At 35.3% G+C, this 72,089-nt stretch overlaps 2 pseudogenes; both read left to right on the top strand.

Annotated features, from left to right (window-relative positions):
* Positions 1 to 41,250: 41,250 nt before the first annotated feature.
* LOC122744399 lies at positions 41,251 to 42,160 on the top strand (annotated as a pseudogene).
* A 23,829-nt stretch (positions 42,161 to 65,989) lies between these two features.
* Positions 65,990 to 66,751, top strand: LOC122739347 (annotated as a pseudogene).
* Positions 66,752 to 72,089: the final 5,338 nt, after the last annotated feature.

Below are 72,089 nucleotides of genomic sequence, written 5' to 3'. Positions count from 1 at the left end.
TTAAGATAGAGCCCTCTTTTTGCCATATACATGTACATGTACATATATATATATATATATATATATACACATAAATATGTGTGTATATGGACACGGATATATATGTCTATACACATATTAAATGTGTGTATACATGTACACACATATATGTGTGTGTATGTATATATAAATGTACATATATATGTTCATGTGTGTATGGTATTGTCATGTGCCTTAGACTTTTGCTTTAATGATAAATCAGAGATTTAACTGTCTTGGTTTCTCAGAAAATTTGATATTCCAATTTGATTATTGTTCTAACACTCAATTTTGAGCACCCTCAGTGTGCTATAGATGAAATCCTATTTTTCCCCACCTTTATATTACTTATGCCAAACTTATAATGAGAACAGATTAAAGGCAGTCAATATCCTTGGGACATTACAAAATCAATAGGATTTGATTGAAGAGGTGATTATTAAATCTGTCAGGATCTATGACTCAGTTTCTGAGTTCCCCATATCTATTTAGAAAATCATTGCTTGACATAATTTAATTAGATAATTGGGGAAATCTAACTGTCATTAATTGGAGAAAGAAGGAGCAAACTCAAAATGACAGCATAAAGGCAAGGACTCACCTATGTTTTCCCACATTTCAATCAAAACAATTTTAATATCACACCTCAAAATGAATTATGGAACAACAAGACCTAAAAAAGGATATGGTGAAACATTTTTCTAGCCCAAAACTACTTAGAAAGTTGGCAGGAAAGGTCTGTCTCACTGGAGTGGAATACAGTCCAGTTCCAAGCCATGTAAGTAAGTAGTAGTCCATGAAAGTGTATATATCAATAGCTTGTTTCCTGAGCTCTCAGTCCACAGACAGTAAGGTTGTCAGGCAAGCAGTCAGAAGATTACTAGGGTCCCTTTACTGGCACTGGAAGCAGAACTGTGTTGCTTTGCATACAAGGCTCCAAGTCACAATTAATTCTAGGGCAAGGTTGACCCTCGTCACAGTTTCAGTGTAAAAAACAGTGTTTGTGATCCCTAGTATACAGAGAAGAGGCCAAAAGCAATAACTATACCTCTCTTTTTTTCATACCACTTTGGAATAACTGAAAACTTACAGACCTCAGAACTAATTCTGAAAATAGGAGCACAAAAAGTCTAAAGTTTGGAACATTCCCCCCCCCCCCACCCCGAGAATCAGTGTCCAACTTTAACAGAAAGTTAAAAGTATTTTTTTAAAGCTGAAAAACAGAGTAAATAAAGAAAAAAAAGCATCATAGTTGCTATGGTGACAGGGAAGCTCAAAATATAAATTCAGAAGACAATGAAATCATATCAGCTACATACACATGAGATCTCAAAAAAAATGTGAATTGGTATCAGGCCCTGGAATATCCAAAAAATGATTTTAAAAATGAAATGAGAGGTAGAGGAAAATGGGGAAAATAAATTCAAGAAAATCATGAAAAAATAGTTAATAGTTTGGTAAATGGGGGTACAGAAATACTGAAGAATATAACCCATTTAAAAACAGATTAGACCAAATGGTAAAAGAGATGCAAAAATCTACTTTAGAGAAAAATTCTTTAAAAAGTAGAATTTCCCAAATGAAAAAGAAGGTTCAACAGCTCACTGATTAAAAGTATTCCTTAAAAATCAAAATTCATCAAGTGGAAACTTATGACTACACAAGACATCAAGAAATAGTAATAATACAAAAGACAAAAATGAAAAAAAGAAAGAAAATTTGAAATATCTCATTGGAAAAAAAAAACACAATTGACTTGAAAAGTAGATCCAGAAGAAATAATTTCAGAATTATTAGCCTACCTTAAAGTTATGATCAAAAAAGTCTAGATATGATCCTTGAAGAAATAATTTCTTCAAAGATCATATCTAGACTTTTTTTTAAAAAGAAAGAAGAAAACAAAAATAAGCCTCAAAAATTAAAAAGGTGATTCTCCATCAATGAAGTTGAATTAAAGAATTTATTGGGAGTTATTTTGCCCAATTATATAACAAATAAATCTAATGAGCTAAGTAAAATGGACAAATATTCATAGAAATATATTTCCCAGATTAATGGAAGAAAAGTAAAATATTTAAATAACCCCAAATTAGAGAAAAAGAATTTGAACAAGCCATGAATGAGCTTCCTAAGAAAAAAATCCCCAGGACCTGATAGATGCACAAGTGAAGTTTACCCCTCAAAAATTCTTCTTCTTCTTCTTCTTCTTCTTCTTCTTCTTCTTCTTCTTCTTCTTCTTCTTCTTCTTCTTCTTCTTCTTCTTCTTCTTCTTCTCCTTCTTCTTCTTCTTCTTCTCCTCCTTCTTCTTCTCCTTCTTCTTCTTCTTCTCCTTCTTCTCCTTCTTCTTCTTCTTCTCCTTCTTCTTCTCCTTCTTCTTTTTTGGTGAGGCATTTGGGGTTAAGTGACTTGCCCAGGGACACACAGCTAGTAAGTGTTAAGTGTCTGAGGCTGGATTAGAACTCAAGTCCTTCTGAAACCAGGGCCAGTGCTCTATCCACTGTGCCACCTAGCTGCCCCACAGAATTCTAATACTATACAGTAAAATACAAACTATTAGGGAAAAGATTAGGCTAAGGAGTCTACCAAAATCCTTTTATGAAATAAACATTGTACTGATACATAAACCAGCAAGAGCAAAAACAGAGAAAGAAACTATTGACAAATTTTCTTAACAAATATTGATGCAATGATTTTAAATAAAACACCAGAAAGGAGCTTATACCAATATATCACAAAGATAATACACCAAGACCTGGTGTTATTTATATCAGAGTTAGTTAAGTATTAGGAAAATTATTAGCGTAAGATTATCTCATTAGATGCAGAAAAAGCTTTTGATAAAATGCAACCCTTCATACCTTTTTAAAAGACTAGAAAGCATATCAATGAATTGAACTTTCATTATAAAGATAAATAGTGTCTAAAACTATTAGCAAGTAACATCTATAATGAAAATAAGCTAGAAGAGTTTCCACTAAGATTAGGGATGAAGCAATGATGCCCATTACCATCATTGTTGTTCCCTATTATCTTCACTCGTATAGTATTATACTATAAACGCTAACTACAGCAATAAAAGAAGCAAGAACAATCGAAGGAAGTATAACAGGCATTAAGGAAACAAAACCACCATTCAATGCAGATGGTATAATGGTATCTAGAGGATCAATGAAAAAACTAGTTGAAATAATTAACAGTTTTGTCAAAGTTGCAGGATATAAAACAACCTAGAAACTAGAAACTAGAAAAAAACTAGAAAACAGTTTGACAAAAACTAGGTATAGACCAACATCTCAAACCATATACCAAGATAAGGTCAAAATGGTTACATAATTCAAGCATAAAAGGTGATTCCATAAACAAATTAGGAGGGGGACATGGGATAGTTTATCTGTCAGATATATGGATAAAAGAAGAATTTGTGAGCAAACAAGAGATAGAGAATAATACAGTATTTAAAATACATAATTTTGATAACATTAAATTAAAAAGGGGTTGTGCAAACAAAACCAATGCAGTAAAGATTAGAAGAAAAGCAGAAAGATGCTGGGGAGAGGGGAAAATTACAGTACTCATCTTTGAAATAGGCCTCATTTCTGAAATGTACAAAGAACTGAGTTAAACATAAGAATACAACAAGTCATTCCAGAATTGATACATGGTCAAAGATATGAACAGGCAATTTTCAGTCAAAAATCAAACTTATCTATAGTCAGATAAAATATTTTAAATCATAAAAATTCAAATTAAAACAAATCTGAGGTACAACCTCACACCGATCCAATTAGTTAATATGATAGACAATGAAAATCACAAATATTGGAGGGGATATAGGAGAATTGGGAAATTAATGCACTGTTGGTGGAGTTGTGAACTAGTCCAGCTTTTCTGAAGGGCAGTTTGGAAGTATGTCCTAAAGGCTATAAAACTATATTTACCATTTGGCCTAGCCATGCCACTAGGAAGTCTGTATCTCAAAAAGATTAAAAAAGAAAGAAAAGGACCCATATGTACAAAAACATTTATAGCAGTTCTTTTTGTAGTGGCAAAGAATTGGAAATTGAGGGGATGCCCATCAATTGGGGAATGGCTGAACAAGTTGTAATATATGATTGTGAAAGAATACTACTGTGCTATAAGAAATTATGAGCTTGATGATCTAAGAAAAACATGGATAGACTCAGATGAAATAACAAAGAGTGTAATGAGCAGAATGAAGAAAACATTGTATAGATTAATAGCAAAATTGCTTTAAGAACAACTTTGAGGAAATGTCATTTCGACTATTATAAATACACAAATTAATTACAAAAGACATATGAAGGGAGAAGGTATCTGCATCCAGAAAAAGAAATGATAAATAGAAGTATGTTTAGAATAAGTTTTACACACACACACACACACACACACACACACACACACACACACAATTGTATCTAATGGTGGCCATCTCTAAGGCGGGAGGAGGGAATAAAAAGGGAAAAAAGAAATTTACATGATAATGTCATCATAGATTTAAAAGGAATAGCAAGTTGTACAAAATAGTTTGCGGTGTCATGTGTATTTTTTATTATACTGTATTATGGAAATCTTTGTTTTATTACATAAATTAAAAATAAATAAAAGACCTGAGGTCAAATTCCACCTCAGACATTTACTTCCTTTGTGGCCCTGGATAAGACACTTAACCTTTGCTTCAATTTACCCTACTCTAAAATAAGAATTATGATCATACATATCTTATGGAGTTACTGTGAAGATCAAATAAGATCATATTTATTTTAAAAAGTACTAAACAGGAGGCAGCTAGGTGGTGCAGTGGATAAAGCATGAGCCCTGAATTCAGGAGGACCTGAATTTGAATCTGATCTCAGACACTTGACACTTATTAGCTGTGTGACTTTGAGCAAGTCACTTAACCCCCATTGCTCCACAAATAAACAAACAAAAAAATAAAAATAAAAGTACTAAGCAAAATGTCACACAATAAGTACTATATAAATGTTTAGCTATAATAATTGTTGTCATTGTTGTCGCTTTATTGACTTTCCCTAGCTATCAGCACAAGTTTTAGTATATAGTAGGAATTTAGTACATTCTTATAGCATAATTGATTGTAATATACTGTTGACTGCCCATTATTACTATATACATTTCCATTGTGTTCTGGGTACTCTTCATTTTTTAGAAACCATAGTGTTCCATGAGTAACAGCAATACAATAACAAAACAATACTGAAAAGATGGGTCTTCATAAGAATTCCTTTAACCATTCCATAATGAGGCCAATTGATAGGAATTGATTAGTCACTGATCTCAAATTCTTTATATTTTATAGAATGTCCTTTGTCTATTTTTCTTGCTATCTCATCTTTTTATTATCATTTTGGTGCAGAAGCTTATTACATTATCTGAAAGAAGTTGTGACAAGTGTGGGGATTTTTTCCCTCCACAATCAGTGTCAGATTTGGTATATATTAGGAGCTTTGAAGAAAAGGAAAAAATATCATGATTTCTGATACAATGACTTTGTGACCAAAGATAGCTATTTGTAAAAATGGAATTACTCAGTCATTGCTTTGAAAGAAGTCATAATAACAACCAAACAGAAAAGAAAGCTTTATGTTTGGTAGGGTATAACATGCTTCAATTTCTTCTGGAATTTGTTTCTAATATTGCCAACTTTCCTTTAAAGGATAAATGGTAGGGGCAAATTAAGGTTATTGTTAGGCTTTAGAAAGCAACCAATTGGTTTAGTTAGGTAGGTTACAGTTTAAAAGATGATGGATGGCTGTGTTGCCTTTCTTTTTTAGGTCTCTTCTTAAAATTCACCTTAAATATTTGTCATTATTGAAAATATGTTCCTTATTGGATGACTTTGCCTGGGTGTTTGTGTGTGTGTGTGTGTGTGTGTGTGTGTGTGTGAATATTTCTTAATCCTAGTTGAGTTTCAAATGTCCTATTTGCTCAGGTGGAATGGAAAGATCATTAGTATAAGAATAATACCTCATTTATATTTTGTTTACAAATACCAATCCAAAATCATTAAATTCTGCTCTGATGAGAGAACTCTTCTGAGCAACAGAAATTTTTAAAAAATGGAATACAATATAATCCCTGCCCTCTAGCAGTTTATAATCTAATAGTAGAAGTGGAGATAAGCCTTATAGTTTATAAAATGTTTTTCTCTGTATGTAGTGGAGTGTCACAAAACTGATGTATTCCTCTTCTTTTTACAAAATCTTTGAGCAGATGCGTGCTCATGGACAAAGGGCTAGTAAATAGCAGAAATGTCACTTTTGGAGGCACATCTATGTGGAAGCATTCAAACCAACATGTGAAATGTAAGTTGTGAGATGCAGATAACTTAGAGGCATAGACAGCACTATTTTTAAAAATGCCGTCAACTGCTTTAGGAGCAAGGGAGGGTCCCATAATTGGCAATTTTCTAGTACAGAACTAATTTGGGGGTATATTCTGAAAAGGATTCTTCCTCCATTGTCTGATTGTTTTTCCAACTCAGATTTTACAGGTTTGTGAATGTAAGCCAGGTCTTCTAAACCTGGAACTCTTTACAGTACATTATACTGCCTTTTATAAAAGAGAAATCGGGGCAGCTACGTGGTGCAGGGGATAAAGCATCGGCCCTGGATTCGGGAGTATATGAGTTTAAATCTGGCCTCAGACACTTGATATTTACTAGCTGTGTGACCTTGGGCAAGTCACTTAACCCCCATTGCCCCCCCCCCCAAAAAAGAGAGAGAAATCAACTACTGGGCTTTGAAAGTTGTCTCCTTCTCACTTACTGAGCTTTAAAAGTTATGGGTGGTCATGTAGTAAATTAACATGCTACTGTAGATGCCTGGTTCATCTTATTTTTTTTTTAATGATTGAGGATTTCCTTTTTTTAAAGAAATCCATGTAATATCTTTAACAGCTTTAGAAAAAGTTGAGAAAAAGAAAACTTGCTTTGGATTTTCATCTGAGTAAGATGGAAAGACTCACTTTACATTCTCTGCAACAAATGTCAGATTTATCAATTAAAGTAGACTGATGCTTCATTCCTTTTTCAGTATTTCCAATGACAAATTTGTTTTACTAGAAAAACTCGAACACAATTTCCCTTCATCTATAGAGATGTGATCTACATTTCCATTAGAAAAGTAATTCTTTTTGACAATATTCCCTGTATGTGTGTCATAGCAGAAGACTGAACACCTATTAACGTCGGCCTCTTGAGTAAGGCTTCTGATTTGTATGTGTTGTTAGAGTACCACTATTACCATTCTGAAAATTCATGATTCCATAAAAATAATATAACTGACAACATAGTGTTTTCAGGTTATGTGTGTGTATGTGTTCTGATCCTCAAAATAATCTTGTGAGGTGATACTGATTCTATTATCAGTATTTTGTAGTTGAAAAAATTGAATCTGAGAGAGGTCAAGTATATTACAGGTAAGATTTGAACTCAGGTCTTAATGATGTGTGAAGTCAGTCAGTCTATCTCCTACACATAAAAGTATCAAAATATTAAACTGTTTTCATGGGCTATTATGTTGACAAAATAGTTGAACAGACTATGGGTAGGAATGCCCAGGGTTGAACAAGAAGTAACTCATAATGCCAAGACAAATAATATACTTAATATTTAAAGAAAGCCACCTGACAATGGATAGAATGCAAAGTTGGCATGAGTATCTAACGCAACAATATATGTATACTACCTGGAAAATAGCAAAGGCTAAATAAAATGCTTGTTTACTTTCTATTATCTTAATTCCCTAAACATTCTTTGGTAGGATTTTGGTTACCTCCTTAAGGAATGATGGCTCCATTTTTGGAAAATCATTTAAACTTGGGAAGGGAGGAGAGAAAAGACAATGTTGAAGAAGAACTATACTTAGCATCAAGAGATTTAAAAAAATCTAAATGACAATCCAAGGATCAACAGTATCTATGCAAAGCAGCCTTGTGTCTGAAAACTATAGGATAGGCTATGAAATTATATGTTTATGACTACATAATGAGAGTAATATCCTTCTCCTTGAGGATAGGAGGGAAATGAATTAACATTTAGTGAATGAATTGGTGTAGGAGGCACAAAAGGGGTTAACAGGAAAACCTAAGACCCAAGCTCTAATTCAGATATGAGCTCTAAGAGGGATTGAGACCCCAGTTAAAGGATAACTTAAGACTTGAGTCTTCATTAATACAAGTCAGGGTCTAGGTTCTTGTGTGCCCACATTAATCAGTACCCATAACAAAAACATAAAGAGGCAGGTCATAGAGAACTTAACTATAACAATGATACGCAGACAGGGCATAGAAATTCTACTGATAAATGAAAATATTTTGAAACTAAAGCATGTCAATCAAAAAGTTACATGCATAGAATAGGCTAAATTTGTCCCCAGATTCACCTTATGATGTGTAAACCCCCATAACACACCTCCACAGAAAAAGGTACCAGCCTCAGAGGTAGGCTCAAGCTCCCAGGAACTCCAAATTACGGTAAACTGTCCCCTGTACCTCCCTAAAGTGGAGATTATTATAATGAGACTGATAATCAATTTATTCATACTATAAATATAGCTGTTTTTCTTTCCCTATTCGAGAGGTACCTTTACAGTTTTCTGGTTCTCTCCCTGTGGTCACTCATAGTATTGCAATAAAACTTGGGAAACTTTTGGGACAATTCACAATCAGTTTGAGCCTACTTCCACCCCACATCAAAATGAGTATTATATTTCATCAAATCATTGATAAAATCATGTAGTTATGATTATTTATATGATTAAATATACAAATTTTCCCCAATATTGAGCTTTTATGCCTGGTATAAATAGAACTTGATCAGAGTGAGGGTATGGTTTTTGTTTTGTTTTGTTTTCAAACATGTCTGGTATTTGATATCATAAATTTTTAGATTTTAACAATGACATAAATATGCATCACTGATATTGACATATCATTCTTTTTGTTGCTATCTGGCTTAAATATTTAGTTCTGATTTATACAATGAAATGAACATCATTTAATAATACCTCATCTCTATCACTGAAAAAATTATTGTAGTATAGCTATTAATTTCTTTTTCAATTAACTGTTTAATTGGATTCAGCTATAAATTGCACTTCCTCCTTTCCTAATTTGTTTCTGATGCTGCAATTATCTTTGTGACATTGAGGTACTTAAGTTCTTTATTTCTTGTCTTTTTTAATCATTTAAATATTTGCCAATTTTGCTGACACATAATAATGTAATTTCTGATAGTTCTCATTTCCTCCTTTCATTTTAAATTCACCTTTCCATATTTTATTTTTGAAAATTCAATTTCCCTCTTTCTCTCTGATAATATTAGCTAAAGATTTTGTTAGTTTTTTTTCCAAACCTGTTTGTTTTATTCATTGTAATATTTTTTAAAGTTTTCAATTTAATATCTAATTTTCAAAATTTCTACGCATATGAAATTTTATTTATAATATAAATCATGCTTAAATAAAATCATAATTATAGCATTGTGTTAATTATAATTTAATCATATGGCATGCTTATTATATTAATTATAATTATAAATATATAGCATATACATTTATTTATTTGGAGGGTATTAATTTGTTGAATTTCTATTTTTTTACCATATGTTTCATTAATTTATTCTTTCTATAATTTATTACTATATGTTTATAAAATGACATATTTTCTTCTAAGGATTACTTTGTTCTCCTTTTGATGGTAGTTGTTTATTGGTCTTTGATTATTTCTTTGACTAGCTTAAGAATGGTGTAGTCTTCTTTCATATATTCATGATTTACTGATTTTTTTTGTTTATTGATTACTATATATTTTAAAGTATTCTATGGTCTATGTAAGGATTTGTTTAATATGTCTGATAAATACACATATACATACTTATCCATATGCATATAAATATATGTATATGTTTGTGTTTGTGTCTATATATGTATATGCATATGTGTACATGCACCTGCACATATACTTATACACATGCCCATGCATATACACATACACATTGTGGGGGCCAAATTTAATGTATGAAGAGTTAATTGGGTGGCTCACCTAAATATTGGGATCCCGGAGATAATGAGGGACCTCTAGGTTTAAAGCTCCCTCCCCTCCAAAACTGCCTTTTTAGAAATTTCTCTCAGGCCAATAAGAAAGGAGCCTTATAGCATCAGTTCAACAGATGAATCAGATTTTATTAAGGAGAATAAAGTAAACAGAAAATGTAAAATTAATAAAACAAAGACAAGGAAATAGGGAAGAAGAAATACAGATAATCCTCCTAGCTCTAACCTAAATTTATACAATCCTCAACTTGCTTCCAGTTAAGCTAATTCAAAAGAAAGCAGAGCTTTTGTGTTAACTCACCACCTGGGGCATCTGCTCTAGCTGCTCACAACCACCAGAAGGGAAGAAGAGAAAGAGGAAAAGAGAGAGCTCTGGAAGAGATTCATATTCCCCTTGGCAAGTGTCCAATTTTCCTCCCCCAAAAGAGGAGGTCCTTCAAAAACTGCCTATGGAAAGAGGTTTCTCCTTTTGACCTCAGTAGCATATGTAACTTCAGGGTGGGCCAGGTGTGGCCCCTCCCAAATGAGTCAGCCAAATGCTAATAATTTTAACACAACATACAGAGAGAGAGGCTTCTTTAAGCCCTAGAAATAAACACAGTTAAATAGCCAAATAAATAGTATTAATAAAGTTATCATTTAAATTTATTTTATTCCTTTTTTCTTCCATTTCCCTCATCATTGAGATGGCTACCATTAGACATAAATATGTGTATATGTCTATATATGTACATACATACAAACATATGTACATAAGTACATACATAAATATGTACTATGTGTGTAAGTAGAAATAATTCTATAGATATTTCTATTTTCCAGTTCTTTCTCTGTATGCAGATTGTATCTTCCTTCATATGTCCTTTGTAATTAATTTGGATATTTATAATAGTCAAAATGACGTATTCCCTCAAAGTTGTTCTTAAAATGCTACTAATATTACTCTATACAAGATTTTATTGGTTCTACACATTTTGCTCTTCATTATTTCACTCATTTTGCTCTTCATTATTTCAACCAAGTCTGGGGCAACTAGGTGGCGCAGTGGATAGAGCACTAGCCCTGGATTCAGGAGGACCTGAGTTCAAGTCTTGCCTCAGACACTTGACATTTACTAGCTGTGTGACCCTGGGTAAGTCACTTAACCCTCATTGCCTCACCAAAAAAAAATATCATTGAACACATTATTTCAACTGTCTATCCATATTCTCTAAGATTATCAAGTTCATCCTTTCTTATAGCAGTAGTATTTTATCACAATCATATATTACAACATATTCAGCAATTCCCCAGTTAAAGGGCATTCCCAATTTTTTTAGTTATTTTTATCAGAAAGATGATTTATATATATATATATATATATATATATGTGTGTGTGTGTGTGTGTGTATATATGTATATGTATACACATGTGTATATATTGTATATTTGGCATGTATTGTATGTATATGTATGTATGTATTTGCATGTATGCATATCTGTATAAACATATAAATGTATGCAATATATGTATTATATGACATGGTGTTATATATACATGCCTACATACATGCCTACACACATGCCTACATGCCTACATGCCTACATACATACATACATACATACATACATACATACATACATACATACATACATACATACATACATGGACATATATTAGAAATTACAGGTTATTTGCCTTTTATCTCTTATCATTTCTGGAAATAGACCTATTAGTGATATTGCTGGATCAAAGCTTATGGGAAGTTTAGTAACTCTTTGGCCATAATTCCAAATTGCTCTATTAAATAGTTGGATCAGCTCACAATTCCATCAACAATTAATTAGTATCCCTTAAAGTTAATTTATTCCTAAATTATTATTTTGTATTTTCTTTTACATTTAAATGTTTCTCATATACCACAAATTTTTGAGGTTGGTGCTTTTATTTATTCTTCTATCACTTTTAATTTTGGAGCAATTTAATTATTTCTAATACCTTTTCATTAGGGAATAATTTGGGGTAAAGTACACTGATCTTGGATTCAATCAGAGGATTGTTTCTTGTGAAATATAAGGATTTCATTAATTATATCAGACACACTAAAGAGCTTTATAATGGTATTAGGAGTTCCAGGGTTGGTAAGGACTTTCCTTAGAAAAAGGATTTAATAGATGATACATAGATAGATGAAAGATAAAAAGAGAGATAAATAGGTAGATGATAGATAGATGATACATGGATACATACATGCATACATATTTTGGCACAAATATATGGTCATATACAGTTCTACCTTATATAAATTCACATTATGTAATTTGACTTCAGGTAAAGATTTTTGAAAGAAATATGCATTCCAATTATGATTTAAAATTGTGCAGGATTTCAAACATCAAAATGTAAAGAGATACTGCTAGTATAGATAATGAAGCAGTACAGAAGTTCCCAGAGTTCCTGAGGAAAAAAATAGATGAATGTCCCTACTTGATGAAGCAAATCTTTAATGTACACAAAACTGGCATATTTTATCAAAGAATGAAATCTGCAACATACATGTCAATGAAGGAGGGAAAAAAAAACTAATTTGGGGTATAAAGCTTTTTTAAAAATAGTGACTTTTCAGGGGCAGCTAGGTGGCGCAGTGGATAAAGCACCGGCCCTGGATTCAGGAGTACCTGAGTTCAAATCCGGCCTTAGGTACTTGATACTTACTAGCTGTGTGACCCTGGGCAAGTCACTTAACCCCCATTGCCCTGCAAAATAAATAAATAAATAAACAAATAAATAAACAAACAGACAGACAGATAGATAGATAGATAGATAGATAGATAGATAGATAGATAGATAGATAGATAGATAAACAGATAAATAAATAAATAAATAAATAAATAAATAAATAAATAAATAAATAAATAAATAAATAAATAAATAAATAAATAAATAAATAAATAAATAAATAAAAATAGTGACTTTTCTGCTTGGAGGGAATGCATCTGAAACTTGCAGTTGTTCTTATTCTTGTACACCACTCAGAAAATCCCAAAGCATTGAAAGCAATCAGTAAGACAACACTACCTGTGTTTTTCTCCCCTAACCCTAAGACATAGATAATCCTTATCATCTTTGAGCAATGTTTTATTCAGTGCTTCATTCCTGAAGGTGAAAAGTTATGTAATGATAATTGAATTCCTTTCAAGATTCTAATTATTTTGGATGATTACCATAGTAAACCTTCCCATCTAGCTGATTTTACTAAAAATTTAAAAGTGATATACCTTCCTCCTCATACTACCTAATTATTAAAACCTATGGATCAGGGAGTGATTGATAATTTCAAGGTATATTATTTAAGCTTTGCATTTGGCTAGGCAAATGCAGCCTTACATAAAGATAAAAATTTGACATTAAGAGATTTCTGCAAGGCAGATGATGATTATCATTCAATCCAGTATATTACTAAAGCATTAGAAGATGTAACAGAAACATGTATGAAAAGAGTTTGGAGGGAAAAAAAAGCGTACCCAGAATTTATTCCAAATTTTCATGTATTTGAGAAACAGAAGAAAGTAACAAGATTGTAAAATTAGAACAAAAATTAGAGCTAGAAGTAGATAAGAATGATGTAGAGTAGCCGACTGTGTCTCATGGAGAACTGTCAGAATAAAATCTTATTGAGTTGTAAATTGCAAAGATTGCAGAAGAAAGGGAAGCTTTGTAACACAAAGTCAAACCAAAAAGGATCACAATGAAATGGTTGGAAGAAGCATTTCTTCATTTGAGTGAATTCTTTCCTTCTATTGAAATGATGGATACAAATACTTCAAGATTTTTAAAAGTTCAAAGACCAGTGGATGATAATATTGTTTATCATCAGATATATGAGGGATAAAAAAAGAGAACTATTCACTAAATATCTCTTGATAGCTTCATTGAAAAAAGGTTGTACAGACAACTACCAGTGATAAAGGCTAGGTGCAATAAGTAGGGAAGGGCAACATACTGCACACTTATGTTAACTTTATGGTCCAATATTTTGCATACTTTATAATTAACTTTATCTTTCTTTTCATAATTATGTTTATTACCATGGTACAGTATTTAATATACCCGCATTTTAGTGCCTTCTGTGACTTGTGAAAATGCATTATTTTATGTATGACTTTGTTATATAGGCTAATAAAAGTTGATGGGTAGGGGCAAATTCATATTGCATAAAAATCACTTTACATAGAGATCTGTAGAAGAGTCCACTTATGTAAAGCAAGAAATTGTGGCACATAGATAAATATGTATACATATAGACATACACATGAGTTTTTATACACACACACACACACACACACACACACACACACATATATATATATATATATATATATATAGTCAAACACATATATTGGTTTGTACATATGAATATATTTGGGCTGAATAAGCTTATAAACAAAATATCAGATTCTACATTTTATATTTAAATTATATATAATTTATACACACATACACACATATATGTAATCAGAGGTTACCATTTCATATGTTCTGACTTTCCAATAACTTGTAAGATTTTATTTTATTACATTAAAATTAACAGTCAAATTAAATTTGATTGCTTTGAACAACTTGGAGGAGAAAATATATTGCATACCATTGCTTCCTCAAATTATGTATATTGTGTAATGAACTCTTTGAACATTAAATCAATCTGCTTGGATATTAAACAGATTATATGAATATATTTCTCAGGACTTACTTTCTTTACTCTAAAAAAAATAAAATATAGTTGATCAGGAATGAATGATTTTGTCTTTTGAATAAGTGTAAGAAATGAAATGGAAAGTTTTTCATACAACGAAACATTCTTTTAAACACTGTAGCATCATCAGTTTCATTGCACTAAAGAGACATAGTAGATCAGAGAAATTCATTGTGAAAATGTAATGCTGAAAAAATGTAATGCTGCAGAAATAGTAGGAGATTGCCTGTGTAAGTGTATTCTATGGATTTATAAAACACGCTTCTAACTTTTTCCTCTTCAAACAACTTATTCTCAGGATCCTTTGTGTTTGCTTACAAATTTTAAAAAATGAATAAAAACTATAAATGTCATAGTATCCTGAGACCATGAGAAGATTCACTTTTCATCTTCTAATGTGTGAGTCTATGCAAAAAAGCTTAGACTGAAATTCAGGGAAGAATCAAGGAGAAAGAGATGGAACAATAATGAAGCTAATAGAACAACAAACTTTCTGACCTAAAAGAAACCAGCAACCTTGTGGAAAATGTTTTCATGGAAAGATTTCAATCTGCATTGTATCCTGGGTTTTGTACAAACTCCTTACCAGGAAATTGTTGGTGTTAACATCTTTTGGAATATTGAAACAGTATTAGAAGTTTCTTCTCATTACTTTTGTATTACCCAAAAACCAGGTTTAGTGGCTCTAATCATGATGGGAAAGTCAATGATGATGCCAGAAGCTTGATATTAACAGCAGCATCTTTCTGCCTCATTCACATCCTTTCCCCTGAACCTCAATGTTTACTGATTCCTGAAATATCCTTAAAATAGTTATTAGTATTCATGAAATACCCTTTAACTTTTACACTTTTTGTTTGTTTTACTTTTTAACCTATTATTGGAGTGGTTCAGGGACCTTCCAGTTGAGGATACTCTTTCAACCAAAGAAAACCAGCAACTATTCTTCAAACATTCTCTTGAAGGGTTGTCTGTGAAACTAAGAATTTAAGGAATTTGTCTTGGATCACATAGCTATTATGCCTTAGAAACATGACTGATATTTTTCTAATTCTAATGGCAACACTCTTTCTTTTATGCCTCACAGACTCTCAGTGCTTATATATTCCTACAGAAAAATTAAACACACACACACACACACACACACACACACACAACTCACACACAAAAGGTCAATTTTCATCATCATGAATTTTGGAAGTTGATGAAAAATATTTTCATAGGTGATATAAATATTTTCCCCATATGCTAAGAAAATACTATCAATATATTTCCCCATATGCTAAGAAAATACTATCAATATAATTTCTCTTTCAGATCCATAACTGGAATGAGTTCTTTTTTTTTTTTTTGGTGGAGCTATGGTGGTTAAGTGACTTGTCCATGGTCACACAGCTAATAAGTGTCAAGTGTCTGAGGCCAGATTTGAACTCAGGTACTCCTGAATCCAGGGCTGGTACCTTATCCACTTTGTCACCTAGCTGCCCCCTGGAATGTGTTCCTGAGAAGACTGGGAGGAAAAGATTCCAATAATTATTTTGAAGGCTATAATTCCAGATGACCAAATCCTAAAAATGCCTCTAACCCATTCTAGAGTTTAAACCTCTTCTATCCTGGAATGCATCTCCCATTACCTCTCAACATAAATTTCAAGGTCATTTACTATACCTCTAAGCATTCCAACCCTACTCTGAGGTACTGAGGTAGTCAATGTAGTAGATGTTTCTTATTATTTTCAATAATTATCTTCTCCTAGAAAAAAGAAGGAAAGAGGGATGATAATGATGATGATGATGTGGGGCAATGAGGGTTAAGTGACTCTAGTAAGTATGAAGTCTCTGAGGCAAGATTTAAACTCAGGTCCTCTTGAATCTAGGGTTGGTACTTTATCCACTGCACCACCTAGCTGTCCTCACCATTATTTTTTTAAGTGGAAATCATGATATTGATGTATTTTACCTAGCACCAACCTTATAGGTGATAATTTCTTAATAGTACAAAATTTTAAAATAAATAAGAAGTTCTTCTGAATGAAGTATCTCTTCCTAATATTTGAAATAGTGGCATTGATAAATCAAGATCCTTACTTAAATATTGTCCTCTCCTCTTTTAGAATTTAAGTTATGATAACATGCTGATCACAGAATATTATCTTTCCTGAATATGAAAAGATTTAGGTATATGGCCAAATTCACATTCTCCTTATGTCACACAACAATAAATGTTACTGTATAAAGAAATGAATAATTCAGAAAACTGATGTACCATAACGTTTTTGACCATGATCCTTCATTATAAATCTACCTGCCTCATTTTACAAATAAGAAAATTTAGGTTAAAATATGTTACATAAGGCAGAGCCAATATGGTGATGGAAAGATATTGATTTCCCAGAGCTCTCCCTTAAAACCCCTCCAAATTCCTTCAAATAATGCCATAAGACAATTCCATGAGCAGCAGAACCCAGAAAAGGATGGGGTGAGATCATTTTACAGCCAAAGATGGCTTAGAAGGTTGGGTGAGAGTGTAGTGCAGCCCCATGCCCATGCCAAGCAGATCCAGCCCCAGATAGATTGCTCCAAAGGAGCCTTTTGGGTGTGGGTGCCTCTGGAACTCAGCACATTGATGGCGAGGGGGTTGAGTGGTTGACTAGGGGGAGATTACAGGGTCTCTGCTGTTGCTGAGGCAATACTCTGTTGTTTTGCCTAAGAAGAATACAGATCACAGTCTTGAGGGGTGTCCCAGGTGGGGGAGGAGCTCAGGTATGCTAGAGCTTGCAGACATAGCATAACAGAATGCTCTTCCAGGTCAGAAGGCAAGTAGGTATGTGGTTGCTTGCAGACCAGAACACAGGCCAAGTGAAAGGTAAATGTGCTTCTCCTTAAATCATTCTCCCTAGGATCCTCTGAAGCTTGGGACAGTGCACCCTGGATTCCCATTTTAAGAATATGTTAAAAGTCAAGAAATAGGCTGGCAAAATTAGAAAAAAGAAAAAATGCTAACCCTATAAAGTTTCTTTGGTGCAAAGGTCAAAATACACCCTCAGAAGAAGATGACAAAGTCAAAGCTCCTACATCCAAAGTTTCCAAAAAAAAGTATGTATTGGTCTCAGGCCACAGAAGTACTCAAAAAGGACTTTGAAGAAAAGGTAAGAGAGATAGAGGAAAGAATGGAAAGAGAAATGAGTGTGATGCAGGGAAGTCATGAAAAAAGTCAACAGCTTGAAAAGCCAAATGGAAAAGTAGATACAAAAGTTCTATGAAGAAAATAATTGCTTAAAAATTATGATTGAGCAAATTGTAACTAATGACTTTATGAGAACTCAAGATATTGTAAAGCAAAATCAAAAGAATGAAAAAAATAGAGGGAAATGGGAAATATCTCCTTGGAAAACAGCTGACCTGGAAAATAGATCCAGAAGAGATAATTTGAAAATCACTGGACTACCTGAAAACCATGATTAAAAAAAAAAGAGCTTAGATATCATCTTCCAAGAAATTGTCAGGGAAAATTGTCCTGATATTCTAGAAACAGAAGGTGAAATAAAAATTGAAAGAGTCCACTAATCACCTCCTGAAACAGATCCCAAAATGAAAACTCCCAGGAATATGATAGCCAAATTCCAGAGCTCCAATTTCAAGTAGAAAATATTGCAAGCAGCCAGAAAGAAACAATCAAGTACTGTGGAACCACAATCAGGATAAAACAAGATTTAGCAGTTTCTACATTATAGGACTGAAGGGCTTAGAATATGATCTTCTGAAGGGCAAAGGAACTGCAATCACAACCAAGAATCACATACCTAGCAAAACCTAGTATAATCTTTCAGGGGGAAAATGGGAATTAAACGAAAGAGAGGACTTTCAGAAATTTGCAATGAAAATACCTGCACTGAATTGAAAATTTGACTTTCAAATATAAGACCCTAGAGAATATAAAAAGGTAAATTTGAAAAAGAAAACATAAGGGATATTACAAGGTTAATCTGCTTACATTCCTACATGAGAAGATGATACTTGTAACTCATAAAAAAACTTTCTCATTATTAAGGCAGCTGAATGGAGTATATTTAGACAGAGTGCATAGGTGCAAGTTGAATATGAAGCGTTAATTTTGTTAAAAAGATAAAATTAAGGGGTGAGGAGAATGCACTGCGAGAAAGGGAAACAGAGTTGGAATAGGGTAAAGTGTCTCACTTAAAAGAAGCAAGAAAATAATTTATGGAGTGGATGGGAAGATGGGGGAGGTGCAAGTGAGTGAGTGAGCCTTACTCTCATTAGAATTGACTCAAAGATGGAATAACATGCCCACTCAATTGGGTATAGTGATCTATCTTATCCTGAAGGAAAATAGGAGGGGAAGGGGATAAGAGAGGGGTGGGGGTGGAAAGAATGGAGGACAGATTGGGGGAGGGGGAAGTCAGAAACAAAACTCTATTTTAGGAGGAATAGGGTGAAAGAAGATAGAAAATAGAGTAAATATCATGGGAAGGAAATAGGGTAGAGGGAAACACAGTTAGCAATAGTAACTGAAAAAAATTGAAACAGAGTCAAGAGAAATGTAAGATGATGAGGATGATGAGAATGATGATGACAAGAAGAAGAAGAAGAAGAAGAAGAAGAAGAAGCATATGGTATTTACTTTGCTAGGCTATTGTGAAAAAAATTCTTTGTCAGGTATAAGGTACTATAAAAATGTTATCTATTATTGTTGCTGCAATAATCAACATCAAGGGTTTATTATAAGGAAATCTCTCTTTAAAGTCCTATATAAATGTAGTTTACTAATGATGAGCAGGATGATATCAGAAAAAAACCTGGAAAGACTTACATGAGCTGATGCAAAGTGAAATATATTGTGAAAAAATAATGGGTTTTGGGATGCCCAGAGGCCCTGCTTGAGAGGATAATATTGGGATTGATTAGATTGACTTTGGTGAATAACTAACTTAAAGTTGACTTGATTGAAAGCACACCTACCTGAGAGCCTGGCCCTCAGGGGGTGTGTTCTCTGAACTCTGACCTCAGGCATAATCTGTTCATGGACCACCCTCAAGTCCAGTGAACCAATGGATTTGGGTGATGCTAGCCAATTAGCTTGAAGCAGTATGTAAGGACCACCTCTCTTTGGGACCTGCAGGAAGCGTCTGGTCACACAGGGAAAGGGTCTTCCTTTTTTGGCCTAAGACTCATAGGTGAAGGGGCCTTTTTCTCTCTTCCTCCCTAAATTCTAGTGAGGCTTTCCTAACTTTCAAGGCATTGTGTTCAATCTTTACTAATCTGTAATATGCTTGAATAAATGCTTAATGCCCCCAAACTGGTGCTAAAGCTTCTCATTTATAAGAAATATATTAGAAACCCCACCTAATTTTCCCTAAACTTGGGACAGAAATAAGGTGACCACATATAGTTTTACTCACCACAATACTGTATAAAAATAACAATAATATTGTAAAATGATCTGCTATAAATGACTTAGTTACTTTCAGCAATACAATGATCCAGGACAATTCTGAAAGACTTATGAAAACTGCAATCCATCTACAGAGAAATAACTAATGGAATCTCAATACAGATTGAAGAATGATTTTTTTGTTCGTTTCTTTTTCTAAATTTTTTTGTCTGTTTTCTTTCACAACATGACTAATGTAGAAATGTTTTGTGTGACTACACATGTATAAGATATTGAATTGCTTGAGTTCTTAAGGGTTGATGGGGAGGGAAGGAGGGAGGGAGGGAGGAAGAAAATTTGGAACACAAAGTTTTAAAAATCGATGTCAAAATTTGTTTTTACATGTAATTTGGGGAAAATAAAATTCTAAATAAGAAAAATGATATGTTACATAAAACTGAACACACCAAAAGAAAAAGAAATAAAGAACATATCATTGCTTATCTTCTTGGGTATTGCTATGTAGCTATATCCATGAAGAAGTTTTCAAAATATTTCAGTGTATCTTAATTCGCCAACTAAAATTTATTCCTGGGATTTTCCAAGAAAGTAAGCTTTTACATTGTAGGTTAGTTACATCTAGATAGAGCAGAATAAATATTACATTTAGCCATTTCATTATTTCCCCAGTTTGTTGACCTGAATGAATCACATACAACAATAGCATCAGAGGTTGAAATGCTATTAGTTTATTTATAATAGATTATGCCACAGAGAATATATTTATGGAAACTTGTTTGTGCACTATCATTTTAAAATATCAAGGCCAAAGCCACAAGCTTCAGATTGAAATTTTAGTCATATTTGTTGACTTTCACTTTAACAGAGTGTTGACATGTAAAATGAAGACCTTTTATCTTTTGAAGTTTCCTCAAGGTCAATTTTTCTTCTCTCATCCAAAAAATGATAGTCCTCATATTCATTTGTTTTCTTTTATAGCCATCGCCTGTGATGTTGACAATCTTACCTTATGAGTTTCTCTATTTTTCAGTACAGACACTTTCACCTAAAGATATTACATTCTTACAAAATGAAACTATTACTCTGGGTCCCCTCTCATTGGGAAAATGTTGATGTCAAACTCTGTCAAAGGAGAATGAATGCTATTTGGAGAGCATTACTAGAACTTGCAATGAAATGTTATGGCTCCAGAGAAATGGTAACGTGGTTCATGCCATAAGACTTGAGCTGAAAAAAATAAGTAAGTGTAATACTGCAGCCTGAGGTCAGTTGCATACTGAATCCAAATGTGAGTTCAGGACTGGGAGAGATTCAGTCTATCAGGAGAATTAAAATGAAACAAACAAAACAAAATGAAACCAATTTTAAGTGATGTTCTTCGTATATACAAATATTCAGCAAAGATGTAGTGACATATTCATTTACTCTTTAAAGACTCAGATCGCCATTTTCCTGTCTTTAGTGATGCAATAAAGTAAAACAAAGCAACAACAACAACAACAACAAATGAGTCCCTATGTGTAGGGGGGAGATTGGAATGGGTTAACAAAATATAGCATGATTATTGTACCTGAGCAATGACCTTAGGTTAGCCTGCTGGAAGACTAGTGACATGACTCCAAGGCTGTAGACAGGATACTTATTAACAAACATATAAATCTAATGTATTTCATTTAAAACTAGCCATTCCCTGTAAGGAATATTTTGTTTCTATATTCATCATTGTAAAAGTTCTATGTTACATTGTTTAAGTTTATTCCACTGGCATAGGCACACTGACCAGCTACATGAATCTGGGAGTGGATATAAACTTAGACTCCTGTGATTAAATTTTGCCTCTTTTGCATGACTTGAGACCCCTGCTCTTCTCATTTGTGACTCCAGAACCTAAGGGAATAGTCCATGACATGCAAAAAAACTACCCTTCCTATTAGAAAATTAGGTGGCAAAGTGTATAAAATGCTAGACTTAACATTAAAAAGATAAATTCACATTCTTGCATACTTGATACCAAACATCCTACCATACATTCAGTTATGTCTAACTCTTTGTGATCTTGTAGAACATACTTTCTATGGTTTTCTTAGTTTTTCTTCATGAAGATACATGAGTGGCTTGCTTTTTCCTTCTCCAGTAGATTAAGGCAAACCAAGATTAAGTGACTTGCCCAGGATCACACAGCTAGTAAATGTCTGAGGTCAGGTTTGAGGGCCTTCTTGACTCTAGGCCCAGTGCTCTATAGAGGGAGGCATCTAGCTATCCCATAGGATAAGATAAAATTTACTCATTATAGAATCTAAAGATCCCCCAAATCTGGACGTTCTTTCCAGCTTTATTTCACATAATTCCCCTTTGTTTGAATTTGCTAATTATTTCCATCTTCCCTCCCACTGACATGCTCCAACAGCTAAAGGTGAAATTAGTACTGGATATGAGAGAAAACATGAATCAAAAAGAACAGAGGGCACTAAAATATTGATGGTCCTAAAATTGTGAATTAAATCTTATAGTCTTATATAATCATTCATTCTGGTAATCCATTAAATATGAATTCTCCAGGTGCCTAGGTTTTATTTAAAGATTTGAATTATATTTTTAGTGATCTTACAAAATGTTCTTTGTCACATGTTCCTTAGAGAAAGTTATAATCCCTCTCCCTGGTCCTGGAAAGTGGCCATTGAAGTGCTTCATAAGCCTTAACTCTAAATGTCAAAGAAAAAATATACAAAAATACAAAAGAAATAAAGACAGATATTACAATGTATTAGAAATGTTTTGGAGTAGATTTAAGTAGGTGCTTTTAGCTTGTTAAATCTTAAATGTCCACTTCTATCAACAATCAATGACCCTTGTTGTCCTGATATAGATAGTATAAACTCTAACTTTCCCCAGGGTTCATGAAATGTTATGAATCTTTCCTTGTACACAAAGCAGTAAGATGAATTAGAGGGATTCTACCTTATCCTTCATTTGTCCTATCAGAGGTCAGATAAGATGAAGGTTTATTTATCAGCTTCTCTTTTTCTCCCCTCTAGGAAACATGTATGTGTGTGCACATGTAGATAGATAGATAGATAGATACAGATCTACATATAGATATATAGATATACACATACATGTATGCATGCATACATACACACATATACTACATCTCCATCTGCACACATATCTACATCTATATTTTGATATACATGCACATATATATTTATACATATGCTTTTCCTATATCTTATACCCTAGTGCATTGTGCTTCCTAAAAAACAAAGCAATTTCCTGAGATAATGAGTGAAGGAAAAATGAGGTATACCTCGAGATCCACAAAGGCATGGTAGCCATTGTAGCACTAATTGTAATCAAAGAAAGATCCTCTAAACAAGCACTAGATTTGAATTTAGAAAATTTGGGTTCAAATCCACATTCTATGACTTCTTACCTATTTGACATTTGAGAAGTCATTTCTCAACTCTATTGAGAATTTATTCTTTTTTGAAAATGAATAGGGTCGATTAGATGGTCTCTTAGTTCCCTTGTGGTAAATAAATTTCCAGTTATCCTGATATATTTTCTTGCCACTGGACTCAGATGGTTGTGGAGGAGAGAATAAGGTTAGTGACTTTTCATAGCCCACTCTCACTTAAATCCAATTTATTGCAAGTCATGACATCACCCTGATGCCATAGTCCCCCTTGAGAATGAAGGACAAACAACAACAACAACAACATGAAGGTGATAGCTAAAGCTGCTGTGGTGAGACTGCCAAAAAACGAGTACAGTGAAAAAATAGGAGAAAACTGAAAAAAAAAATTCTGTTTGAATCAAGTAGCTGGGTTGAAGTAGAAACAGTGGGACATGTTGGGGGCCTAGCTGGTCCACATGTCTATGGACTCCAGGAATAACTATCTTATATATAGAAGTTCAACAACTCCCTTGAGAGTTATTCTCTCCCCAAAGGGGAAAAACAACATACAAAGTTTTGTTATTCAGTCATTTCAGTTATGTATGATTCTTTGTGATCACATTTGTGGTTTTCTTGGCAAAGATATTGGAGTAGTTTGCCCTTTCCTTCTTAATTTTACAAATGAAGAAACTGAGGCAAATAGGGTTTAACTAAGATTTTAACTCAGACCTTCCTGATTTTAAGCCTACTAGCTGCCCCATTCAAAGGCAATAACAATTTTAGCACCCATTCTGGGCTAATTCCACAACCCAAGTAATTTTGGTAGTCTGGGTCTTCAGAGGGAAGCTGACTATTTCTCCCCTCCAGGTTCTAGAGGTAGACCTAAGAGACTTGGTAGGTATGGTACTCTCACATACCAGCCCCCACCTGATATTCCCTGCACATTGATTATTAGCCAGTCTTAAATAGTTTCTAGAAAGGGTATTTATGAAGCAGGTACTGTAAGCATAGTTGTCATAGAAATATCACCATGCCCCCCCACCCCCAAAAAGAAACTGAGGAAAGATACTTTTCTTGTATACAGACTATCCTTAGGGAGAATAAGCTCAATTTGGAGATCATATGGGGACAAAGGGAACACTCACAGCTCCTGATTATAAGAATTCCTTTTCTCCCTCTGGGATGTGAGTTCTCACAAAGTTCCCCTTGTATCTCTCTCTCTTATAGCTTCTGAGAATTGGTGCACTAACACAGTCCTGAAGCTTCTTTTCCCACTCTTATACAAGTATAGTAGATAGTTAAGAGAGGGAGGGATTCTTAGTTGCCAGTACATCTGTTCAATTCATTCCAAAAATGTTTTTCCTGGCTGTGAATATGCCAAGTGCATTATAAAATAAGGCAAACAAATAAGAATTTACTATATGTGTTGGCGTGAGCAAGGTAGAGATTAATGCAAAATATAATCATGAAGCAATCAGGATAATTATATAGTATCACATAATATGATAAGTATTGCTTATATGCAGGAAGACATTTTTAGTTGTATGTTCTTTCCTCTTTTGTAAAGGTTACTGAATTGATAATAACAGAGTACTTCACACTGTCTTAAGATGGGGGTGGGGGACACATAGCTGATATTCCACCTGATCATGTTCTCTTTTAAACAAAGAATGAGAAAGGATATGAGCCTATTGTCAGAGAATAAATATTTGGAACTGCTTTAAGATAAAGAAGAACACCAAGACTATTGAAAGGAAAGGCAATGGAAGTTTCCTTGTGTTTTGAAGGTATTGTAATGATTTAGAAGAGTCTATTAAAATATTTATTTACAAAAACTAATTATTTATATGACAGGGTACAGTGTTATAATGGATAGAGGGCCAACCTTAGAGTCAGGAAGTCCTGTGTTCCAGTCCTGCTACAAACATACTATCATACAGGGCAAATAACTTAGCCTCTCTTTCTCCAGGCAACTTCACAAAACTTTAAATTGCCCCCAAATTAAGGGTCTCCATCTTGAAAAAGAAGTTTCTATGCTAGGAATTACTTATAGATCTGGACCAAAAACATTGAAACTATAGTTACATTTATCAAAGATGCCATGACATATGAACTTAACTAGGCAAAGGTGATTGGCATAGGCATTCCCTCTAGTTCAGATCCATTCTCTTTTAGGTATTCTAATCCTAAGAAATTAATGAACATCCTCCAATAATCCACAAAACATTCAGATGTCATAATTCAGAATCTTCAATGCAAAGCATTTTATCAAATAAAGTAGGTATTTATTTCCTAACCTCTAGATTTTCTGAGTATTCAAAAGAGAGACCCTCTACTTATGAATGACATGAAAGTATTTACTCATCCAAGATCCTTGATCAATCTTTTATTTTTCACTTAACTTGATTGAACATCAACACCTATTGAACACTGACCATGTAGGGAAAGTGTAGCATTGTGGATTGGATGGCCTCTAAGGTCCCTGGTGGTAACTAAAGCATAACCAATGTTTCAATAAGCTCATAAGAGTAGTAAAGTCAGTCTGGGGATGGGCGGAGAGCAGTTACATAGAAATATTCATGGACATGGTGAAACTCCACTTGAGCTTTCAAAAAAAAAGTAAAATTTGACAGATGGGGATGGGGTAGCAGAGGAGTAATGAGTGTATTTCATGTATAGAGAAAGATTTGAGCAAAGGCATAAGTAGGGGCAGCTAAAGATATAGTCAAAGAATATATTCAGAGAAAATCCAGTTTGACTGGAATGGAAAGTATATAAGAAACAAAAATATCAGACTGGAGAGTTACACTGGGAGCATGCAATGAAAAGCAAAATATTAGAACCTAAGAAAAATAATTTTCCAGTTCAAAGTTTACAAGTTAAATTCAAAGTTAGCATGTTTCCAGTCTCTCCAATCATATAGTTAAGAGTCCAGCTTAGGCTTGATCACCCACCACCTGCACTGCTATAATATTTTCCTAAGTATCCTTCCTCTTTCTGCCCTTGTCACCTCCCATTCTATCCTCCACACACCCTCCAAAGTGATATTGCTGAAGCTGTGATCTATCTGAAATTATCCCTTCCTCAAGAAGCTTCAATGGCTCCTATTTATCTCTAGGATGAAATATCGATTTTGATTTTGAGCATTTAAGGCTTTTACAATCTGGCCTCATTCTACTATACTAAACTTAATAATAATTAATTATAAAATTAGCTAAAATCTACAAAGTTACATCTCTTACATGAGACAGTTGTAGATGCCACCAACAGTATATCTCAAAATTAATTTCTCTATATTTTCCTTTTTCTATATGTAACAACAATTGGTTGGGTTGTTCCTTTTAATGGTAAATGTGCTATACTTCATAAATATATAGACAGTGACTCCTGATTGAATGAGAGATTTCTGAGCCCATGAGTCTGGGTAGACTATATGAAGGGATAGGGGAAGAGAGTGAGGTAGGGAGGGACAGAGAGAGAGAGAGAGAGAGAGAGAGAGAGAGAGAGAGAGAGAGAGAGAGAGATTTTAAGAAAGACAAAAAATGGGGGGAAGAGCCTAGATGGTGGAAGAAAGTCAGTAACTTCTCAGAGCTCCCCACACAATCATGAAAAAAAAAAAACTTCAAAATAATGCCATAAGACAATTCCTGGAGCAGCAGAAACCACAAAAAGGACAGCATGAGATCATTTTCTAGGCAAAAAGGGCTTAGAAGGTTGGCAGGAAAGGTCTGTTGTACCAGGGTGGGAGTAGAGCCCAGTCCAATGGCTATGTCATGCAGATCCAGCCCCAGGAAAACCCTGCAAGAGGAACAGACCCCTGGAGTCTCTGAATCAGCTACAGTGGCGAGATCTTATGGAACTAAACTCACAGGCTGGTGATAGGGCTGTGCGACTGGCCAAGGGGAGATAACAAGGGTCTCTGTTGGCACTAAGGCAGAACTCAGTTGTTTTGCCTGTGCTGGGAATCAGGAAGCAATCTTGAATGATGGCCCAGGTGGGAGAGGGGTGAATTCTCACCTGAGAAATCAACCACAGCAAAACAGATTTTTTGTTTCCGAGTTAAAGAACAAGTAGGCCTGGGGTTACTTACAGAACAGAGCACAGGCCAGGCAAATGCAGAACATGCCTCTCCTTAAATTTTGCCACCTGGGATGTCCTGAAGTTTGAGAGAGTGTGTGCTGGAAGAAGTGTCCCACTTTATGAAGGAGTTGAAAGTCAAGATATAGGTTAGCAAAATGAACAGACAGAAAAGGATATATACCATAGAAAGTTTCTTTGCTGCCAAGGAAGATCAAAATATACCTTCAGAAGTAGATAACAAGGTTAAATCTCCATCATCCAAGGCTTCCAAGATAAATATGAATTGGTCTCATGCCATAGAAGTGCTCAAAAGAAACTTTGAAGATAAAGTAAGAGAAGTAGAGGAAAAAATGGAAAGAGAAATAAGAGCGATGCAGGAAAATCATTTTAAAAAAATCCAACAGTTTGAAAAGCCAAATGGAAAAGCTCTCTGAAGAAAATAATTGCTTAAGAATTAGGATTAAACAAATGGGATCCAGTGATTTATAAGAAATCAAGACACAATAAAACTAATCCAAATGAATGAGAAAAAAATAGAGGGCAATATGAAATATCAACTTGGAAAAACAGCTGACCTGGAAAATAGATCCAGGAGAGATAATTGTGAAAATTATTGGACTACCTGAAAGCCATGATCTAAAAAAAGAACTTGGACATCATCTTCCAAGAAATTGTCAGAAAAAAATTGTCCTGATATTCTAGAAGAAGAAGGTAAAATAGAAATTGAAAGAATCCACCAATCACCTCCTGAAAGAGATCCCAAAATGAAAACTCCCAGGAATATGATAGCCAAATTCCAGAGCTCCCAGGTCAAGTAGAAAATACTGCAAGCAGCCAGAAAGAAACAATTCAAGTACTGTGGAACCACAGTAAGGATAATACAAGATTTAGCAGTTTCTATATTATAGGAATGGAGGGCTTAGAATATGTTCTGAAGGGCAAAGGAACTGAGTTTACAATCAAGAATCACGTACCCAGCAAACTGAGTATAATCTATCAGGGCAAAAAATAGGACTTCAATAAAAAAAGAACTTTCAAGAATTCATGAAGAAAAGACCTGAACTGAATAGAAAATTTGATTTTCAAATACATGACCATAGAGATAAACAAGAAAAAGAAATCATGAGGGAGGTTAAAAGGTTAAACTGCTTACATTCCTACATCGGGAGATGTTTTTTCTAACTCATACAAACTTTCGCAGTATTAGGGCAGCTGAAAAGAATTAATTTATACAGATGGCACAGGTGGGAATTGATTATGAAGGGATGATATATGTAAAATATTTATTTATTGTTTTTGTTTTTGTTTTTTTGTTGGGGGGGGATAGTCAGGGTAGGGTGGCATGCCTAGGACCAAGCAACTGGTGAGTGACTTATGTCTTAGGCCAGATTTGGGCTCAGGTCCTCTTGGGTCCAGGGTGGGTTCTTTGTCCACTGTGTCACCTTGCTTCCCCTTGATGACACCTTTTTTTCTTAATAGTATTTTATTTACCAAAATATATGTAAAAACAAAATTTTAACATCAATTTTTAAAAACTTTTTGTTCCAACTTCTCTTCCTACCTCTATTCTCACTCCCCACCCACAATAACTCAAACAATTCAAAATAAGTTATACATGAATAGTCATGGAGAGAAAACAGTAAAAAACAAAAACAAACCAAAAAAAAAAACCCTTCATATTAAGGAATTGTCAAAGAGGAAAAAAAAATTTTAATGTTTCCATCTGTTTTCAGATACTATCAGTTCTTTCTCTGTAGATGAGTTGCAACTTTCATAAATCCTTCAAGGTTATATTGGATCATTGCCTTGTTGAAAATAACCACATGCTTCCCAGCAGATCATGTTACACTAATGCTGTTATTTTGCATACAGTACATTTCACTCTGCTTCAGTTCATGTAGGTCTTTCCAGGTTTTTATGATAATATCCTGTTCATCATAATCTGTACATAGTACCTTAAACTTGACAGAGAATTTTCTTCATAAAAGCCCAGCAAAGTAGGTACCATACATTTTGCCATTATAATCAATCATCATAACTATTTCCCTCCATCCTATTCTCTTCCCATGTTATTTACTCTATTTTCTATCTTCTTTTAACCTATTTCTCCTCAAAAGTGTTTTACTTCCCCTCCCATACTCTGTACTCCCTTTTTTTTTTCACCCTTCCTTCCTTATCCTCTTCCCTTCCTACTTTCCTGTAGGGTTAAATAGATTACTCTTCACAATTGCGTATGAATGTCATTCTCTCCATGAGCCCACTCTGATGAGATTAAGGTCTTTGAGCTAATTCTGTGTTCTAAATTTTTCTTCCTCCCTCCCTCCTCAACCCTCCCTATGAGATCAAGCAATTCAGTGTGTCATACTTGTACAGTAATGCAGAACATCTTCACCTTCCTTGAAAGTATTTTGCATTTTACTGCTCTCTCCCCCAATCTGCCCTTTCCTCCTTCCCTTCTTCCCCCCTCCACCGTGTCTCCCTCCCCTTCCTCAGGGCAAAAAGAAATTACTATACCTACTTGAGTATGTATGTTAGTCCTTCTTTGACCCAATTCTGATGATATTAAGGCTCACTCACTCCCCAACTCCTTCCCCCTCTTGCTCTCCCCTCCATAAGCTTTTTTCTTGTTTCCTTCATGTGAACTACTTCTCCCCAGACCATCTCTCCCCTTCCCCCTCCCCCAATCCATTCCTCCTACACCTCAATCCTATTTTAAAGATGCTACCATGGGTTAGTTAGGTGGCACAGTGGACAAAGCACCATCCCTGGACCCAGGAGTCCCCAAGCCCAAATCCAGCCCCAGACATAAGACACCACACTCTGTCTGCCCCACAAAGAACAAAATATAAATGCTTTACAGATATCATCCCTTCATATTCAGTTCAGACCTGTGTCTTCTGTGAATTCCTTACTGAGATAGTTCTTATGAGTTTGAAGTTTTATCTTCCCATGTAGGGATGTAAACAGTTTGATCTTTTAATATCCCTCATGAAGTCTTTTTCCTGTTTACCTTTTTATGATTCTCTAGGGTCTTGAATTTGAAAGTCAAATTTTCTATTCTGTTCAGGTCTTTTCATCACAAATGCCTGAAAGACCTCTTTTTCATTGAAATCACACTTTTTCCTCTGAAATATTATATGAATTTTGATGGGTCTGTGATTTTTAGTGTAGTCCCAGTTCCTTTGCCTTCTGGAATATCATATTCCGTGCCCTCTGGTCCTTTAATGTAGAAGCTGCTAGATCTTGCTTTATCCTTATTGGAGCTCCACAGTATTTGAATTCCTTTATTTTCTAGCTGCTTGCAATATTTTCTCCTTGACCTGGCAGTTCTGGAATTTGGCTATAATATTCCTGGAGGTTTTCCTTCTGGGATCTCTTTCAGGAGGTGATTGCTGGATTCTTTTGATTTCTATTTTAGCTTCTGCTTCTAGAATATCAGGGCAATTTTCCCTCACAATCTCTTGGAGGATGGTGTCTAAGCTCTTGTTTTGTTCATGGTTTTCAGGTAGTCCAATGATTTTCAGATTATCTCTCTTAGATTTATTTTCCAGGTCAGCTGTTTTTCCAAGGAGATATTTCACATTGCCCTCTATTTTTTCATTCAATTGTATTTGCTTTACTGTGTCTTGGTTTCTCATAAGGTCACTAGCTTCCATTTGTTCAATTCTAATTCTTAGGCAATTATTTTCATCAGATAGTTTTATAATCTCCTTTTCCATTTGCCTTTTCAAACTATTTACTTTTCTCTTTCTTTAGAATAAAATTAAGGTGGGGGAACAGCTAGGTGGTGCAGTGGATAGAGCACTGGCCCTGGATTCAAGAGGACTTGAGTTCAAATCTGGCCTCAAACACTTGACACTTACTAGCTGTGTGACCCAGGGCAAGTCACTTAACCCTAATTGCTCCCCACAAAATAAAGAAATTAATTAATTAATTAATTAAATTGTGGGGTGAGAGAATCACACTGGGAGAAAGGGAAAGGGAGAGATAGAATGAAGTAAAGTATCTCACATAAATGAAGCAATAAAAAGGTAATGGAGTGGATGGGAAGATGGGTGGAAGTGGGAGAGCAATTGAGTCTTACTCTCATCAGAATTGGTTCAAAGAGGGAATAACATGCACACTCGAGTGGGTATAGTAATATGGCCTGCAGTGGAGTGGGAGGGGAAGAGAATAATGGGGGAGGGGTGAAAGAAAGGAGGTCAGATTGAAGGACCATCAGTCAGAAGCCTAACAATTTTGAGGAGGGAAAGGATAAAGGAAGAAAGAAAATAGTGTAAATACCATGGGTAACTAATAGGATGCAGGGAATTACAGTTAGTAATAGTAAATGAGGAAAAATTTGAAGCAAAGGTAAGAACAATGTAAGATGATGATGATGTTGGTACTTTGCTGGGTTATTGTGAAGAAAATTCTTTGTCAGGTAGAAGGTAAATATAAGCTATTATTGTTGTTGCACTAAGCAACCTTGTGGGTGTTTTGCAGGTAAATCTCCCTTTAAAGAACTATATAAATGTAGTTTACTATAAAAATGTATATATGAGCAGGATGCTATGAGAAAAACCTAGAATGACTTACATGAGCTAATGCAAAGTGAAATGCACTGTATTCAAAATAACAACAATATTGTAAGTTGATCTGCTGTAAATGCCTTAGTTATTTTCAGCAATGCAATGATCCAAAACAACCCTCAAGGATTTATGAAAAATGCAATCCATCTACAGAGAAAGAAATGATAGTATCTGAATGCAAATGGAAGTACATTTTTTGTTGTTTTTGTTAGTTCCTTTTTCTAAAATATTTTTTGTCTACTATGTTTTGCATGTAGAACATATTGAATTGCTTGAGCTCTTAAGGGGGAATAAGAAGGAAGTTAAATAATTTGGAATACAAAGTTTTAAAAATCAATGATACAATTTGTTTTTACATGTAAGGTGGGGAAAATTCTAAATTAATTGATTGATGGATTAATTATACATATGTATATGTACATGTGTGTATATATGTATGTATGTGTGTATATATATATATATACACACATATACATATATATACACATACACGCACACACACACGCACACACACATATATAGAGACAAAAAATAACAGGCAAAGCACAAACTCCAACCGTGACTGTGTGGTGAAAGTCAGCTACTACTGTCTTTTTTGTCTACAACCTGCAACCCCAAAGGCAACAAATTTTATTTTGAAACTGAAAACAAAGCTTTGTGCCTCAGATTGAAAATACTTAACATTTATTAGAAATATATCATTCAAGATTGATACCCTTCTTGGAGATAGAACAGTTGAGGATAGAGCACCCAATCATGACCTTCCTCCTGCATGTTTTAAAATTAGAAATCATAGTTTTACTTAGAGATGTAGGAATAGGGCATTACAGATCCCAATTTTTTTTCATACATACTTATTGTCAGCCCCAGGGTCACTGCAAGCAGAATGTAAACTATGTATGCATAAATATAATATCACCACCCCCTTCAATGGAGTATAAGTTTCTTGAAGTCAATGATTGTTCTGTTTTTATCTTTGTATCCTCATTGCCTTGCACAGTGCATAGAAAGTTCTTAATAAATACTTGATTTATTGGTTACTATGAACCATAATATTGATTACAACCAATCATATCTTTTTTTGTGTGGAAATGAGAGTTAAGTGATATGTGCTGATTTTTAGTTAGCCCTTGATAAGAGGGCTGTAAACCACAATGATCCTTCCTGGATGCAGATGCATTTGCTGGGCACCAAGGATGATGCAGTTGCATAGGCACCAAGGAAACTTCAAAGGATAGAAACATACTCCTTATCATAGATAAGGCCTACATGGCCCAAGGTCTAGGAACCAATCCCCTCATCCTGCTCTTTTGGTGCAAACTTCCCACAACGACATTCCTTTTGCTCACCTCAAGTATAAATATGTCATACTGTCTGAATAAACCTTGCCTTTTGCCTCCACCCGAGTGCATGGGGCCCTTCCAATCCCATCCTATGTCTCTGTGTCTTTTTTTCTTAACATCTTACCTGTAGCAGCGCGGGAACCCTTTCCAGCAGCCTCATGGATCCAAAACTGTCAGTAAATTTAATGGATTTTTATATATTTAATCTCTAAGAGTATGGATTAATGTATTTCAAAACTAAATAAAATTTTAAAAGTTATCTGCTCAGATTCTTTAACTTAACAAATGAAGTAACTGAGGTTCCATAGGGCTAAGTAATTTGCCCAAGATCCCAAGGGTAATAGTAAATAAAGGGAAAAGCCAAGATTCCATCTCAAGTCCCCCAAATCCAGTGCTTTATGTAATACAGCAAGATGTCACTACTATTTGTTTGAATATTCCTTGTTGTTTGGTATCTTTCTTTAAAAACTCTTCAGCTTGACTATTTCAGCCATCATTATCTGGAGGTAATATTTAAAAAAAGATTCAGTCCCCACATTATGAAAATAATTCCCCTCTATGCTCAATGACTCAGGTTACTTCATTTGTTCCTCAAATGTTGTTTGCTCTGCTACATTGTGAATAAAATTAAACAGACCCCCAGACAATAGATTAAGTGCTGCAAACCATGAATATAGTAGTAGATGCTAAAGAAATAACAGGCAAGGTCCATGTTTTTTGTCCTTTGAATATTCCCATATTGTGCTACCTGCAGTCTATCTGTGACAACAGATTCTGAAGCAAATTAGAGACCCAGGCCTTTCCATAGACTTTTATGAATACTATCTCCTATATATTTTACCTATAAGAATACAAGCAGGTTACTCTCCCACTTCTCTAACATTGGATTGAAATAGTTACATGAAAAATTTCTCTAGCTGAAGCAAATTTACAACTTTTCATTTCCAAAGTTCCCTCTCCCGGGTATTCAAGATGTGAGTGTGACTGTGTCCTGAGTTGAAAAAGAAGCAAGCCCAGATTTTGAGTAATCCCTCCTGTACACTTGTAGGGTCTCTGCAAGATTTTTAATCATTTCTTCCAAATCACTTAAATAGGTTCATGAACATCTGCCCCTTACTGATTGCCTTACTGTCTGCTAATAAAGTTCTCACCCACAGAGTTATCACACTACCTTCTGTTATTCGTTGGTCCCTGTACATTCTATGCTGATAATTGTCTTCTCTAAATTAGCCTTCATGTCATTTCAGGCCATGCTTTCCAGGCAAGTGTTTCCTCAATGGCTAGTAACTTTACCTTTTTGCTACTCTCTTGAATTCTCTCTTCTCTTCACCCATGGTTACCCAAGTAGATTTAATTCCTTTACTCTCTTTTTCATTCTGGCTAATGGCTAAATACTTGTGTGCAAATCAGTTCCCTTGAATGCATACTTATTTTACACCAACTAGAATTAATCCTTGGACTTTTGCTGATTTTAATCTCTATAAATGACCTGGCAAAGGAAAACAACTGTGAAGTAGCTGGAATTACTGATGAGATGAAATTGTAGTAAAGGAGAGAACTCAGAGGAAGTAACAAGTGAAACATAAATGGGTTTGAATGTGCCCTGTAGCAAGGTGGATGGTAATAGAGCCATAAAGCCCTAGATTAGTCTGATCAATTAAGGAAGAAGTTAGGTTACTCAGCAGAACTGGAAGAAGGCTTTAAGGACTAGACTAAGGAATAATTGTGGACTAGTATGTCCCAAAGCTTGAGAACAGCATGACACAGCAATTAAAATCAAGAAGGGCAAGAATCACCAGCAAGTTAGATTTGGGAGCAGATGGATGGATATACAATAGAAGACAATTTAGTCTGACCTAGATGACTCAAAACCTGAATCACAATGTGCTTTCCAGTGAAAGGGAGGAAAAAAAATAATGATGCTTAGTAGAAAAGAATGCAAGGACCAGCAAATTATGTGAAGAATTAATAGTTGAGACAAGGAACTCTAAGTGAATTTTGTTAATAGTTATACTAATATTACAATATTTTAGCATTACTCTAATAAAAGAAAACAGCATTTTCAAATGTATTCTCTTATGAATTAGAATACATATATAGTCTAATTCATATAAGAATAAATTTGAAAAGATTCATATGCATGTACCTATATGTGTGTATGTGTACATACACATATACACATACACATGCACATGCACATACACATATAAAAGAACTACTAAAATCCAAGCAATTTAAATCCAATTTAGGCTTTAATATCTTAAAATCTCACTGACACTTTCAGGACAACTGCAGATACTAAGTGATTTGTCATTTAATGGCCTATGTTACTATCACACGAGGTTTAAATCTCATATTCCAGGGGCAGCTAGGTGGCACAGTGGATAGAGCACTGGCCCTGGAGTCAGGAGTACCTGAGTTCAAATCCGGCCTCAGACACTTAACATTTCCTAGCTGTGTGACCCTGGGCAAGTCACTTAACCCCAATTGCCTCACGTAAAAAATCACATATTCCAACAACCATCCTTTACTCTTCTCTACATTCAATTCAATTTGGGTTCAATTTGATATTTTCCACGAAGCAGATTAAGCATCTACTATATGTAAGATTTTATCTTACAGTTTTCTTTTCATTATACTCTGATCCAGTAATAATGACTTCTTGGCTGTTCCAACTAGACACTCCATCTCTGAGCTTGGGGTATTCTCTCTGACTGTCCTCTGTGACTGAAACACTATTTTCCTTCTAACTACCTCTCTGCCTTCCTTTAACTCCCAGCTAAATTTTTACATTCTATAAACTTCCCCCAATCCCTCTTTATTCCAGTGTTTTCCCTCTGTTAATTATTTCCTACTTATTCTTGTGTAGAACTTGTTTTGTTCATCCTTGTATGCATACTGTCTGCCCCCATTAAATTGTAAGCTCCTTGAGATCTTTTAGCTCTTTGTGTATTCCCAGTGCTTAGTAAAATGCCTAGTATGTAGTGAGTGTTTGATAAATGCTGGTTGATTGGTTATGTATGTGTATATACACAATACACATGTGTGTATGCAAGCATGCATGTATTTATAGACTAATAAAGAGGCGTACTTATGCATTTTTAACCCTGATTACTTAAAATGTGCAGATTTGAAAAAGAAAAAACAAAATTCAAATAAAGTCATGAGAAATTATTTAAAAGTATTAACGCACTTATCCCAAATTCTCTTAGTTGAGGCCATCATTACTGGATATCACTTTCTACTCTCTTTTCTTTGTCCCTTAACTAGTGACTTTTTTTAAAGAGAGAGTAAGAGGGAGAGAGTGAAGAGAGAGAGACATGTTTATGTGTGATCAATTTTTCAAATGAATGTATACTATTTTTCTCTCTATCTCACTTTTCTCTCTAACCTTAAACCTACCTATGAATACTCCTTTATCTTTATCCCTTCCCCTGCTTCAGGGCACAAAGTGCATAGGACCTGATTCCTATATTGGCATATGTGAAATCCAATAATTTTAACTGAATTTCATTCTGATTTTGTTAACTAATTATCAATTAGGTATTTCCAAACAAGATCTGGGACATTATAAGTAACAGGTATAGCTTATCCCTAATGCTATTAAGTACTAGTAATTGAAGATAAAATCATCAAATCTCAGAGATACAACTTAATTCAGCAGCCACCTAGTCCAACCTGTATTTTGGGGGGAAAAATAAAAGAAACAAGTACACACTATAACCTAGTGTTTGATAGATACAGAGATCCCAGGTAAGAACTCACTCTCTGATAAAAAAAAAAAAACTACTAGAAAAACTAGAAAGGGGAGGGGCAGAAACTAGACATAGACCAACATCTCATGTCATATACCAAGAGGTTCTACACAAAGAAAACCAGTGAAGCCAAAATTGGAAGAAAAACAGATAATTTGAGGGGGCAGTATTTCATCAATTTCCCTTTATTTTTCTTGGTTTCTTACTGCTAAATTACAGATAACACAGAAATAACTTTTACATGACTTCATATGTCTAATGGGTATTTTATGTCTTGCTTCCTCAATCAGTGTGGGAGGGAGTAGAGGAAAGGAGAAAACTTAGAACACAAAACTAGAATAATAAAAAATATAACAAATTAAAATGTGCATAACCCCCCAAATAAAAAAAATTATTTATATATGTGTATATATCTCTATCTCTATCTCTATCTCTATCTCTATCTCTATCTCTATCTCTATCTCTATCTCTATCTCTATCTCATCTCTATCTCTATCTATCTATATTATCTGAAAAGGACATCACAATATTTCTTTCTAAATTAGGTAGGGAGGAAGGTAACCTGAGATTAATACTTAAAGGTGGGATTTTCCCCATATAGTCAGTGGTTTAAGGATCTCTTGAGAAAGAGAGAAGAGGGAGATGGTGGCATATCTAAAGCATATAGAAGAGCAATACAACCTTGGGAGGAAATGGTTGAGACATTTGCAGATTCCTTCTTCAAATTCAAGCCTCTGGGGAAGATTTATTCTTCTCTAGCATGTTCTACTGACTCATCCTCACAGGGTATTTTCTGCCATGTCCCCAGGATGGGGGCCACCAGTAGCCAGAGGAATAATATATAAATGCATGTGCACTGCAGTAAAGGGACATAAAAATTTCTTACTCCTGCCCCTTGCCTTACTTCAGTAAGGAAGAAATGTTTGAGGGGACTTCCAACTTGATTCAGGGGGCTAGCTTATCCAAAGAATTGGAGGCTCATCACAGAACATGTAAAATAAAAAGAGATTTATTAGGAAAGGAATATATTGTCAGGGAACAGATCACCATGGTGACTGTCCCACTAGAGTAAGAGAAGACTTTGGTTTTTTTGTAGCTTTACAAAGAGAGAGAGAGAGAGAGAGAGAGAGAGAGAGAGAGAGAGAGAGAGAGAGAGAGAGAGAGAGAGAGAGAGAAGGAAGGTCATTATAACACACTGGGAGGGACATGCAAACAACAGGGAGGATATTTTGGAATAATAGGGCATTAATAAGATATGGAGCACCCTTCCATATCTTGAATATCATCTTGCAGACCTTGGTATAGCTTTATCACCTTACCAGGTTTGTGCTAGGCAACACCCATTCCTGAGGTTGGAGACAGAGCTGCTTCTCCCCAGAAAGTTCAAGGATTCTTTGAGGGGTTGGGAATTTTAAGTTTCTTGGGGTCCCACTGCGAATTGGCATTTGTTTCTAATTGTGTCTGCTTTTTCATTCTGTTAAAGATTACAATAAATAAATCTAATGCTATTGAAAACAGGAGTCACATTTAAGTAGAAACTAAAAAATTTAATAGAAGTTTGATTCCATTAAAATTTTAATAAAAAACATATTTAATCCTAAAGAATGTATGTCAAAGACCATGATATAGGAGGCCAAAAAGGGGTAAACAGAAAAACCTAAGACCCAAGATCTAATTCAGATATGAGCTCTAAGAGGGATTCAGACCCCATTTAATGGATAACTTAAGATTTGGGAAACAAGTCAGGGCCTAGGTTCTCTTACCCACATAAATCAGCACCCCATAACAAGAACATAAAGAGACAGGTCAAAAAGACCTTAAATATAACAATGATAAACTGACAGGGTATAGAAATTCAAACTAGAAATAAATGATAAGTGAAGATATTTTGAAACAAGGCATGGGAATCAAAAAGTGACATTCACAGAAAAGAACAAATTTGTCCCCAGTTTCACCTTATAATGTATAAGCCCCCAAAACACACCTCCACAGAAAAAGGTACCCACCTCAGGGGTTGGCTTAGGACCCCAGGAACTCCAAATTAAGTTAAACCCTCCCCTATACCTCCCTGTGTTCACTCACAGGATTGCAATAAAACTTGGGAAACTGAGTCACTGAGTCTTGTAATTCTTTTGGGATGACTCATGATCAATTTGACCCTAATTCTATCACACATCACTATTTTCCATAAAAACCTGTGACTGCCCTTGTCTTTATGTTTCCTGGTATCTCTTTGCATTATTAGGGTCTGGGGTAGCTCTAGGAAGCACACCAGATAAAGGGAATTTTCTTAGAGGAGAAAGTTTTTTACTTTCAAACTAAGGACAGAAATCTCTCTGTTTAGAAAGTAAGCCAGATGTTTGTTGCCTGAGGTACTTTCTGAGGGTGTGTGTGTGTGTGTGTGTGTGTTTTTTTAATGACCTGGTACAAAGTAGGTACTTAATTAATGCTTATAAACACACTCAGAATAGGGAATTTTCAAATTAACAGGGCTGTTGTTTTTTTTAATCTACTAGCCTCCAAAAAAAAAAAAAAAAGAATAGAAAAGAAAAAAAAAACCTACCCAGAATTTGCTATTCAAAATGATTTGGGTAAAAAATAACAAAAGGAAAACACTTAGGAATATTTTTTTCTCATCAGATATCTTTAAAATACAGTTACTGAAAATAAAATTGATGGTGGTTTTCTAACACTTAAACTGGCTTCTGTTCTCACAGTAGGAAGAAATAATCCAGGCCCAAATGATCATTTTTATTTTACTCCTTATTTCTCTTGTGCAACTGATAGTTTTACTTAGATCAATGGTGCTATTAGAAGAAGCAACACCCTGATGTAGTTATAGTTTGTATGTTTAGAGGAAAGAGTTTTCTTCTTTTTGAAAGGCTTTTTCAATGCAAATGAAATTAAACTCAGCAGGGGCAAAATGCAAGTATCAAAATATTATCACTAAGAGATTTGGCTTCTAGAAGAATAAAAAAAGGCAAGGGAAAATAGTTTTCACATCTGGCTCACAGTTTAAACCAAACAGGAACGTTTCCATTCTAACCAATCCCCAGCCCTGTATAAAAAGAACCCAGATGCTATTTATGGAATTATTATTCTAGCATTTCTACTGGATGAAGATACTGTGATCTACAGAACTTCTGACCTGGTTCTGGGGGCTAGCTCACTCAAAGAATTAGAAGCTCACCACAAATCTTGTAAAGTAAAAATATTAGGAGAGAGGATATATGGCTGGAAAACAGATTCACTATGGAAAATCTGTCTCACTGGAGTAAGAGAAGACCTGGTATTTTGTAACTTTATAAAACAAAGAAAAAAGAGGGAATTAAAAAGCAAGAAGAAATTCAGCCTCAAACACCATCTTTGAAACTAAGCATATATCAGAAGAACAATGTCCTATCTGCCTTCCCCCTTGAATTTTAGGCTATATTATTTTCTTAAATGGCATTCAGTCTGTCCTCAGGACTTGAGAGAACCCTGAATTACCATGCATGCTTCTTGTTGTACTTTTGGTGATGGTTTTAAAGATGTGGGCTGCCCATCATAAAATGTCCTCCTCTCCTGGGACATTAGAGAGAAATTTCCCCTGACCATTCAGCCAGAGAACAATGTCAAGATACTCATGTGTCTTTAAGAATTGTAGCTTGGGGCAGCACCAGTCACATGGTGAGGATGTGGGAGAGGGATCTTCCCTAGCCCCTGGGAGTCTATGGTGAGGCCTGCCCAGTCCAGCTCCTCAGACCAAGTTACCCTGCATGGTTCCGCCAGGGCCAGCTCTGGTGCCTAGATAACGCTCTGTCCCCACCCTACGCAGCGCAGCCCCCAGCGCCAAAGGAGGCCCAGGATGAACATTGCTCAGTATGAACCCATGGCCGAGATTGGTGTTGGTGCCTATGGGACGGTGTACAAGGCCCATGACCCCCACAGCGGCCACTTCGTGGCCCTCAAGAGTATGAAAGTCCCAACAGGAGAAGGAAGTGGGGGTGGCCTGCCTTGTCAGCACTGTCTGAGAGGTGGCCCTCCTGAGGAGGCTGGAGGCCTTTGAGCATCCCAATGTTGTCCGACTGATGGACGTCTGTGTCACAGCCCGAACTGACAGAGACCAAGGTGACCCAGTGTTTATACACGTGGACCAAGATCTGAGGATGTATCTGGACAAGGCCCCTCCACTAGGACTGCCATTGGAGACCATTAAGGACCTAATGAGACAGTTCTTAACACGCCTGGACTTTCCTCATGCCAACTGTATTGTCCACCATGACCTGAAGCCAGAAAATATACTTGTGACCAGTAGTGGAACAGTCAAGCTGGCTGACTTTGGCTTGGCCTGGATCTACAACTGCCAGATGGCACTAACACCTGTGGTAGTGACACTCTGGTACCGAGCCCCTGAGGTTCTCCTGCAGTCAGCATACACAACACCTGTGGACATGTGGAGTGTTGGCAGTATCTTCGCAGAGAAGTGCCGAGGGAAGCCTCTCTTCTGTGGAAACTCTGAAGCTGACCAGTGAAGCAAAATCTTTGACCTGATTGGGCTCCCAGCAGAAGATTGGCCTCCTGATGTTTCTTTGCTCTGAGGAGCCTTTACTCCTTGCAGTCCCTAGCCTTTACAGTCTGTTGTGCCTGAGCTGGAGGGACCTGGAATGCAACAGATACTGGAAATGCTGACCTTTAGCCCCCACAAACGAATCTCTGCCTTCTGAGCTCTGCAACACACTTATCTACAGACAGCTGGGGAAGGGAATACAGAATGACCGCTGGAGAGGCTGTATCCAGGACCAATACAGAAAAAGAAGAAGGGCTATCATTTCCCCTCCCCATGGACACTAGGATCACTCCTACTGCCACCATGCTGTACAGCATCACAAGGCAGGAGGGAGAACATGATCCTCCACACACATACCTTTCCCAAATCCTTAACCATTTTAAACAGAATATTCTACTGCCTTAATGACATTCCCCTACCACCAGTGTCCTTTGTGAGACATCCGTCTGGCCCCATCCTAACCCCCTAGGTTTTTTGGGAGGGGGAAGGAAGAGGGATTATACAGGGGAAAAAAATGAAGCTCGTCTGGTTAAAAAAAAGAATTGTAGCTTGAAGATAAGAAAGGTAAATTATCTTTTAGACTCATCAGCTCTATTGTTCATGCACATTCTGAGATACTAGTTTAAGACTTCTTCAATTTTATAAGGATATTTTATTCATATCAATTTACCTTCAAAGCAGCCAAGAGGAACTGAATTTTTGGAAGGAGTTGAAAGTCATGATTTTTCTCACACTAACAAGAGGATGAAAACAGAAATATTAGAAAAATTTCCCCTTGCTGGAATTCTTATATTGATAATCGTCATCATCATCCAGTTTCCTGGGGGAGGACCAATGAAAGAAGAACTCTCCTAGCTTCAAACAAGTCATATCCATGTGTGAATGAGGAAGGAACTGTTTGGTTTTGAATGGCTTTTTGGAAACGATGATGAATCTGATCAAACAGTTGTCAAGCTATTATTCCATGTGAATATTATCAGGAAGTTGAGGAGTGGTATAAGGGATCTCAATAGTAAGAGAATGAAAACTGAGGCATATACATGCAACTGTAAGATCTAACATCACCCAGCAATTGCACTTAGAAAATGATTTGAGTTTTGTTTGTTTGTTTTAATTTGACATTTGAGAGATTCAGACAGAATTCTGCCCATAGATTTAATTGTGATCATTTGGTATGAGAATTTGGGACAGGCACTTGAAAGAACAATGCGTAATTCTCCCCAGTGAAGCCAAGATTCCACTTTCTTTCTAAACTATTAATTTGAATTCTTTATCTCTCTGACTCTCGCTGTGTGTGTCAGTCTCTCTCTGTCTCTCTCAATCTCTCTGTCTTCCTGTCTCTGTGTGTCTCTGTCTCTGTGTCTGTCTCTGTGTCTCTATCTCTTTCTCTGTCTGTCTCTGCTTCTGCCTTTCTGTCTCTATCTCTGCCTCTACCTCTCTGTGTCTGTCTCTCTCCTCTCTCTCTCTCTCTCTCTCTCTCTCTCTCTCTCTCTCTCTCTCTCTCTCTCTCTCTCTCTCTCTCTCTCTCCCTCCCTCTCTCCCTCCCTCCTTCTCTCCCTCCCTCTGCTTTTCAGTGAGGTACACCTACAGAGCTTAAATCCCAGATTCTTCTCTCAACCCCAGAGGTGGTCAATACTTAGCTAAACATTCATGTTCTTGGTGGGTGCCTAGTAAGTCTGACATGTCAGGAGTTCCTGTGTATCTCAGTGGGGGATGATTGGCAGTGTAAAGAATTCTCTGCAGAGGCAAGAATGACCTTTGACAAAAACAGGAACCCAGGCCATACTGTTATTGGCCAGAGGCTTCTGGAGTTGTCTGATTCATCCAAAATTATGATAAAGTTTTTAACTTTATAAACTGTGATGAACAAACCAGAAGCAGTGACACTGTCTTGCACCTCCAGGTTCTAGAACAGGAGGAAGAATAAGGGCCCCCAAACAACAGTACCTTCTGAATGGGTACTGGCAACAGTACCCATCAGGGGGATGAGGCAAACCTTCAATAAGGGGCAGGTAGGCCTCAAGAGTGCCAATGCAATGGCTCTCAGGCCTGTGCCAATGCTGTGTCCCTGTATAGAACAGAAGAGATCAGGCCCTGGTCATGGCAGTAGTCCTATTCTGCACAAAAGGGTAAATTAGGAACAAGGCAGAGACAGAAGCACCAATTTTATAGCAGCACTAGTCAGAGGGCAGTAGGCACTGACTTGAGCCTTAGCAGGCTTGCTGGGGAGCAGCAGGCACAGATACAGATCCCAAGGGCAATAGAAAGCAGTAGAAAATAGGAAGACATGTAGACCCTATCAGCAATGGACAGTGGAGTCGGTCTGAGCATCAGGGATAGCCCAGTGGCTGTGGGACCAACATATGTAATGTCAAAAGGCAAGTTCATTCCACGCCAGTGCTTTCTGTAATGTGTCAATGATTGTCCCCTCCACATTGTTACCTATAAAAGACCTAGACATCAGGGTAAAACTCCTAATCAGAGAGGATTTGGAAGACCAAAGATGGCACTGGAGGGAGGAGCAACAATGGGAAGGTCAAAATATCTAAGTTCCCACAGAAGAAGCAGGAACTCCCTCTGAAGTCTCTCATGGAGTCAATTTTGTATCCCTCCCATGGATTCCCAGGAATGAGGGACTTCCCAGGCTAATGGTCCAGGAAGCACAAAGTGGATAGTGATTCAAGGCAATTCTCCCTGACCTTTGAAAAGGATCAGTGACTTTTTAGGGAGTGTCATAATCTTTGCAGTAGCTATAGTGTTCATGTTGCTGTTTCTGCTTCTAGTCATCTTTTTACATTGAAAGGACCACTGTGAACTGCAAAGATTTGTCATCACTTTCCACATAGCTATTTCATTTAGATCCAGGATTCGTACTTCTGAGACTTCACTAGATTCGATCATTCTTTTAAGGAGTTGTTGAATTGTTCATTTGTTTTTCTCTTTACTATGATTGTATTTTAAATTTTCATTTCATTCTTTAGTGCTGCCTATATCAGTCTTGTTAAACATTGAAGATAAGAGTTGACCAATAACAACAATAAGGTCATTTAAATGGTAGAAGGTCCTCTAGAAGACATTGAGGGCATTATTACCAAGGGATAGAAGTATAGTAGGAGCAATAACCCATCCTCTGCCTCCATGAAAGTTAAAGGGGTTTTGTTGTTGTTCTTTTTTATATTAAGCTCATCCTTGATACTTGGTTGACTCAGCTGTCTAAAGGATCAGACTCCTGGAATCACTTGCTGGTATCCTAAATATAAAACAGTCACATGGAGCTCCAGGTACCTCTCTGATATGTGGTTAGTAGGGAAAATGATGGAAAGTCAAAGGATCTAAGTACTTGGATGGGGGAAAAAAACCAATTATATATTTATTTTCACAAACCTGTAATTGAAATTTAGTATTTCTTTTAGTAATGCTTTTAGAGAAATAATATTCTGCAAAGAAGTCCATAGACTTTCTCAGACTGCCTAACAGATCCATGACATATACAAGGGGAAGAGCCCCATAAAAAAACAAATAAAGGCTCTATTTCTGGATTTTGAAGTGTTTTGTTGTTGTTGTTGTTGTTGTTGTTGTTTTGTCTTTTTGCTTTGTTTTTGCAGGGCAATGAAGGTTAAGTGACTTGCCCAGCTAGTCACACAGCTAGTAAGTGTTAAGTGTCTGAGGCTGGATTTTAACTCAGATCCTCCTGAATCCAGAGCTGGTGCTTTATCCACTGCGCCACCTAGCTGCCCCAAAGTGGTTTTTACTATATTGCTGATATATCTAAGAAAATACTTGGCAGCTTGATAGAACAGTGACCTTGAGGTCAGGAAGATCTAGATTGAGATATGTCTCAAGGGGGCAGCTAGATGGCGCAGTGGATAGAGCACCAGCCCTGGAGTCAGGAGTACCTGAGTTCAAATCTGGCCTCAGACACTTAACACTTACTGGCTGTGTGACCCTGGGCAAGTCACTTAACCCCAATTGCCTCACTAAAAAAAAAAAAAAAAAAAAAAAAAAAAAAGAAGAGATATGCCTCAAGAACTTACTACGTGAGTGACTGTTCAATGCACTAATTTGCTGCTTCAGTTTCCTTTTTTTTCTAAAATGTGTCTAATAATATCGCTTACTCACAGGGTTGTTGAGAATCAAAAGAGACAATATATATGAATCCCTTTGCAAACCTATATAAATGTTAGCCCTTATTATTATTTTTGATGATGATGATGACTCATTATTACCCCTACTTTGGGACAGTTTCCTGAGGACCAATCTTACAGTTCTGTTTCCTACATAGACAGAAGAGTCATAACTCATGATTGGTTGAGAAATTTCTGAGCCTGGGATTCTGTGTACCCATGCAAGTGGAAATTCAAAAAGACTGCTGGGAGAGAAGTGGAGAAGCTGCCCAAGGGATTTGTTCTATATCAGATAGAAACTCTCCCTAGAATCCATAGACAATAAAGTTGACCCCAACATGTCCCACAATTTCCATTGCCTTCAACCCTATAATGCTAACAGTGGACTCTCCCAAGTAAGATCTTTATTTTTGGATGAATGTAGATTTTTTTTTCTCACTCCAGAACTTATGTTTTTCTGTATATTCAATCATCTACTTTATTCCACAGATTTCTGTTTACTTTGATGAAAGAAGTTTAGTAGCTATTGAAGACTATATTTTGTGTAACCAGCCTTTGGAGGGAATGAGATACATATGTAAGAGTAAGCTTTACATGTTAAAGGGACCAAAAAGTGGCTTTTAATCTTAAACCCCCAAATAGTTAGCATCATACTCCTAGACTAAAATATATGAATTGTGGAAGGTAGATAGAATGCTAGCCCAATGCCTCTATTAAATCTAGCTTGAAAGAGTGATCAACTCCGTGACTACACTGGATTCACCCTACCACTCTTCCACTAGCAGTTTAGCACAACCCCTCCTCTGAATATTTACAAAGACAGATTGGGATAGATTTATATCTATCTACTACACCTCAAATAGTTGTCATTTCTTTGTAATGCGTTCACAATAAAAACAACTTTTCCCTGTTCTAAAATGGAAGGTAACAGTTTAGTTTTACCAGTTTACCACACCCCTAATAAAATGTGGTTTTATAAATGATAGTCATAGGTAGCTAGTAAATACTTTTATCAAAGTAATGAGTAAACAAAAGCATAGAAGTTATATGGATTAGAGTAGATGAGTGAATGCAGAAGAGTAAATGATTCCAGCTCAACCAAGGACAGAGAATGATCTCACTGGGAAATGTCTGCTCTTGGCAGTCTCTAGAATTATATTCATTGAGCCATGTTTGTGGCTGGCATTCTCACATGTCTGTACCTTGGGAGTCATTTCTAATTTCCTATCCAAAAGTTCAACTTCTTTCATGAGATTTCTCTCCTCTAATCTCCAAGCAGTTTGTATGAATCAAAAGAATCCCATTCCCCTACATGCACACACACAGTGTTGTAGGCTCAGAAGTCTCTTGGCCAATCAGGACTCATATCTATACTGCCCCCCCCCTTATTTAGCTTAGAGCAACAAAGGACTACCCCCTAGAAAATGGTTCCAGTGTTGAGGTGGGAATGGGGTTACACTGACAAGTCACAGAAATATTTGCTCATTGTATTTTATAAAAAAATATACTTTTTTTGGGGGGGGGTTGTGGGCCATTGAGGATTAAGTGACTTGCCCATTGTCACACAGCTAGTAAGTGTCAAGGGTCTGAGCCTGGATTTGAACTCAGGTCCTCCTAAATCCAGGGCTGGTACTTTATCCACTGCACCACCTAGCTGCCCCGACAATATACTTTTAAATCTTCAAAAAGATTATGATTGCTTAAGACAATTCAAAACCAGGGCATTATAAATGAAAACTTTTATTTTTTGTTTCTAGTTTGAAATCTCAGAATGTTTTCCAAAGATGCAAAATGTATACCCAGTTGGAAATGAAGGTGGTAAGTAAATCTACATCTCCATATAAACTGATTGTCTAAGATACCTTACAAATGTAAATCTCTGGGATTTGTGAGTCACTGACCAGCTAGAACTAAACTTTTCACAGAGATTCAGATTATTACAGGACAAATGTCACAATGACCAGATAATGCCCTCTCATATCAAAAGTGTTTGCTTTTGCCTAAAACAGAGTGTTCCATGAATTACATTTCCTACAAGAAAAGAGTACAGAATGGTGAGAATCAAATTAGTTTGCTTTGCATACCTACTGATGGTGGATATGTAAGTCCTCTAAAACAACAGACAATGCCAGAAATCTATCAAGGATAAAAAACATACACATGGGGAGGCAGATTCTCCCCTAAGTTTTAGGCTGTTTCCAGACTATATTCATTTACTACGTTATCATTTTGTACATACTTGCCCTCCTTACATAGTGGGATGCAAGACCTCAAGAAACCCAAAGTTGTAATCCCCAAGGAATCCTTAAAGTTTCCAAAGGGAAAAATTTCTCTGCCTCCCACCTCAGGAATACAATGTGGCATAAAGATCTTGAAGTGCAAGGAACAAAGATGATATATTGATATGGATGGGTGCTTTTCAAATTCAAGGCACTCTTTCTTAGTTGTTTCCCTTCCCAGTTGTTTTGCCTCTCCCAATTGCTTTGCATTCTCCTCTCAGTTGTTTTGACAGATTTTGCTTGTAAACATACCAAAAAAAATCCCAGCTCTTTTTTTTTCTTATTCAGCAAGATAGTCTTGATAATGATTCTGTCTCTAGGCCATATATTCCTCTCTCCTAATAAATGTTTTTATTTTACAAAATTCATGATGAGTCTCCAATTCATTGGTTGAGCTAGCCTTGATCCAGGTCACAAGTCCCCTCAATACTTATGTACTCTAATAGTGACTGGAAAATCATCATGATTCTAGGGATCAATTTTAGTACTGAAATTGTACAAATTGAATCATATATAAGTACATAAAGTAGAGATCTGGAAGGGCTCATAATAGTCACCTAATCTAGCCCCCTTATTTAAACTAAGATCCAGAAAATTGAAATAATTTAGATCACATAGGTAATGTAGCAGAGTTGGGCTTTGAAACCAAGTACTCTAATCAGATCTCTTGTTAATTCATGTGGCATTCATTCAATGCCTGTAAGTTAGGTCCTAATAATTAACCAATAAATATGTAGTAAGTACCTATGATGGAGTCCATTGTGGGAGTAATATTCAATATGGATGGAAAAATTTGTTTGGTCCAGGCTGTGTAGGACTTTAAAAGTTAAACAGAGGAGTTTATAGTTTATTCTATAAGTAATAAGAGGGAGTATAAACTTTTCAAACTACTAAAAGACCTTATGATAGAAGTTAAGAAGTTAAGTTTTATTGTACACAATTGTCCAGTAAGTGAAGTCACTAATCTCATAGAGGCAGAGAAGTTCTGAGCACTTGGAGTAGAGAAGACTAAGATTCAAATAGGCATCTGATACTTATGATATAGTGGAAAAATGGGGTACGGGTTGGGGTTGGGGTTCTTGGGAATTCCTCTTTAAAGAATTACACCCTCTTGCACACAAAACTTAGTTAGAATAAGGTGATAGTTTATTTAGGAGCAAGGGAAGGGAAGGGTGGGGGGAGGGAAACCATGAAAGAAATCCTTAGACTTTTCATGGGGAGATTTGGCATAAAGCACATGGCTCAGAGGTACCAAATCTCCTCAAACAGGAGACCGGAAGGTACTTTTATAGATGACTGATGGGGGTGGACCATCTGCCCGTGAAAAGTTCCTTTAGTGAGAGAGGACCATCCCCCACTGGTGGTAGCTGGGGGAATTGGGTGAGCAGTGGAAGACCATCCCCCACTGGTAGTGACTAAAGGAATTGGGTGAGGGGTGGCTATGGATCCCTCCTCAGAACACAAAGGCCGAAGCCACACCCAAACTTATCTCCCCAGGATAAGGGAGACCAGAATGAAAGGTAGGAATCCCAAGCTAGCTCAGTCCGATTTGGTTCCTCTAGGCCTTATCTGTCCTCTGGTTTAGTTTCTCAAGGAGAAGATTCCTTGGTGTGCCCCAGAGAAATTCTGGGGTGCTCTGCGCCCCATGACACTTATTACCTAGTAAATCCTTGGCAGTTCCCTAACTTCTCTGTTTGATAGGACTCCCTAGGAATTATGTGTTATATCATAAGTTTTGGCATCTGAATGAGTAGCTTTCTTATAACTAAATTTCCATACACTTATGAAATTACAGATACTTAGTTATTTGGATTTGCTTGTCTCAATGTATGGCGGTTGTCAAGACAGATAATAATAACTACACACCAATATATGATTCTTAGGAAAAACATGCTCTAATTGAATTCATGTCCTTCTGTTTAAATTTGCATCTGCAAAGATTTGAGATACTCTTGGAATCTCACCACTTGATCTGATTTCAAAACCTAGATTTACCTTGTTTCTACACTAGAATTCAAACTAATATTCAAAACCAAGAGGTCTTTGGTCTAGCATTCCATTTTGTTAGTACCAGCTTTGAGCCTCTGACCTATTTGGTTTCATATTTAGTTACCGGCTACAGACTGAACTACTAAAATGGTATTAAACATTGAAGGTTTTGTCCCAATGATAACCTCATTCTGCTGACATGCTATGAGATATTTCTGTGGTCATCAAGCTTTTTTTTTTTTAACAGTATTCTTTATTGAAAGGAAATCAGCAACAGCTATTATAGCTATTAACTTACTGGTTTGTCATAATATGACGACTATAAAACCTTAAAGGATTTAGGAAGCTATTGAATTCCAAAGCTCTTTTGTTCTTCCTGAGCCATCCTTTAGTAAGTTTGTGTGGCAGGTTAAATTACTTATCCTCATAGGTCCCAGAGAGGATATCATGCAAGCATGGATGGAGCTTTATGGCTTTTTTTTTAAGGTCACCTTAAATGTATCCATTGTAAACAATGACAAAAACAGCATCAATCTTCAATTTTATTTTTTTTTCTCTAAAGGTATTTAATCAGTCTGTGTCCTCAGAAGACACAGGAACCATATAGAAAATACAATAATAATAATTCTAAATATACCAACCTTTTACTACTTATTTGATTTAAATGACTGATTGACCTGGGCTGAAAGGCAATTATGCTGAGAGACAGCAACTATATATATATATATGCTAACATTTACAAAAAGAATGCATACATACGTACATACATGTATATATATATGCATGTATGTATTTCCATTTTCTAATGTTACACTTTTCTTGAAACCTCATTTTTTTGTCTCCAATAAAGTAACAAAAAAATATTATGTTTCAATCTATATTCAAATACCATCAGTTCTCTCTCTATAGATAGATTAAAATTTTCATAAATCCTTCAGAGTTATCTTGGATCACTGCATTGCTGAAAATAACAAAGTCATTTACATCAGATCATTTTTATTGAAAGTAGTAGTGATGGGGCAGCTAGGTGGCACAGTGGATAGAGCACCAGCCCTGGATTCAGGAAGACCTGAGTTCAAATCTGGCCTCAGACACTTGACACTTACTAGCTGTGTGACCCTGGGCAAGTCACTTAACCCTCTTTGCCCTGTGCAAAAAAACAAAAACAAAAACAAGCAAAAAAAAAAAGTAGTAGTGATGACAATTATCCAAAATGACTGATGATCCAAAATAATTTTGTATTTGGAATATATTTGGGTACTTCAAAGAATAATAAACTTAGAAGTAAAAGCAAGGTCAAATATTGTCATATATGACCTTTTATTTAAGAAAAGGAAACTGAAATGCAAAGAGGTAAAACAGTTATGCAGTAAAGTCATTATTTGCGCCCATACCCTTTGACATAAAATACCCTTTGACATGCAAACTCTGTTGGAGTATACCTTGTTGATTTCATAAGGTTGTTGTGCCTACTCTGTGGAAAGTTGCTTATTGGAAGTTGGTGGGGATGGCTAGTCCCTTTTCCCCAGGTGTTGGCACCTGGATGATGATTATGAGGATTTGGCTGGAAGCATTGCCAGTTGTCTTAGACAAGCTTGGACTGAAAGGATTTCCATTACCCAGACTCTTAGGCTTACATATTTATTAGCACCAGTTGGACAATGGTCAGGTTTGATTGTTATAAGTCTGGAAAGTCTGTTGTTCACAGAAGATACTCACTTTAGTGGTAACTGTTTGGCTGAGGTGCCTAGATATCTTATTGTAAGTATCTGCTCTTAATTTTTTCTTATTCTTTATTCAGTGCCTTATAAATTTTAATGTTGACAAATGTCTTATGTTTTGTGCATTCTGACAGGATCCTAATCTCCTTTATGGCTAGCTATGTGGGGATTTTTTAGATGAGATTCATATTTTGGCTAAGGGTTAGACTATGAATTCTAAATTCCCTTCTGGCTCCAAAAAATTTTATCCTTCAAAATATTGAGTAGCATTAAAAATATTCCATGTCTCCTGATTCCAAATGCTATCACTTATCTTTTGCAGAGGAAGAATTAGAGAACTTCTATATTCTCTCTCTCTCTGTATATATGTATAAATATATATATACACATATACATACATACATATAAATTAATATTCACCAAAATGTATGTGTGTGCATATACACACATGTACATATAGATATATGTCCATACACGTTTGTGGATATATACACATATGTGAACATGCACGTGTATAAGTTTACATATGCAGGTATGTATGTTTGTATATATGTATACATACACAACTTGAAAAAATTCTTCTACCAATCAGCAAGGCAACATAGTAGTTAGAGCACTGACCTGACTATTAATTTGGCCTTAGACAATTACTAGCTGAGTGATGCTGGGCAGGTCATTTAACCTCTGTTTAACTCAGGTTCTTCAGCTATAAACTATGGATAATTACAGCACATACCTTACATAGTTGTTGTGAGAATGAAATGAAATAATAATTATAAAATACTTGTGACTAAATCCTGGCACATAATAGGAAATACATTAATTTTTATCCCTTTCCCCTTCCCTGTCTTTTCCAATTCAACATATTCCACCCTAGAGACTAGGCAAGAGACACCAGGATGATGGTATGAAACTGTTCTTTCCACTTCATACCAGAAGCTGACTGAATGATTGACTGAAAGAGAGGAAGCAGGATATTAAAAAACATGAAAAAAAGAGAATGAAATGAAATGAAGAGAATAAAGAGTCAGTAAGGAAAATGAAACAGCACTTAAGTAAATACATATGGAAAGAAGTAACAACACATGAAATGGCAGAGAAAAAGGTGTTCCAAATTCAGGTCAATACAGTTCAATAATTGTGGTGTGCTAGAGCCAGGTTGAACTGGCTCTGGGGATCTGGTTGCTTAAATATTCACTATCATCAATTACAGCTCAGAAGTTAAGACAATCTACCCATGAGTGATTGGTTCATTTTGTTGATTGTCTAGTCTTAAGATACTGATGGAAGAAAATGTTAATAATGTAGATTGAACACAGAATTCTACTGTGCTAAACATTTACCAAGACATCTGTTCCAATTCAACAGACATTTAATAAATGGCTACTACTTGGAAAAAAGTACTGTGATAGACTTTGGAGTGTACAGCACCATACTTGGCCAGGTATTTTTAGGTATTTGGAGAATATGACAAAAAGGTTATGGCAACAGGCAGTATTATTTTTTGTGTTAAAGAATTATACATCTATAAAATTCCTTTTACCTATAAAATACTTTATGATTGTTTGATCCACATATCAATATGTTAAGGCCAAAATTCTAGCTAGTCTGTCTAAAATCTCTCATAAGTGGTCACTAATAAATTATAAGCTTTAGCAAGAGTTAGACTTTTAAGCATTTATTAAGGAGAATAAGAATTTGGTAAAGAGAGAAGGAAAGGCCTACATTCATCTATCTATTAAAGGGAGAGAGTATTCCTAGCTCCACTCTCCGCCAGAGTCCACAGGAAAAGAGAGAGACAGAGGGCCAGGCTCCCCTTTCTTGCTCCCACCAGCAAACGTCACTTCATGACGCCAAAGAAAAGAAGCACGTTTTGCCCTCAGAGACATTCACCTCATAGTGGAGCTTTTCTACAGTAAGTCTCCAGCAGGTGGCATCATTCCAATCGTTAAAAATAGAAATTCTTGACTCAAGTATAAAAAAACAGTATAGACCACCTTTAAGTTTTCAATTACACAATTGACTCAAAGGTATAAGATCCCTCATTGCTTTTTGTTTCATATAATATAACTGCATTTTACTAAGTGAACCAAAACACATTTTTGAAAGCTCTCCTGGGGGACCTCTAGGTGGCACAGTGGATAAAGCACCAGCCCTGGATTCAAGACGACCTGAGTTCAAAACCAGCCTCAAACATTTGACTTTTACTAACTGTGTGACCACAGGCAAGTCACTTAAACCTAACAGCCCACCCCCCCCCCCCAAAAAAAAATTAAGTGTCCCTGTCATTATAATATTTTTTTAAAAAAGCTCTCTTACCACAACGTGGAACCTATATATTTCCCTGAAGTAACATTTATTAAGAAACACTGCATGCATGAATTGATGATGAGTGAGATGAGCAGAACCAAAAGAACATTGTACACAGTATCATTAACATTATGTGTTGATCAACTGTGATAGACAAGATTTTTCTCACCAATACAGTGGTATAAGAAAGTGCCAGGGGACTCATGATAGAAAAGGCTCTCCAAAGCCAGAAAAAAAAAAGAACTGTGGAATATGGATGCTGATTGAACCATACTATTTCTTTTCTTTTTGGTGGTGATGTTTTTCTTTTTTGAAGTTTTTCCTTTTTGCTCTGATTCTTCTTCTATAACATGACTAATGCAGAAATATGTTTAATTTTATGGTCCATATGTAACCTATATCAGTTTATCTGCTGTCTTGGGGAGGGGGGAGAGGAGGGGAGAGAGGGAGAAAAATTGAAATTGGAAATCTTATAAAAAACAAATGTTGAAAACTATCTCTACATGTAACTGGAAAATAATAAGATAGTTTTATTTTTAAAAAAGCACTGCATGCCCTTGACAAAAATGGAGACATTAGGAAGAGGATTTAGTAAAGTTGGGAAATAATGAATTAAGTTTTAGTCATATTGAACTTGAAAGAACTATGGAAAAACCAATTAGAGAGGTCTGCTAAGCAGTTTATACCTGTTTTCATCTTGAAGTTAAAAAAAAAAAACCTGAATGTTGGATATGTGATTTAAGGAGCCTTTTTCATAGAGATGATATTTGAACCTCTAGGAAATAATGAGAGCACTGAAGTTCAAATAGAAGCATCCCCTGTAGAATTGCCTCATTGCCCACTGGCATTTTTTTTTTAGTGAGGCAATTGGGGTTAAGTGACTTGCCCAGGGTCACACAGCTAGTAAGTGTTAAGTGTCTGAGGCCGGATTTGAACTCAGGTACTCCTCACTCCAGGGCCTGTGCTCTATCCACTGCACCATTGAGCTGCCTCCAAAGGTATGTTGAAATTATTTTTAATGCTAGTAGCACTTTATTTATTGATTTGGACACATTATACCAACACCAAAGTGGAAAAGATGATTTTTTTTTTTTTTGCGGGGCAATGGAGGTTAAGTGTCTTGCCCATGGTCATACCCACTGGCATTTTTGTGGACTGAACTGCTTTATCATTCCCCCATTGTCACAAAACTCATCATATTACAAAATTGCAATAATTTTGGTACTCACATCTCACAAGTAGTCTTAATACTATATGTTTTTCTGATTGTAGGGCAGAGTAAGATCCTCATTTATTTTAAATACTTCCCAGCCTATCCTCTTATGGACCTGACTGACCCATCACATCATATCATTCAGCTACACCTATCCTCCCTCAACTTCCTCCTCCTCCTTTTCAGTTTCCTTTTGTATTTTTTCTTTCCCAATTAGATTGTAAGCTCTTTCAGGGCATGGACTTTTTTTTGTACTTGTATCCTCAATGTTTAGCATACTATCCAGCATATAGTAGATATTTAATAGATGTTTATTAAATATTGGCTGGAGATGGTGAGAGCCAATATTTCTTTCATTCATGTTATTATATAGATTTGTCATTTAGTTATTTATTTCTGTCTGACTTTTCTGTCCCCATTTGGAGTTTTGTTTCTGTTTTTGTTTTCTTTTTTTGGTGAGAAGATTGGAGTAGTTTGTTATTTCCTTCTCTAGGGGATTAAGGCAAACAGAGGTTAAGGGATTTGTCTAAAGTCACAGAGATGGTTTCTGAGGCTGGGTTTGAGCTTAGATGTTTGTAGATCTATTTCCAGCTCTCTTTCTTTTGAGCAATATAGCTGTCATCATTATATAGATTATACCTTAAGCAAAATTATTATCTAATCTATTTCCTCCATGAGATCTGGAGCCAATCAAAAGGGATAAATTTAACAATCTATATGGGGAAAAGGTGTATTATAAAAGCCTAATACCCATGTTGTGAGATGAATTAAAAGGGCATCCTATTAAGTTGGATTTTAGTACATATGTCTTTGACAAATATAGCAGAAAAACAACAAGTTGGACCCAGAAATTGAAGAAGAGTAGGAAAGGTGGTGAATTTTGTTTGGGGACTTATACAATATGTTCAACAATATCAAGATGCTCTTTGACATGCAATAATCTTTTCATTTTTAAAGATTTATTTTCTTCCACTGGTGCTATATGTCTATATGTACACACGTCATGTAATATTTTCCAATTACATTTAAAATAATTTTAACAATTTTCTTTTAAATTTTGAGTTCCAAATTATCTCCTTCCTTCCTCCACTTTCCTCCTCCTTGAGAAAGCAAAAAAAAAAAAATAATATGAGACACATGAGACCTATCTATTGCCATATGAAAAAATATCCTAAGTTGCTATTGATTAGAAAAATGCAAACTAAAACAACTCTGAGGTACCACTTCACACCTAACAGATCAGACAATATGACCCCCCAAAAAGGAAAATAATAAATGTTGAAGAAGATGTTGAACAAATGGAATACTAATGTATCCTTGGTGGAGTTGTGAACTGATCCAACCATTCTAGAGACCAATTTGGAACTATGCCCAAAAAGGCTATGGTTGTTTGATCCAGCAATGCCACTACTAGGTCTGTATTCCAAAGAAATCATAAAAAAGGATAAAGGACCCACATATACAAAAATATTTATAGTAGCTTTCTTTGTGGTGGCAAAGAATTGCTAAATGAGGGGATGGCTTAACAAGTTCTGGTATATGAATATAATGGATTATTTTTGTACTATAAGAAATGTTGAGCAGATTTCACAAAAACCTGGAATGACATAAATGAACTGATGCTGAGTGAAGTGAGCAGAACCAGGAGAACAGCAACATAGTATGATGATCATTTGTGATATACTTAGCTCTTCTCAGCAATACAATGATCCAAGACAAATCCAAAAAACTCATGATAGAAAATGCTTCCACATCCATAAAAAGAACTATGGAATTTAAATGCAGATTGAACAATACTATTTTTTACTTTTTGTTGTTGTTGTTGCTGTTTTTCTTTTTTGAGGTTTTTCCCTCTTGTTCTGATTCTTCTTTCACAACATGAATAATGTGGAAGAGTGTTTAATGTTATTATACATATATAACCTATATCAGATTTCTTGCCATCTAGGGAGGTGGGAGAAATGGGAGAAAAACTTGTAACTCAAAATCTTATAAAAATAAACACTGAAAACTATCTTTACATGTAAATGGAAAAAATAAAATACTATTAATATTGGAAAAAATATATGAGAAGTTGCAAAAAATTTCTATATTAGATATTGTGCAAAAGAAAATACAAACAAAAAATAAGTTAAAAAATGGTTCAATTTGCATTCAGAGTTCACCAGTTCTGTTTCTAGAGGTAGATAACATTTTTCATTTATAATTGTATTACATTATTAATAATCTTGCTCAGAGTGACTACTTCATAGTTAATCATTCTTACAATATTGTTGTTACTGTGGACAATTTTCTCATTCTGCTGAGTTCATTTTGCCTGAATTCATATGTCTTCTTCAGTTTTACAGAATCCATGATGCTCATCACTGTCATACTATAATATATTCCATCACAATCATTGAAAACAACTTGATGGACATGCTCTCAATTTCCAATTTTTGCTACCAAAAAAAAAAGAGCTGCTATAAATATTTTTGTACAAAGGGAGGTCTTTTTATTATGTTTTTCTTTGTTCTCATTGGTATAAAAATCTAATAGTGGTGGTGCTGGACCAAAGCATACACACAGTTTCATAGCCATTGGGGAACATTTACAAATTATTCTCCAGAATAGTGGGACTAGTTCACAACTTCACCAACAGTGAATTAGTGCTCCATTTTTTTCTACATCCTCTCCAACATTTGTCATCTTTCATTCCTCTCATTTTAACAAATCTGACACGAGTGAGGTGGTACCTCAGAGTTGCTCGAATTTGCATGTCTCTAATCAGTAGTGATTTAGAGAATGCTTTAAGGGGCTATTGATAGCTTTGATAAATTCTTCTGCAAACTGCATGTTCATATCCTTTGACCATTTACCAACTTGGGTGTGGATTTTATTTTTTTTTAAATTGACTCAATTCTCTGTAGTGAAGAGAGAGAAGTTGAGAAAGCCACCTTTATTTAGCTACCCACACTTCTATAGAGAACACATGGAGCAGATCTTTCTACTCTGTTCTGCCTCTGCTGCCATCACACCGAAATCCTGGACAAAAAGAGGGAAATCCAGTGAGACACCCTCAGCTTCCTACTTCCTGTTTCCCTCCCCAAAAGGGGAGGTCCTTCAAGTTTATTGGTTGAGCGTGGTCTCCTGTGGATGGAATCCACAGCCTCTGAGAACAACATCCCACTCAGGGCCAACAGGGTGTGGTCTCCATTTAATCATTCTTAAGTAGGGTCTTAATCAGTTTCTCAGTCTCACCCAATTCAATCAATTCCAAATGAATCTTCATGTGGGGCCCCTGGGCATCTTGCCAAATCCCATTATTTAACGGCTGAGGGAAATACACAGTTAATAATCACAATTGTGAATATGAATGGGATGAACTCACCTATAAAAGGGAATTAGATAGCAGAATGGAAACCAAAACACAACAGTATGTTGTTTACAAGAAGCACACTTGAAATAGAGAATGATATATACAGAGTTCCATTAGGGAACAGGAGCAAAATCTATTATGCTTCAGTTGAAGTAAAAAAGGGTAGGGGTAGCAAACATGATCTCAGACAAAACAAAAGCAAACATAGAAAAATAGGGATAAGCCAGGAAAATGCATCTTGTTGGAAGGAACCATAAATAATGAAGTAGTATCAATACCAATTATATGTGTAGCAAGTGGCATAACATCCAAATACTTAAAGACACAAGGAAAGGAATTACCAGAGGTAATTGACAATAAGACTATATATTTCCCTTCTCACATCTAGATAAATCTAATCATTAAAATAAATAAGAAAAAAGTCAAGGATATAAATACATTTTATAAAAGATACATATGATAAACTTTTAAAGAAAACTGAATGGGGATAGAAAGTAATATAGTTTTTCTCATATGTACATGGCACCTTCACAAAAATTGACCATGTATTAGGGGAAAAAACCCTCTCAAATGAAGAAAAGCAGAAATATTAAATTAATACTTTTCAGCCTAATGCAATAAAACTACATTAATAAAGACTCATGGATGGATAGATTAAAAATTAATCAGTAACTAAATAATTTAATCCTAAAAAAAGAATGAATTAAAAACAAATCATAGAAACAATCAATAATTTCATTAAAGAGAATGATAACAATGAAATAGCATTCCAAAATGTGTGGGACATAGCAAAAGGACTACTTAGGGGAAAACATATTTCTAGATAAACATAGAAAGAGCAATGAATTGGGCATGCAACTAAACAAACTAGAAAACTGACAAATTAAACACCAAAAGGGAAATTCTGAAAATCAAAGGAAATTTTAATTAAATTTAAAGCAAAAAAATGGACTATAATATAATCAAGAGCTGGTTTCATGGGGAAAAACAATAAAATGGACAATCAAGTGGTTAATTTGATTGTAAAAAGGAAATAAGAAAAAATAATTTACGTGTATAAAAAATGAAAAAGGTTCATACACCACCAGATGAAGATGAAATTAAAGCAATAATTAGGAACTATTTTCTTAATTATAGGCCAGTAAAACTAACAATCTTTGTGAAATTAATGAATATTTATAAAATATATAATGCCCAGATTAATATAAAAGGAAATAAAATAAGTTAGTAACCCTGTATTAGAAAAATAAATTGATTAAATAATCAATGAATTCCCTAAGAAAAAATTCCTAGGACCAGATAGATTTAAAAGTGATTTCTACCAAAATTTTAAAGGCCAATTAATTTCAATGCCATATAAAGTATTGAAAGAAGATAAATAATGGAGGAGCCATACAAAATTCCTTTATGATAAAAATATGATTTTGATACTTAAACCAGGAAAAGCAAAAATAAATAAAGAAAACTATAGACCAATTTCCTTAATGAATATTGATGCCAAAATTGTAAATAAAATATTAGCAAGGAGATTATAGCAGTATATCATGAAGATCATACTCTATGACCATGTAGAATTTATAGCAGGAATACAGTGCTGGTTTCTAGTTTTTTTTTTTTTGGCATGGTGATGAGGGTTAAGTGACTTGCCCAGGGTCACACAGCTAGTAAGTGTTACGTGTCTGAGGCTGGATTTGAACTCAGGTCCTCCTGAATCCAGGGCCGGTGCCCTATCCACTGTGCCACCTGGCTGCCCCCTTTCTAGTGTTTTTGAAAAAGTAGAAATCTTTTGTCAATGAGTTTTTCTATATCTATTGTTATAATAATATTATTATTGTTGTTATTGTTATAACCCACATTTAGATTTTAAACATCACACTTCCATTTTATTTTCTTCTGTTTATCTTCTCTTTTATCCTGTCCCTTTTCTAAACTTCTTTTTGTTTCTAACCATTGTCCTCTTTTATCTGTTTTTGGTCATTAGGTTCAGGACTCTACCTCAAATTCTATTAGCTAGCATTCATATAGCACTTTTCTGTAAAATGGAGAAAACAACAATGTACTTTTGTTTTTGTTCAGTTCATGTCCAAATCTTTTGTGACCCCATTTGGCTTTGTGATGTTTTTTTGTTTTTTTTTGTTTTTTGTTGTTGTTGTTGGTTTTTATTTACATTTATTGATTTTTTTTTTGGTAAGGATACTGCAGTGATTTGCCATTTCCTTCTCTAGTTCATTTTTCAAATGAGGAAACTGAGGCAAACAGAATTAAGTGACTATTAGGTCTTTTTCCCAAAGAGATCATAAAAAAGGGGAAAGGACCTACATGTACAAAAATATTTATGGCTGCACTTTTTGTGGTGGCAAGGAATTGGAAATTGAGGGGATGCCCATCAATTGGGGAATGGCTGAACAAGTTGTGGTATATGAATGTAACGGAATAGTATTGTGCTGTAAGAAACAATGAGCACGAAAATTTCAGAGAAACCTGAAAGGACTTGCATGAACTGATGATGAGCAGAACCAGAAGAACATTGTACACAGTTTCAACAACACTGTGTGTTGATCAACTGTGATAGACTTGATTCATCTCAGCAATACAATGGTCCAAGATAGTTCCAAAGGACTCATGATGGAAAATGCTCTACAAATCCAGAAAAAGAACTGTTGAATCTGGATAGAGATCAAGCCATACTATTTCTATTGTTTTGGGTACTGTTGTTTTTCTTTTTTTGAGGTTTTTCCTTTTTATTCTGATTCTTCTTTCACAGCAAGACTAATGCAGAAATATGTTTAATGTGATTGTACATATATAACCTATATCAGATTATTTGCTGTCTTGTGGAGGGGGAAGGGAAGGGAAGGAGGGAGAAAAATTGTCAACTTCTTTCTCCCACTGAAAATCTAAGGAATAAATGATTTTAGTTTACACTATCCACACTCTCTCCTCTATAATCATTATTTCCCATGGTAGACTGGTTCCAATTTAAAACTAAGAACTTGGTCACTGATGCTGTGGCTCAAGACATTCTTCCTCTCTGCAGTTATTTAATTTTGTAAGGAAATGGATCTTATTCTTTTACCTGGAGCTGAGTTCATGAAGTAGAAGAGGAAATTCAGGTATTTTTTCTCTATTTTTGTGTCAAATGGACTAAATTAAAATGATACTAATATTCACATTCTTCTCTTACTTAGGAAAATGAAAGTAAAAAAAAAGAAGGAAATAAATTCAGAAGCTCTAAAGCACAGCAAATGACATGTGAATCAATCCTTTGCCCACATAGCATGTCCAAAGATTTTTTCACAGGGAATAAAGTCACCCTGTGCTCTGCTCACATAGCATAAAAACTTCAGGGGTTCAGAAACAAGCACAATAAAATAATGAATTACTTCATGACCAAGCTGGGAAGCCCATATAGAAGTTGCTCAGTTGTTTTTAAAGTTTAACGTTGGAAGTTCAACTTTTAAAGACAGAAAAAAAGACATCACTCATAAGTAAAAAATCAGGATGATGAAGAACTTTTGCTAGGCTAAAGACAAGAAAGTGTAATATCTTCCTTTTAGGTATTGGATTACCTATAGTTAATGTTTTTATATTAACTATAAGATTGTAAATACTGCTATGTCACATTTAATAAAAAGGGGAAGCCAGAGAGCCAGTGGAGGATATAGTTATTGTAAGAGAAGAGAAGAATGAAATAGAAGTTTGTTAAGTATTTTAATGCATCAAACTAGATCAGAGTTATATTAATGATTCTTAAAGTGTCTGCCTTCATAGACTCCCTCACAATAGCAGCTTTATGCATTTCATTCTTCCTTGCCCATCCTGGTGTGAGAATTAGAGCTCCACCCTAAGGAGAAAGCATGTGACTTGGCATCCTCTGACAGCCAGAGAGGCCAGCGAATGGGCCAAGACAATGGCAAACAACAATAGTGTCTAGCATACTTCTTGACCCAAGCCCAACTCTTCTAACAAGTCATGTACCCACTATTGCTAGGACCACTGTTTCTTCCTTGGTAATCCAGATTAAGACTGTGGGAGAAGGCAGGGATAATAAGTTATGGTCAATGATGCCTGCTGGCTGTCCCACTCCTGGATAAGAACCAGAGAGTAGAGTATGAGTTTTTGACCCCAATTCCCACCACAAGCCATTCTCTGAGGGACCAGAATGGCTGGTGTAGATGGCAGCCATGGCCCCTTCCAGCACAAAATCCTATGGTCCTGTGACATTTGTTCTTGAAAAATTGATGATATTAATAATTTAGGGAAAACATTTGCAAAAAATTCCCATCTGTTGCTGTGAAAAGCAAGCAAAGGCAGAAGAAAACATATCCAATGACCACAATATTGTAAAGGAAAATATCATTGAAAGACTTTAGAGTTCTTATCAGTGTAAGGACTACTCATGATTTCAGAGGCCCAGTGAAGAAATATAACTCCCACTTTATGGCAGAGAGATGGGGTATAATAGGTACAGAATAAGGTAATATGTTTTCAGGAATGACCAATCATTTAGCTAATTTACCTTAACTCTACTTATTTATTATAAGTCAGAGTTTTTTCTGGGGTGGGGATGGGGATGGCATGGGGGAAGGGAGTCAATTAGTCAATAAATATTTAGTAAACCCCTTCTATGTGACAGATATTATACTAAGTGCTAGTTTGAAAAAAAAGGAAAAAAGTCACTGTCTTAAGGACCTTACATTCCAATGGGGAAGACAATACATACATACATACACACACACATACACACACACACACACACACACACACACACACAAAGAAACTAAAAAGGAAGGGGCTAGGAAGAGAGGGAAAGACATGATTGAGAAGTCTATAGGAGTGCAGCCATGTGAGAAATGAAGAGATAGCTGGCTTGGGTATCCTCCTTAAATAAAGTTTCTGGGAGGAGTTCTCCATCCAATCACAGGGGCAAAGGATACTTAATAGGTATGAATTATAGGGCTGAAGTGATCTTTATGAATGAAGAAGTTCTTAGGGAATGATGGAGAAGTCCAGAGCAGAACAGGAAGTTAGAGTAATTACAAAAGGACAGTGATGATAGAAAATGTCAATAAAACATCAAAAAATAAATAAATAATTCTCATTTGTATAGTCAACTATGAAATATTTTTTTCTAAAAAAAGGCCTAAATTAGTAAATAGAAATTAATTGGTTGTAATTAAACTGTTAAATTATTATTTAAAAAAAGACAATAGGACCTATATTAACTGACTTATTCAGTGCCATAGAAAGCTAAAAGTAAACAATGCTGAAAGCCATCTGGAAAAACAAAAAGTCTAACAATCTCAAGGTAAAAAACAAAGAAAAAGTGGGAAGGAAGGAAGATCTCAAATTTGACATATAAAAGGAGAAAACAAAAAGTTTCAAATTACTCATAATAAGAATAGCAAATTTTTTTGGGGGGTAAGGCAATTGGGGTTAAGTGACTTGCCCAGGGTCACATAGCAAGTAAGTCCAAGGCCAGTGCTCTATCCACTGTGCCACCTAGCTGCCCCTAGAAGAGCAAATTTTTAAGTTCCATTTTACTCTCATAAAATTGAGAAGAATAACAACAGAAGAAAATCACAGATGGTGGGTGGGCTATCATACTCATTCAATCTTGGTAGAGTTATGAATTGACCAAACTATTCTGGAAAGCGATTCAGAATTATACACACAAAAAAGTCACTAAACATTACATACTCTTTAACCCAACAATGTCATTTGTAAACCTATACCCCAAAAGCATCAAGAGAGAAATAATATATTTAAAATATAATTATTATATATAATATTGTAATTTTTATAATATGGAAGTTACATGAGTTTTCTTTTCTTATTTTTTTTTTTTTTGGTGAGGCATTTGGGGTTAAGTGACTTGCCCAGGGTCACATGTCAAGCTTCTGCGGCCTGATTTGAACTCAGGTACTCCTGAATCCAGGGCCGGTGCTCTATCCACTGCGCCACCTAGCCACCCATGAGTTTTCTTTTGATAGAGCAAACAATTAAAAACAAAGGGACATGCCAACAACTAAGTGATTACTAAATAAGTTGCTATATACAGAATACTATTGTGCCATAAGATATGACACAAAAGGACTGTTTCAGAGAAATATAAGACTTGCATTAAGTGTTCAAAGTGAACAGAACCAAGATAACAATTCATGCAGTAAACAATCATATTCTAAAAAGAAACAACTTTTGTATTATTAAGAATTATGCTAAATGAAAAGACAAACTACAATTCAAAATCAGTGGTGAAGTAAGCTACCTATCTCCTGACAGAGGTGGTGTACTCAAAGTCCAAAATGAAATATACATTTTTGAATATGTCCAATGTTGTCAATAATTTTGATTGGCTGGATATCATCACTAGTTTTTTTTTTCTATTTTTGAGAATAGACAGAAATGTTAGGAGGAATAATAGGTTTACTGATCATGTTACTCTCCCTACTCCCAAAATGAAAAGAAAAAAAAAAGAAATGGAAAGGAAAGAAAAGATGGCCATTGAAGCATTTTTAAATGAACAGAAGATAAAAAAAAGACCAGAGGAAAACACAGGAAAGCAGAATATATTTGAAAATTCCATGTTGGAAAAAGAAAATGAAGGCATGTATAATGGGACTAGGGTTGGAAAAGGTAAACAATGAACCTATATTAGGATTTCATCAAGCCAGCCTGGTAGACTATGAATAAACACTAAAGAAAGTCAAAGAAGTTCATAAAATATGAACAGATATTCAGTACCTAAACAAGGACAAAGAGTAAGACATATTGATGAAACCTTGCGACAGGAGATTCAAGTTTTAGTAATTTTTATATTTTTAGAAAGGGGAAAAATCTGATTAGAAGGTGTAGGAGAAGTTCAGAAATGTGGGTATGTCTGTGATTATGCTATTGGCTTAGAAATGGTTGGAGAACACATCTTATCTTTAGAAAGACCTAGCCATACCCTCATTGAACAATGAAATCCTTTGGGCTTAATTGGAATTATCATTGCATTCAACTTACCAATGGCTGTGTATGACTGATTTACATTGATCTGATTTCTGGGAAAAGAGGTGGCAGTCATGGAACAGGGGAGGTTTGGGAGAAGTCTGTTAAAAATTCAGGAAACACTGCTATTGCTGCTTTTGAAGAGGCAGACTTCAATTCAGTTATTCCTTCAGCTCTTTTTATGGTTGTCAGAACAGCAGGCTAAAAATATAAAAATACTAGATGACTGTTTATGTATAAAAGCATCCATGATAAACTTGTGGATGAACATAAAAAGGCATATGCACAAGTTTGTACTGGAAATTCATGGGACCCTAATGTCATCTATGGGTTCCTCCACACCAAAAAGGCAGTAAACATGTACCTTTTGACTGAGGAAGGGAAGAGGAGTCATGGTATATAGCGGAAAGACTACAGATTGCCCCAGAAATTATGTAGAGTCAACTATTGTGACTGGATTTGATCATGATGCGTACAAAGAGAGACATTTGTTTTTATCATTTATGTGTTAAAATTCAAAATTGAAGAAAAGATCTATACATGGAATAATGAAATAAAACAGTGTTTTCAAATAGTATATACACAAAGGATTTGGGCAGAATCTTTCAGTGGTTTTGCCTAAAGGATCAGACTGTAGAATTTTAAATGTCAGTAATCCCAACAAGTGGTGTTAATATTGAAGATGCATCTGGAAGTTAGATTCTGCTAGTCAGCATCAAGAAATGATAAATGAAAGCAATATATGAGATGATCTACTTGTAGCATCAACTACATTAAACCTTCCTGTGGTACAGGGAATCAGTTTTCAATAACTGTTTTGGGTTTATATGACCTTCACACTTCTAGAGATTTCAAAACGAACAACAGTGACCATCTCCCTACCTCCTTAAGATTTTAATAAATCATGGGTTTCTTTTTGTCATTTGAAAGTAGAAAATAAGGTTCAAAATATCATGAAGGCATTATTTAGAAGGAAGGATAGCTCATGATAACGATTTTCTTTTTTGATAAGCAAAGCTTGGATTTGAGATCAGCACCTGCATTTGACTAAGAACAGTGAAAATCTGACTGACTCACTCTTTGAAAAGAAAACATGTGTTCATAAACTTGAATACTTGCAGACTATGCAAAATGCTAACCATATTTCTAATTATAGTGGTCTTAGAGGAAAACAGGTTTTTAACCTATCTACTTCTATATTCAACCCAATAATTTAAAAACAAAAACACCATTTAGATGAGAGAATCTTCCACATAAGTAAATTGTGAAAGACTGTGTTGACCAGTGTTATGCCACAGTGGCTTAGGGTTTTAGAAATATTGTGAAAGGTACCATTGACAATATCAAATAAATATTACTGCATGTGTATTTAGAAGTATATGTGTGTGTATATATATATATTTATATATATATATATATATATATATATAGAGAGAGAGAGAGAGAGAGAGAGAGAGAGAGAGAGAAAGAGAGAGAGAGAGAAAGAGAGAGAGAGAGAAAATAGCCCCATGCTTACAATTTAGTCTTGAAGTTATGTGATTCTGTCAATTAGGTGGTATATAGAATACAGGCTTTATATAATTTCTCCCCTCAAGCTCACAATCAAGGGCTGAGGATCACTGAAACATGTGTGGATATTATAAAGAAACATGTGTGGATAAAACATGTGTGGATATTATAAAGAAAATCTACTTTGATCATCAGATTTTTCTATTTTGTATAGGGATTTTTTTCCTGTTCTCTATCTTGCATGAGGATTCCAGTATAGATTTCTTTAGATTAGAATGAAATTATAAATAATAATAATAATAATAATAACAATAATATAATGTTAAAAGTTCTAAATATATTATGAAAATCCTAATCTGTTATATTTCAATCACTGACACTAATGTCTAGATGTCTAGGTCATCTTAATGAAGTGATTGAGGACATCTGATTTGAGTGAATGTATGAATGAACAAATAAATATACAAATAAATGAATGAATAACGGTGGGGGTGGTTGTTCATGCAGGGGTATGTATACATATTTTTCCTTATGCTAATTTTGTGAAGTAGTTAGTGCAAGTATTATGTTGCAATACAAATGCAGGGGTTGTCTCAGGGCAGTTGGCACCTGCCTATTGTCATACAAATAGTGTAGAAGCCAGATATACTCCTAGACTTTTTCTAAATCCAATTTAAGTATTAATTTTAACATTTAGCAGTGCCTCTAATAAAATAAAATACTATAATACAGATAGATGATAGATAAATGGTAGATTTTTTTTTAGATAAAACATATTTTACATTGGTAGCTATTAGTAGCACTATTAGACTTGCTTTCCCCACCTCTTTTTAGGCATTGACATTTTTCTTATATATTTACTGTAACTCTAGGCTGGATGTATTTTTTATACGCTATAATGTTGGATGAAGTTATTCACACTCTTTCAGTTCTAAGTAATCCAGCTCACCCAAATAGACATTTAGAAGTCAAAACCATTTTCAAACATGGCATTTTCCCATTATCATTCACTTATTCAATGTAAAGTGGATCCTGTCACTAAAAATCACTAAAATTGTAGAATCTCTGCTCAACAGAAATGCTAACATAGAATTAAATCATTTCACAAATGGAAGAGATTTCATTGCCTCTCTTGTCAAAAGTCCATGATTGAAAAAGAATCCCTTCATCATGCTCGAAAGATAAATGGCCATCCAGTCTTTGCTTAAAGACCTCCAATACCATGGAACCTTCTACCTCCTGAGGTAGATGATTATACTTTTGTATTTCTCTGATTGCTAGAAAATATTTCTTTGCCTCAAAATTTAAATTGTATGCTTTGCAACTTTTATTCATTCTCTTAGTTTTATCAAGTCCAAAGAAAATCAAGAAAAAATATTCTTTAATAAAAGAATTATTCAATTACCTGAACACATTTGAAAGCACTGATATTACTACTGATATTTTTTGCCTTTCAGTTTCTGAGTTTTAAACTGATTTTTCTATTTCATATTGTAACCACATTCTCTACAGTAGAATCTAGCTTGGCACATATACACAACTAGTTTTCTTCACTCTTTTCATCTTAAAGCACTTTTGTTTAGCTTTTCAATACTAGAAAAAAATTATCAGCTCTTGTTGGGTGTGCTTCATCTCTGGCAAAGAGGCTACTCCTATATTTTAATTAATATTTCAAGAATTCAAATAAAATTTTCAGACAGCATCTTCTTAACCAACCATTTAGTTCTGAAATATATGTTTCCCCCTTTGTTATTCTGTTCCTTGATTTGTCAATGATCAGGACATTCTGATTCTCATTGGTTTACACCCTAAACAATTTTTTAAAAAGCATTACAACTTGGCATTATGGATCACATAAATTGATAATCAAAACAACTGATAATTTTTTGCCCCCTTTTTTTGTTAATAGTTCAATTCCAATTTTACTAAGCCTCTAGCTGTTTTTTAAAGTGTTTTCCCTTGCTTCACTGGAGGAACTAATGATAACCCCAGGGCTTTTGGCTTGTGGTACAGTTGATTACATCTACCACAAACTTTACTGTAGAAAAAAAGATTAGGAGGAAATATGACACTGGTATCATAAATATGATATGTGTTTTAAACTCTTCAGAAAGAGATTAATGACCTCTACTATTTGGAGAATTTTCAGAGCTTGGTCATACCTCTTTTTCCTTCTGAACTTCACAACAAGTGATAATCCTCTTTATAGAGAGGAAAAATGGACACTAAGAGTTTAAGGCATTTACCTAAGGTCTTTTATGCCCACTGGGCATAAAACTTTGTCTGTTAGATTTATCTTCATTCTATGTCCTTACACTGCCGTCCACAAGAAAAAGTGTTTTTCATGGGAAGAAAATTATTTTTCCCCTAAGAGGTCATAAAAGACTTGAATTGAGGGTATGTAAAGAAGCAAGCATTTATTAAATACCTGCTATGTTCTAGGCATTCTCCTAAGTTCTGTGCAAACATTTCCTAATTTTATCCTTATAACAACCCTGAAAGGTACATGCTATTATGATCCCCATTTTGCCATTGAAAAGACTAAAATAGATAATGGTTAAATGATTTATCCAATAATAGTAAATAATAATAATAATAGTGTTTGAGACTGATTTGAACTCAGGTCTTCATGACTCTTGGCTCAGCACTATAACGCACTGTGCCATTTAGCTGCCTAAAGCAATTTTGTATTCAGACTTATGTTAGATAATATGGAGGTAGGAATTTGGGCTCAGGGACATCATAGGTAGGTTTCCATTGAATGTATACAAAAAAGAAATATTAGGTAAGCAATTTATCTATATTAGAATAAAATTGGATTTTTAGAGATATGCGTTAGGCCAGCCTCCTCCCCAGTCCCCCCAAAGCCATGTAATTTAGACTCATTATTTTCCTAAAAGATAAGGATGCTGTCCTTGATACTTGAAAAGACCAGAGGATAAAGGCTGAAACCACCTTGCTATTAATGCAGTTTCCCAGTGGCCTTAGAATATATTGATCATATTTCTGTTAACTTAAGGTTCTCCAAGTAGAGTTGAGGCCCTTACAACTTGGTAGATATTCCAAGGCCTATTATTTCACTGAATTCCATCCTGCTGACCAAACAATTCCTTATGAAAGCCAGTGAGAGAGGGAAGGACTATAAGACATTGTAATACCTCATTTTGTTCATTATGGCATGATCTTAAATTGTGTGTTTTCATTACAAAATACGAACTAAAATATCAGTGGACTAGCCTTAGTCAAGCTTAACCCACTGTCTCAGAGAAACTTAAACTTAAAGCCAATTATAGAAAGTATGCAAGTATTGTATATAAGCAAATAACAAATATGATTGATGGCAAACTACAACTTTGAAGAGAACTATGATCCTAAAGCTCCCAAAAGATAGCTAAATTTGGTCTAGAGTTAACTGAGAAAAAGAAATTGGAGGGGGCAGCTAGATGGCGCAGTGGTTAAAGTGCTGGCCCTGGATTCAGGAGTACCTGAGTTCAAATCCAGCCTCAGACATTTAACACTTACTAGCTGTGTGACCCTGGGCAAGTCACTTAACCCCCATTTCCCCGCAAAAAAAAAACAAAAGAAAAACAAAAGAAAAAAAGAAATTGGAAAAGTAGGGAAAGCATGAAGGTATAGAGCTTGTTTTAATGTCTTGCAACTACTGGCAAGGATAGGCATTTCAGAGTTGGTTGGAGGCCGCATAAATTCACTCCATCTGTGGGACATAAATCCCATGGAAAATAAGGTTATGCCTCAATGTTTACATTATAAAGTATCTGAATTACTTTTTATCCACAGGGAGGGAGACAAAAAAGAGAAAAAGCTAATGTATAGTAAGACCTGATCTCAAGAATCTACATTTAGAGTCGCACTAAAAGTAGTACAAAAGAGTAGTGAATAATACCAATTCTTATGTAATTTTGTCCATATATATGTAAGAGGTAGCATGGAGTAGTGTATTGCATCCTTTGGTGAAGTTAAGAAGACCCAGTTTCAAATCCTACCTTTGATACAGGCTTTGTGATTATGGAGCTGTTAAAATCTTTTTGCCTCAGGCAAGTATCCAAAACAGCGTTATAAATGGGTATTCTCTGTTGGAAGAGGGCATTGCCACATCAGAAATTCTTTACACTGACTCAAGAGAGAGTCTTGTCATAATCAAAGCCTGACAATGTACAATATGTCTCTGAGAACAAACCTAAGTTAAGAGTGGTTCATCATCAGGTTAGCTTCAGGCCAGTGGAGTTCTTTTTGGCCATGGTAACTTTAAGAAAATATCTACTATATTGTAAAAGGGTGGTGATATGCCTTTGTAGAAGGAATATTCACACCAATGAAATTGTAAATCCTTAGAGTTTTGAAGGAAGTGAGACAAAGCAAAAAATGTTTTCTGGCACTGGAACTACTATTCCAAAATCTCACTGCACAGACAATCTGGTTTTCCAGGGTTTAGTAACAATTTCTCTCCCTCTCAGTTCTACAGTACCTGAAGAGACAGAAAGCTAGCCTTCTCATGAGCCCCCAACAGAGTTGTACCAATGATTATCAGTTGATGCCAATTAATAATCGAGACATTATTGTCCTTTTAAAAGAGTTATTTATGCAGAAGAGTTCCAGGAAACTCATGTTAGAAGAGGATCT

Source organism: Dromiciops gliroides, chromosome 2, assembly GCF_019393635.1.
Source record: "Dromiciops gliroides isolate mDroGli1 chromosome 2, mDroGli1.pri, whole genome shotgun sequence".
NCBI classification, from domain to species: Eukaryota; Metazoa; Chordata; class Mammalia; order Microbiotheria; family Microbiotheriidae; genus Dromiciops; species Dromiciops gliroides.
The sequence above is the reverse complement of the archived record's forward strand: the minus strand, read 5'-3'. Positions and strand labels throughout refer to the sequence as shown.